The sequence below is a fragment of the Oncorhynchus mykiss genome, chromosome 10 (assembly GCF_013265735.2).
Source record: "Oncorhynchus mykiss isolate Arlee chromosome 10, USDA_OmykA_1.1, whole genome shotgun sequence".
NCBI lineage: Eukaryota > Metazoa > Chordata > Actinopteri > Salmoniformes > Salmonidae > Oncorhynchus > Oncorhynchus mykiss.
Window position 1 is genome coordinate 53697743 of NC_048574.1, and position 54807 is coordinate 53752549.

General features: G+C 42.4%; 3 protein-coding genes across 8 annotated transcripts; 2 read left to right on the top strand and 1 right to left on the bottom strand.

Annotated features, from left to right (window-relative positions):
* Positions 1 to 10639: 10639 nt before the first annotated feature.
* LOC110534277 (leucine-rich repeat LGI family member 2) lies at positions 10640 to 21168 on the top strand. The gene is made up of 8 exons (XM_021619041.2): positions 10640 to 11197; positions 11460 to 11531; positions 12229 to 12300; positions 12612 to 12683; positions 15951 to 16022; positions 16930 to 17099; positions 17684 to 17848; positions 19383 to 21168. Exons 1-8 carry the CDS (start codon positions 11016 to 11018, stop codon positions 20216 to 20218), a joined length of 1641 nt encoding a protein of 546 aa, XP_021474716.1. The 5' UTR covers positions 10640 to 11015; the 3' UTR covers positions 20219 to 21168.
* A 695-nt stretch (positions 21169 to 21863) lies between these two features.
* LOC110534278 (coiled-coil domain-containing protein 149-B) lies at positions 21864 to 43497 on the top strand. 6 transcript variants are annotated; one of them, XM_036933373.1, is made up of 15 exons: positions 21866 to 22080; positions 24760 to 24923; positions 25250 to 25456; positions 27904 to 28065; positions 31969 to 32007; positions 35307 to 35414; positions 35625 to 35741; positions 36430 to 36602; positions 36752 to 36824; positions 37236 to 37320; positions 39168 to 39315; positions 39548 to 39624; positions 40128 to 40163; positions 41401 to 42258; positions 42521 to 43497. In XM_036933373.1, the coding sequence occupies exons 4-15, from the start codon at positions 28006 to 28008 to the stop codon at positions 42667 to 42669; spliced, it is 1923 nt and encodes a 640-aa protein (XP_036789268.1). In that variant the 5' UTR covers positions 21866 to 22080; positions 24760 to 24923; positions 25250 to 25456; positions 27904 to 28005; the 3' UTR covers positions 42670 to 43497. The 6 variants fall into 6 exon arrangements, with proteins under 6 accessions (XP_036789266.1, XP_036789268.1, XP_036789269.1 ...); XM_036933374.1 differs by having other exon boundaries at positions 24806 to 24923; XM_036933371.1 differs by lacking the exons at positions 24760 to 24923; positions 25250 to 25456 and having other exon boundaries at positions 21864 to 22080; positions 35625 to 35669.
* A 7337-nt stretch (positions 43498 to 50834) lies between these two features.
* LOC110534279 (extracellular superoxide dismutase [Cu-Zn]) lies at positions 50835 to 54314 on the bottom strand. Its single transcript, XM_021619043.2, has 2 exons — positions 54127 to 54314; positions 50835 to 51717 (listed from the first exon to the last, which is right to left on the bottom strand). The coding sequence occupies exon 2, from the start codon at positions 51693 to 51695 to the stop codon at positions 51057 to 51059; it is 639 nt and encodes a 212-aa protein (XP_021474718.1). The 5' UTR covers positions 51696 to 51717; positions 54127 to 54314; the 3' UTR covers positions 50835 to 51056.
* Positions 54315 to 54807: the final 493 nt, after the last annotated feature.

A 54807-nucleotide genomic window follows, 5' to 3' on the forward strand; every position in this document is an offset into this window, starting at 1 on the left:
GTTGGCCAGTCCTCTTCTGGCTGTGCCGGGTGGAGATTATAACAGAACATGGCCAAGATGTTCAAACGTTCATAGATGACCAGCAGGGTCAAATAATAATAATCACAGTGGTTGTAGAGGGTGCAACAGGTCAGCACCACAGGAGTAAATGTCAGTTGGCTTTTCATGGCCGATTATTCAGAGGTAGCACGTCGGCTGATGTAAAAAGGGCTTTATAAATACATTTGATTGATTGATTGAAATATTCCAAAACATGCATCTTGTATGAAGAAAAAAAACACTGTAAAGGAATACACTTTTTGGCCTAAATGCAAAGCCTTCTGTTTTTTAAATTTAATTTAACAAGGAAAGTCAGTTAAGAACACAGTTTATTTACAAGGTAGCAAGTCCGGGGAACATGTCAGGGTTCCATAGCCGCAGGCAGAACAGTTGAAACTGGAGCAGCAGCACGGCCAGGTGGACTGGGGACCACAAGGAGTCATCAGGCCAGGTAGTCCTGAGGCATGGTCATAGGGCGAGAAAGAGAATAAGAGAGAGAGATAGAGGGAGCTTACTTAAATTCACACAGGACACTGGATAAGACAGGATAAATACTCCAGATATAACAGACTGACAGCCTCTCGACACATAAACTATTGCAGCATAAATACTGGAGGCTGAGACAGGATGGGTCGGGAGACACTGTGGCCCCTGGACAGGGCCAACCAGAATACAATATTTGTGTTCTGTATATTTGCAATTTAAGCCATTATTTTGGAGTCACTACAATGTTGTTGATCCATCCTTCATTTTCTCCCATCACAGCCATTGAACTCTGTAACTTTTTTTAAATCACCAATGGCCTCATGGTAACATTCCTGAACAGTTTAATTCCTGTCCTGGAGCTGTATTCAGAAGGAAGACTATCTTTGATGTATCTAGGTAGTTTAATACATCATCCACAGCATAATTATTGTGGCCGCTTCGCGTGATGTATTGTTGTCTCTACCTTCTTGCCTTTGTGCTGTTGTCTGTGCCCAATAATGTTTGTACCATGTTTTGTGCTGCTACCATGTTGTGCTGCTTCCATGTTGTGTTGCTAACATTGTTGTGGTGTGGATAGCAATGCTGTGTTGTCATGTGTTACTGCCATGCTATGTTGTTGTCTTAGGTCCCTCTTTATGTAGTGTTGTTGTGTCTTTCTTATCGTGATGTGTGTTTTGTCCTATATTTATATCTTTCATCGCCCGTCCCTTTGGGAGACCTTTTGCCTTTTGGTAGGCCGTCGTTGTAAATACGAATTTGTTCTTAACTGACTTGCCTAGTTAAATAAAGTTTAAATAAAAATGTAATAAAAAATAAATTAACTTGACCATGCTTAAAGAGATATTCAATGTCTGATTTGTTATGGTTATCCATGTACTAATCGCTGCCCTTCTTTATGAAGCTTATGAGGAAACGCTCCCCTGGTCTTTGTAATTGAATCTGTGCTTGAAATTCAATACTTGACTGAGGGACCTTATACATGTTGTATGTATGGGGGACAGAGTAATGGGTGTCAAACCCTATTATTTCTTACAGAGTGAGTCCATGTAACTTATTATGTGATTTGTTAAGACTCCCTCTCTTTTCTTGCCCTCCTGGTTTTGACCCTTGCCTGTCCTGACTCCGAGCCCGCCTCGGAGTCAGCTTTGTGGGCTGATGGAGGGAGTCCAAACGTTGGCTGAGTGCCATGAACATGCTGCTGGAGCAATTCCACGGTTCATCTGGGGGGCAGCCTGCCACGGTGGTAACCCCACTGCCCCTCAGAAACTCGGAGGTTAGTAGCGCTGCCCCACCAGCCACTCCACTTTCCCGGGAGCCCCGGTTACCTCCTCCGGAACGCTTCAATGGAGAGCCGAGCACCTCTTAGCATTTTTAGCTCAGTGTGCCCTCATTTACGAGTTTCAGCCCTCCTCCATCCCCTCAGATTACTCCAAAATAGCCTATCTCATCACCCTGATGTCTGGAAGGGCTCTCACCTGGGTTACCACTGTATGGGAAGAACAGCCGTCCATATGCGTGAGCCTGGAGGGGTTCGTGGGAGAGGTGAGGAAAGTTTTTGATGCCTAGTTCTCCGGGAGGAAAGCTGCCCGGAAGCTAATCCAGCTCCGGCTATGTGGTGGATTTCCGTACGTTGGCAGCGGAGAGAGCGTGGAACCCGGAAGCACTGTTCAACATGTTCCTGCACCGCGTCTCGGAGGATGTTAAGGATGAGCTTGCTCACGGATTTTGACTCCCTCATCGCTCTGACCATCTGCATAAATGGGCGATTGCGGGAACAACGGATGGAGAGGAAATTCAATTTCTCTTGCACGTCCAGGGATTCCACCTCGCCTCCGAGTCATCCCGGAAGTCCACAATGGTCCAGTGGCCGAGAGCACCCAAGATTCCCCCGACCTTCCTCAAGAGTCACCGAGGAGGGCAGAGGCACTGTTTTCCGAGCCCATGCAACTAGGCAGGGCTGGGCTGTCCCTGGCGGAACGGCAACACCGGATCAGCACAAGGAGCTGCATGTATTGCGGGACTTTTGGTGATTTCGTGTCCTCGTGCCCGGTAAAAGACCAGGCTCACCAGTAGGAGCGAGTACTCTAGTGGGACATATGGGGATCTTTTCTGCTTCCCTCACTCGCACCCCATTTCATTTCATGTCATTCTGCTGTGGGGTAACAAGGCCAAATTTCTCCGGGTCCTCATTGAGGATGAGAGCTTTTTGGATGCCACACTGGCTTCCGAGCTGAACATCCCTACTCAGACCTTCTCCATTCCCGTGGATGTTAGAGCTTTGGGCGGGCGCTCTATATGTCAGGTCACCCATAACACCACTCCCATCAACCTACGTGTGTAGGGTTAGGGTTAGCCATCATGGGCTGGGTTAGCCATCATGGGCTGGAGTCCGTTCTGCCACACGCACTGTCTGAAGTTGGCGCAACCTGCACCGGGACAGCAAGTCCCGGGCCACTTCCCTTCCGCCTTCTGGAGAACCAGTTATTTGTTAAGGCGGAAAAGTGTGAGTTCCATCGGTCCACCATTCCCTTTCTGGGCTACATTATCTCTGCTGGGAGCATCAAGATGGATCCCGAGAATGTGAAAGCGGTGGTAGATTGGCCCCAGCCTACGTCCAGGGTGCAGCTGCAACTCTTCCTGGGGTCCGCCAACTTTTATTGCCGCTATATCCAGGGTTACAGCACTCTGGCCTCCCCTGTGTCTGCCCTCACCTCTACCAAGGTTCCGTGCTCCACAGCCGCTGACTGGGTGTTCCGGGACCATAAACACCGCTTCACCACGGCTCCGATCAGTCAGTTTGTGGTGGAGGTGGATGCTTTGGATGTCGGAGCTGTTCGGGTCCCAACATTCTGCCCTGGACTTTAAGCTGCATCCCTGCGACATCCCTGCACCTTCGCAGTCTATCACAGTGCCATCCGTTTTGTCACCAAAGCCTCATCTACTAGCCACCACTGCAACCTGTATGCTCTCGTTGGCTGGCCCTCACTTCATATTCATCACCAAACCACCTTATCTCAGCTGGGCTGGCGCTCTCACTGGTCATCATAGCAACACTCAGCCGTAGCACGCGCTCTAGCAGGTATATTTCACTGATCATCCCCAAAGCCAATACTTACTTTCCTACCAGTTCTCTGCTGCCAATGACTGGAAAGAATTGCAAAAATCACTGAAGCTGGAGACTTATTGTCACGTCGTCGTTGGAAGTAGACCAAAGTGCAGCGTGATGAGCGTACATTTTCTTTTATTGTGGAATGACGCCAACAAAACAAGAAACAAAATGAACAACCGTGAAGCTTACAGGGCTAAGTGCCAAAAACAAAGTTAACTACCCACACTGAAAGGAGGGAAAAAGGGCTACCTAAGTATGATTCCAAATCAGAGACAACGATAGACAGCTGGCCCTGATTGAGAACCATACCCGGCCAAAACATAGATATAAAGAAACATAGAAAACAAAAAATAAAATGCCCACCCCACATCACACCCTGACCTAACCAAATAGAGAACTAAAATGGCTCTCTAAGGTCAGGGCGTGACAGTACCCCCCCCCCCCCCCCCCCCCCCCCCAAAGGTGCGGACTCCGGCCGCAAAACCTGAACCTACAGGGGAGGGTCCGGGTGGGCATCTATCCACGGTGACGGCTCTGGTGCGGGACGCAGACCCCGCTCCACCTCTGGCTCACCCCGCTTTGGTGGCGCCTCTGGTGTGGGGACCCTTTCCCCCGACACCGGACTGGGGACCATCGCTGCGGGCCCCGGACTGGGCACCCTTACTGCGGGCCCCGGACTGGGCACTCTCGTTGCGGGCCCCGGACTGGTCACCCTCGCTGCGGGCCCCGGACTGGGGACCCTCGCTGCGGGCCCCGGACTGGGCACCCTCGTTGCGGGCCCCGGACTGGGCACCCTCACTGCGGGCCCCGGACTGGGCACCCTCGCTGCGGGCCCCGGACTGGGCACCCTCGTTGCGGGCCCCGGACTGGGCACCCTCGTTGCGGGCCCTAGACTGGGCACCCTCACTGCGGGCCCCGGACTGGGCACCCTCGATGCGGGCCCCGGACTGGACTCCCTCGTTGCGGGCCCCGGACTGAAGGACGTCGCTGGAGGCTCCGGACTGTAGACCGTCTCTGGAGGCTCCGGACTGGAGGCCGTCGCTGGAGGCTCCGGACTGGAGGCCATCGTTGGAGGCTTCGTGCCATGACTTCTCATTGGTGGCTTCGTGCCATGGATCATCACTGGAGGCTTCTTGCCATAGATCATCACTGGAGGCTTCTTGCCATGGATCATCACTGGAGGCTTCGTGCCATGGATCATCACTGGAGGCATCTTGCCATGGATCATCACTGGAGGCTTCTTGCCATGGAACATCACTGGAGGCTTCTTGCCATGGATCATCACTGGAGGCTTCATGCCATCGATCATCACTGGAGGCTTCGTGCCATGGATCATCACTGGAGGCTTCATGCCATGGATCATCACTGGAGGCATCTTGCCATGGATCATCACTGGAGGCTTCTTGCCATGGACCATCACTGGAGGCTTCGTGCCATGGATCATCACTGGAGGCTTCTTGCCATGGATCACCACTGGAGGCTTCTTGCCATGGATCATCACTGGAGGCTTTGTGCCATGGATCATCACTGGAGGCTTCTTGCCATGGATCATTACTGGAGGCTTCTTGCCATGGATCATCACTGGAGGCTTGGTGCATGGGGCGGGCATCGGATACACTGGGCGGTGAAGACGCACTGGCGGTCTCGAGCACAGAGCTGGCACAACCCGTTCTGGCTGGATGCCCACTTCCACCCGGCAAATGCGGGACACTGGCACAGAGCACGGCGGCCTGTGAATGCTCACTTGAGACACCGTGCGCCTCACCCCATAACACGGTGCCTGACCAGTCACATGCTCTCCACGGTAAGCATGGGGAGTTGGCTCAGGTCTAAACCCCCAAAAAAAACGTTTTTTGGAGCTGCCTCTCGGGCTTCCGTGACCGGGTCTTGTCCCCTGCATCAGCTGTCAGAGCAGCTTACCAATCACTGTACACAGCCAATCTGCAAATAGCCCATCCAACTACCTCATCCCCATACTGTTATTTATCTTCTTCCTCTTTTGCACCCCAGTATCTCTACTTGCACATGATCATCTGCATATCTATCACTCCAGTGTTAATGCTAAATTAACATCCATCCAGTACCGTTGCCCCACCTCTGGTTTTCTGACCCCGGCCTGCCTTGACCTGTCTATTGCCTGCCCCTGTTTGGAACATTAAACTATTGTTTATTCGACGTGGTCTGCATCTGGGTCTTCCCTTCATATCTGATAGTTATCACATCTTTATTAATCTTTAAAAAATGTTTGAATTTTTTTTCTCCCACTTTGACAGAGTATTTTGAGTAGATTGTTGACAAAAAATGTCAATTAAATCTATTTTAATTCCACTTTGTAACACAATACAATGTGAAGAAATCCAAGGGGTATGAATACTTTTGCAAGGCACTATAAAAACAATTTATAACAGAAGAACTGCCCTGACATTGCTAATCTGTATAATTTCTTTGCCGATTAAAAAAATTCTGCATCTGGACGACAGCCTTACTTGACTTAGTTTGTTGTTTATGGTATGTTTTGCTTAAGTAGGTATGCAGCATTGTCAGAGCCAGAACTGCTCATAGAGCAGGAGATGGTTTCTGTAGCTTCAGGCAGCTTGATGCACAAGTACACCTCCTGAACCGGACGCTATAGTTTATTTCATGGCCTTATCATCGATCCATCTCCTTAATGCTGAGAGCCAAGCAGAGCGGCATCAGTCTTTGCTGACTCAAATGGGGATCAAACCCCCAACCTTCCAATATCAGGGCTGACACTAACCACAAGGCAACGTAGTTTGTCTGAGTTGTTCTGCTGAAAGAGTTGATATTCTAGAGGTAATGAGAGAGAATCCCCGGGCTGACCTATTATCTCACTGAGATAATACATCCTTTTCCTACAGTGTCCTTTTCTCTCTTGATTGCTACATTAGCCTAATGCAACCGCATTGCACATGTCAGTACAATTAGCCCTCACTTAGTCATTAAGGTTGGCCAGTCTTATTTGTAATGGGCATGGTAACCATATTCTACAAAGAGGATTTTGTACAGTCTATTCAAATCAAATCAAATTTTATTGGTTGTGTACACAGATTTGCAGATGTTATCGCAGGTGCAGTGAAATGCTTGTGTTTCTAGCTTCAACAGTGCAGTAATACCTAACAATAGATAACAATAACAATATTATACACATAATGCAGAAAAACTAAGAAATATCAGAATGAGCAATGTCAGAGACCGGAATATGTTTTGTATGGAAACATTATTAAAGTGGCCAGTGTTCAATGACTAGAACACAATATTGACATATAAAGTGGGGAAAGCAGTATGTAAACATGGTCAGGGTCCTGTGTGTAGCTGGTGTAGAGAGTCAGGCGCAGGACAGCAGAAATTAGTAATCACCGTATTTTTACTCAAAATATCAAAATACAAAGTAACATCACGAGCACACCATGACAGACCGAAAATACAATAAACAATCACTCACAAATACAACATGGGGAACAGAGGGTTAAATAATAAACAAGTAATTAGTTGAGTGAAGCCAGGTGTGAAAAAGACAAAGACAGAACAAATGGAAAATGGATCGGCGGTGGCTAGAAAGCTGGTGACGTCAACTGCCAAACGCCTCCCGAACAAAGAGAGGGACCGACTTCGGCAAAAGTCGTGACAAACATTTTTTAAAGTGACCAGTGTTCAATGACTCTATGTACATCGGGCAGCAGTCTCTAAGGTGTTGAGTAGAGTAGCGGGTGGTAACCGGTTGAGAACAGTGACTAAGGTTAGTGGTGAATGTTTAACAGTCTGATGGCCTGGAGGTAGAATTTGTTCCTCAATTTCTTGGTCCCGGGCTTTGATGCACCTGTACTGTCTCCACATTCTAGATGGTAGTGGGGTGAACAGGCCGTGGCTCGGGTGGCTGAGGACCTTGATGATCTTATTGGCCTTCCTGTGACACAGGTGCAGTAGATGTCCTGGAGGGCAGGCAATGTGCCCTCAGTGATGCGTTGGGATGACCGCATAACCCTCTGGAGATCCCTGCGATTTCTGATGTTACAGTTGCAGTACCAGGATGCACGACAGGATGCTCTCAATGGTGCATCTGTAGAAGTTTGTGAGGGTCTTAGGTTCCAAGCCAAATTTCTTCAGCCTCCTGAGGTTGAAGAGGGGCAGGTTGTGAGTGATGTGCACACCGAGGAACTTGAAGCTTTTGACTCTCTCCACTGTGGCCCTGTCGATGTGGATGGGGGCATGCTTTCTCTACTGTCTCCTGTAGTCCACAATCAGCTCCTTTGTTTTGTTGACGTTGAAGTAGAGGTTATCTTTTTGTCACCACTCCGCCGGGGGCTCTCACCTCCTCCCTGTAGGCTGTCTCACTGTTATTGTTATTCAGGCCTAGCACTGATGTGTCGTCAGCAAACTTGATGATTGAATTGGAAACGTGAGTGGCCACAAAGTCATGGGTGAACAGGGAGCACGCACTTCTGTGGAGCCCCCGTATTGAGGATCAGCGTGGCGGATATGTTGTTTCCTACCCTTCACCACTTGGGGCAAGCCCGTCAGGAAGTCCAGGACCCAGTTGCACAGGGAGGGGTTCAGAACCAGGGACCTGAGCTTAGTGGAGAGCTTGGAAGGCACTAGCTGTAGTCGATGAACAAAATTCTTACATACAGTTGAAGTCAGAAGTTTACATACACTTAGGTTGGAGTCATTAAAACTAATTTTCAACCACTCCACAAATTTCTTGTTAACAAACTATAGTTTTGGCAAATCGGAAAGGACATCTACTCTGTGCATGACACAAGTAAATATTCCAACAAAACTATAGTTTTGTTTACAGTATCACAATTCCAGTGGGTCAGAAGTTTACATACACTAAGTTCACTGTACTTTTAAACAGCTTGGAAAATTCAAGAAAATTATGTCATGGCTTTAGAAGCTTCTGATAGTTAAAGGCACATGACAGCCCACTTGGAGTTTGCCAACAGGCACCTAAAGACTCTCAGACCATGAGAAACAATATTCACTGGTTTGATGAAACCAAGATTGAACTATTTGTCCTGAATGCCAAGCGTCACGTCTGGAGGAAACCTGGCACCATCCCTTCGACGAAGAATGGTGGTGGCAGCATCATGCAGTGGGGATGTGCTTCAGCGGCAGGGACTAGGAGAATCATCAGGATTGAGGGAAAGATGAATGGAGCAAAGCACAGATTCCTTGATGAAAACCTGCTCCAGAGCTCTCAGGACCTAAGACTGGGGTGAATGTTCATCTCCCAACAGGACAATGATCCTAAGCACACAGTCAAGACAATGCAGGAGTGGCTTTGGGACAAGTCTCTGAATGTTCTTGAGTGACCAGCCAGAGCCCGGACTTGAACACAATCGAAACATCTCTGGAGAGACCTGAAAATAGCTGTGCAGCGATGCTCCCCATCCAACATGACAGAGCCTGAGAGGATCTGTGAGGCAAGCTTGTAGCGTCATACCCAAGAAGACTCGAGGCTGTAATTTCTGCCAAAGGTTCTTCAACAAAGTACTGAGTCTGAATACTTATTGTTAGGTGAAAAAATAATATCATTTTCAAAATGTTTGTAAACATTAAGAGCTCAGTATTTGAATTATTTATTTTATTCAGTCTTTTTGCTAATCTTTATCAATGGTTCCACAATTTGGGAGGTAACTGTATGTGTTGTGTGGGGGATATAGCCAGAGCACTTACTGTTATAAATGTTTAATGTACACACTTATCGTTAATGCATCTTATCTTAACTAATTCAGTCACAATGCCATTAGGGTTGTCAATAGATTATATTAGCAGAGGTTATGATATAGAGGTCATAAATCAAAAGGATGAGTTGCAAACAAGTCCACAGCCCTAAAGGCCTATACAGAGTATTCAATGGTTTCAAATGTAAAATGTGTCTAGGCCTAGAGGTAGAACTATTACATTTGATCTAAGGTACTCTAAAAGTATGGAATTGCTTCATCACCTGAGCTGGATCTGCCTCATTGTTTACACTAGCTTCTACAGTATATCCACACAGTCAGATTCCACAGACACTAATTGAGATTCACAGCTATAAAGTAAAATTGGCTACAAAAATGATCTTAATTGAAATCTTCTTAATTTAAGGTTAGGGTTAGGCATAAGGTTAGCAGTGCAGTTAAGGTTAGATTTAAAATAAAATTTTATGAAAAGAAATGGTAAATATGGGTGGGGTTTATGACTTAGAAGCTAGTCTAGGAGTTAGACATGAATCTGTCTCTCCTGTAGTTATCCTTCCTTGTCGTCTGTACTGGTGTAGGATCTTAATGTGATCACTCTTTTGTTGCTGGGATTTTTTTCTGCACTGCAGGAAAATCAAATCAAATGTTATTTGTCCAATGTCCCGAATAAAACAGGTGTAGTAGACCTTACCATGAAATGTTTTCCTACAAACCCTTAATTAAACAACAATGCGGTTCAAGAAATAGAGTTAAGAAAATATTTACTAAATACACTAAAGTAAAAATTAAATAAAGTGCATATGAGCTTCATGATTTACACAAATTCACTGAAAACACGCAATAACAACGGTTATATTAGCAGGCTATTGCACTTTTCATTAAGCATAATTTTGGACAAATAATAGATTCATGCAACATTATAGACTAAACTTTCAAATCCTGTTAGGCCTACTGTAGGTTTATTTTTCTGCGACAATAGGCTTATTGGTCAAATTAAAATCCTACACCTGTAAATCAACCATATCCTGAACAACTAGGATGGCCCATGAATTTAGTTGTAATCAGGCATCAGACAAAACAAATATATAAGGGCGAGATATTGGAGATCACGAGACATGTACTAAATCATTCAAGAGAGGTCACAAATTGTTTAGTTTAAACATGGAGCTGTAACATAATTGCGGACAGTATCCTATTTAGCCTATTTATAAAGGAGAAACGTATCCCGACAAAAAGCAGATATTGCCATGGCGGACACGTGGGTTTATGTGTTGGGGAAAAAAGGGGACAATTTATTTGAGAACACTACAATCCTATTTTACAACAAAAAAAGTCTCCTTTCTCCGCTGCACATGTCAAGACTTCAAAAATCACTAGTCTGTCGCACATATGGGCCAACTTTCTCACCTATTGTAGCTTTGAAAGAAGGCTAACTACTGATATTATCATCAACATTTTTTTAATATTTTAATCGATCGTAGCTTGCCTGGAATCCCGGAAATCTTCCTGAATAGCGTTGGATGCGAAATTAGGAAGCCTAGCGGGAAGCATCTGCAGCAGAATCTGCTTATGTCAGGTGTTCTTCTGTCCACTGCTGTAGTCAAGGCACGGAGCGGTGAGATAGAGGTGGATTGCATCGAAGTCACTCTCTGCCATTGTCATACATTTAAAAAAAAATGTTAGCCTCGAAGCATTGGTTATGGATAAATTTGATTATACTGTGTCTCGGTCAAGCCAGTCTAGCTGCACCTAAAAAGGTTTTTCGATGCCCTTCGGGATGCTCGTGCTCCAGGGAGACCATTATCTGTGTCGGGACCTCAAGTGTACCACGGACTATGCCGAATGACATCAACTCACTGTGAGTATTGTCCTCAATTTATTCATCGTCACACATAGTTGAAAGGAAAATACAGTTGGCCTATCACATGGAATGTTGAAAAACGTGCAAGCATGAATTGTGTAATGACATGAAGTTTGTAATGACTTCAGTGTTACAAATGTAGCCTAACCCACTTTTTTGTGTCAATGATTTCCTCGTTACAGACTATTTAGACAACTGAAGCATATTAATAGGTTAATGCTGGTTTCATATTGTCAACATTATGTCGATCTTCCACCAGGAGCATAGTAAATGGATCCCTCGCAGAAATTACAGAGGCCATGTTCTCCCTCATGCCATCTCTGCAGTTGCTGTACGTAGCCACATAATTTACATTTTCAGCAAGTACCTAAGAATATTTTGTTTTTATAGTAACCTGTACATGGATGCAGCAATGCAGGCCTACACCACTAACTGTAAATGCAATTCTGATGAGGCTGTGGTCCTGGCTCAGTTGGTAGAGCATGACGCTTGCTAAATCAGGGCTGTGGTTTGAATTCCTGGTGCTACCCAAACGTACAATGTGTGCATGATGTATGCATGAATAAGTCGCTTTCTGTTAAATGGCATAAATTATTACTATATCAGACAGAGACACATGCAGGGAGTCGTGTCAGACTGAACTGCCTTATTTATGAACAGTATTTCAATGACTTCGATAGTCTGTTTGGTCATTGTGTCTTGCAGATCGAAGGTCCGTCACTCACTAAATGGTCCGTCACTCACTAAATGATATTACTAGATATTCACTAGATATTATGATGTAGCCATGAAAATGATTACTACAGTAATCATTTCAATTCTTCACTTGAAATCACACACACACACTTGCGCGAGTACGAATGCAAGCCCTAACACGCACACAACTCACTGCATCCATGCTGCTAATCATTTTTTTTTTTCATCTTTAATAAGTGTAACATTTGCCTTCTAAATGTTAAAAGTGGAATATGCTATGGAATTTTGGCTAGTATGAACCAAAACGTATCATGTTTTTCTTATTTTCTCAGGCTTCTCAATTCAAATTCATTGACCACCATCAAAGATGATGCATTCTATGGCCTTCCTCATCTTGAATATTTGTGAGTATTTGGTTCAAACTAATTTGGCTTCCTCTCCTCAGTCAACTGTTTTTGCAGAGACTGTATGATTAACAAACATCTGAATTAATCTTCAATGTCTAAACACATTTTAAGGTTGTCCTATGGAGCACTAGTGTAATGTGATACCTGTCATTCGCCATAATTTTTTCTTAATTTGTGTCATATAAAACCAAAAGTTATTAGCTTTAGTAAAATAAGTAACTTGATGTTTTTAAAAGTGAATAACAAGCTCAAAAGACAGCTAGAGTAACATCATTACTCCCTTAATTTATTACATTTGTGATTAACAGATTCATAGAAGGCAACAAGATTGAGACCATCGCCAAAAATGCCCTCAGAGGTCTCCGAGACGTGACTCATTTGTAAGTCTGCTGATACCATTTCTACCATCTCTATTCTACCCAGGGCTGTAACTGCATATGAAGGCACCAAGGTCCCGGACCTCTGTAATTGTTTAGAATTTAAAAAATATACAGTACCAGTCAAAAGTTTGGACACACCTACTCATTCAAGGGTTTTTCTTTATTTCTACTATTTTCTACATTGTATAATAATAGTGAAGACATCAAAACAATGAAATAACACATATGGAATCATGTAGTAACCAAAAAAGTGTTAATTAAACAAATAAAAATATATTGTATATTTTAGATTATTCAGGGTAGCCACCCTTTGCCTTGATGACAGCTTTGCACACTCTTGGCATTCTCTCAACCAAATTCACCTGGAATTAATTTCAAACAATCTTGAAGGAGTTCCCACATATGCTGAGTACTTGTTGGCCGCTGTTCCTTCACTCTGTGGTCCAACTCATCCCAAATCATCTCAATTGGGTTGAGGTCGGGTGATTGTGAAGGCCATATCATCTGATGCAGCACTCCATCATTCTCCTTCTTGGTCAAATAGCCCTTACACAGCCTGGAGGTGTGTTGGGTCATTGTCCTGTTGAAAAACAAATGATAGTCCCACTAAGCGCAAACCATGGCGTATCGCTGCAGAACGCTGTGGTAGCCATGCTGGTTAAGTGTGCCTTGAATACTAAATAAATCAGTGACAGTGTCACCAGCAAAGCACCCCCATCACAACTCCTCCTCCATGCTTCACGGTGGGAACCACACATGGGGAGATCATCCATTCACCTGCTCTGCGTCTCACAAAGACTAGTGGTGGAAAAATAACCAAATTGTCATACTTCATTAAAAGTATCGATACCTTAATGGAAAATTACTCAAGTAAAAGTGAAAGTTACTCAAGTAAAAGTGAAATACTACTTGAGTAAAAGTCTAAAAGTATTTGGTGCTAAATATAATTGAAAATGTAAATGTAATTGATAAAATATACTTATGTATGAAAAGTGTAAATCATTTCAAATTTCTTATATTAAGCAAAGCAGACGGCACCCTGTCTGGGTACATTACAACACTCAGACATAATCTACAAATTATGCATTTGTGTTTAGTGAGCCTGTCAGATCAGAGGCAGTAGGGATAACCACGTATTATCTTGATAAGTGCGTGAAAGTCCTCAACTGGCAGCTTCATGAAATAGTACCCACAAAACACCAGTCTCAACGTCAACAGTGAAGAGGCGACTCCGGGATGCTGGCCTTCTAGGCAGAGTTCCTCTGTCCAGTGTCTGTGTTCTTTTGCCCATCTTAATCTTTTATTTTTATTGGCCAGTCTGAGATATGGCCTTTTCTTTGCAACTCTGCCTAGAAGGCCAGCATGACTGACGAGTTTCAGAAGAAAGGTCTTTGTTTCTAGCCATTTTCTGGCCTGTAATCGAACCCACAAATGATGATGCTCCTGATACTCAACTAGTCTAAAGAAGGACAGTTTTATTACTTCTTTAATCAGCACAACAGTTTTCAGCTGTGCTAATATGATTGAAAAAAGGTTTTCTGATGATCAATTAGCATTTTAAAATGATAACCTTGGATTAGCTAACACAACGTGCCATTGGAACACAGGAGTGATGGTTGCTGATAATGGGCCTCTGTACGCCTATGTAGATATTCCATAAATAAAATCAGCCGTTTCCAGCTACAATAGTCATTTACAACATTAACAATGTATACACCGCCTTTCTGATCAATTTTATGTTATTTTAATGGACAAAAATGTGCTTTTCTTTCAAAAACAAGGACATTTCTAAGTGACCCCAAACTTTGGAACGGTAGTGTATATATAGAGAGAGATTTTTTAGGACCTCAGTCAAGGTCTCAACTTACTGCTGAGAGTTAGAATAGTAGAATACACAAGGTGCAATTTTGAAACTTAGTTGTGAATTGGCAGTTTTTCTTTTGTTATATGTCACTCACAGACAGTCACTCAATTAGCCCAAGTCAGTTAAAACAGTTTTGATTGGTAAATTAGTCTAGTTAGTCTATCCAGCTATATAAAATTGCAGTAATCATGGCCGAATTCCCGACCCGGCCCAGGGGCCCTGACTTCCAGGGGGCCCCCGTTGATTTTGTTAGTCACTCCCACTCAGATATCATATTAGCATGGCATAAGTCATGACAAAATGTGTAGAATTGCTTTAAAACTGCAAAAAATTATCCCCATCCAAAGACAAAACATTTAGAATTGTAGGAAATTATCTGTAAAACTGCAACCCCCCCAAAATGATTTGTTTACTTTTTGTTCATAAAATACTTTTTCTGCTTACAAATTCCTTTGTACGCATTCAATTATAGTTTTGAATCCTGGTGCTGAGTTAATGTGAGTTAATGTGTTGCGACTTATTCTATAGCTAATAGGCTATGGCTGAATCTCAAACCAAACACTTGGCCACTAAGTCCTTTATTGAGTGGTGTTGTGTTCGATAGTGATCATTCGTGTTTTGGCCAAAATGAGCATTGGGACAATGCGCACTCCATGTCCCAATTGCCACTTAGCAATATTTAAAAATTCTAAATCCATTTGCGAGAATCGCCTCCTGCGATCTGTCTTGTACCATGACTCACTTGCTATGAAACATGGGTACTGAGAACCTGGGGAAGACACAGACGCATACTCGGATAGACAGCTAGAAAGTTGCACAAAAAAAAGAATCGGCGTTGGATGCCCACTCAATAAAGAGGCTTCCAAAGGGCGCAGTGGAGCCATCAATGACTCAAGACTAGCATTTTTAGATTGACTCAATTGACTTGTAAGTGCTCGAAGTACTCAAGTGTTTGGTTTGAGATTCAGCCTATATGTTTATAGATCGACTTTTTGCTGACCCCCCAACCCCCCCGTCCAAACCTCACTAAACTCAGACAGACCCTGTCTCTGCCATCTCTTCCATCTTTATTGTCTCTCGATCTCTATTATATTCCATCTTTATAATCTCTACCATCTCTATTTTCTATCATGTCTATCATCTGTACTATTTCTACCATCTCTTCCATTTTTCAATAATTTCTATCGGCGCTATCATTTCACTCCCCTGATCATCTCTCTGTACCACCTCTGTCATTTCTATCAGATCTACCAATCTCTTATATCTACCATTTCTATTGTCTCTACCATTTCTATCATTTCTATTCTCTACTATCTTTATCATCTCAATCCTCCACCCAAGAATCTCTCTCCATGATGACACATTATTTTTCTCACCGTCTCCTGCCGCACTGTCTCTCGCAGGTCGCTGGCTAACAACAACATGAGGGCTTTGCCAAGGGATCTCTTCCACGATCTTGACTCCCTGCTAGAGCTGTGAGTAAGAAACACAGCTAGCAATCACTTATAGGACCACAGGTTTCTATGAGGCAGCACTGACACTGCACCAAACATCTCTAATTGACAGTTGGCAACCCGCTCTTAGTAGGCTTTTAATGAGATTAACAGGAAATGGTTGTTATACTCAGCTACTTCAGTCAGAATGCTGCTTGTGCTTAAAGAGTTAATGGTCAATTTGTGTATATACCTCAATGTTTTGTTTTTAGTAGGTTCAATAATTAAGTGCTTTGTACCGTACACTGGCCAGACAGTGATTTAGAAATGGTGCACAAAATTGTTACTAGGGACAAGCTTAGTCCCACATGCATACAGGGCGCCATTTTTGTCACAGAACAGAGCACAGATCTGTGAAAAACATTGTAGAGCTCCACATTTATAATATGCAGTGCAATATAATTTGAAAACGTTATTTAATGTTGTGCATAACTGCCAATTGCTCATGCAAAATTTTGCCCATAATGTGTTGTTGTTTTGGCATTTGAAAAGGTGTATGGGATGTTACGCCTGGTCCAGAGACAACCTTGAGCCCCTTTCCCCTAGGTCCATCTGAAGAGAGATTGGATAGGTGAAATCAACATGATGTTTCATCAAATCTGAAAACCCACAAGGGGCTAAGGAAAGGGACTAGGGGTTGTTTTGAAAAAAGTGTTAGAGTTAGGTTTAATCCCAAACAATCCCAAACTATCCCTTTAATTGGTGTCCAGGAAACTAGCCCCTAGAGTCCAGACATTATTTTCTTGCAGTGTGAGGATACTGGATGGTATACATGTTCCCCATTATTTTAACTCTGAATGCCCTAAGCTTTGCCTTTTACTAAGTAATCACATTCTATCTTTTGGTGGATTTGTTTATGTTACTGCATCCATCCTCTGTCACATGTTAGGGATTTGAGAGGCAACATATTTCAGTGTGACTGCGAGAACAAGTGGCTGATGATGTGGCTGAAAAACACCAACGCTACCGTATCGGATGTCAACTGCGCAGGTCCCATAGAAATGAAGGGCAAACGCCTGAACGACCTTCCCATCCCGCCAGACGAGTGTATCTCCACGGGTAATTTAACCAGTCAAACATAAATGTCACACCCAACAAATGTATATTATTTCTCCTTTTAAGAATTATAATTTTGGTGTGTGTGTTGAGGGGGAATCAAATATACAGTTATGCATTTTATTTATAGGCACACTTGCCATCTGTGTGATACTGTAATAATACTACACATATACTGTAGTAGCTCTACATACTATGAACCATGTTTGATTTACATATTGTGATACACAAAGGTTTCATGACACACAGTCCTTTCACACCATATGTGTTGTCTGTTCAGCAGTTGATCAGATTTCTTGTAACAACACAAATACCTTTTTAACTCTTACATGGTAAAATACATTTTACTTTCTGTAATAATGTATTGGACATCATCAGTACTTTGCTGTTGAATAATTAACAAAAAATTACCAATATGGACAATGGAGGCTTTAATTCTTCAAATTCAAGTTATATTTAATTACTAATTTGTTGTAGCTTAATTAGAGAGTTGCCAGATTATTGTGGCCTTGTGTGGATATCAGGGTCTCCTCTGTACACATTTTTGTGTTGTGTTCATCATGTTGTGTTCCTTTTCTGCCCCACAGACTTTGTCCATCATCAGTCCATTCCAACCCAGGCTTTGTCGGCTGACATTTTCTCCCATAAGGAGGACATTTATGTGGCGATGGCTGACCCCAATTACAACAGCTGTGTGGTCATGGAATGGGACCACATTGAAATGAATTTCAGGCCTTTCGATAACATCACAGGTTTGTTTTCTTTTCGTGTTTGTTTAAAAAATAAAATACAAGTTTATTGATTGTAGGCCTATCCTTGTTGTTTAGTTAAATATACTAGAAATCTCACCGTCCATTTTTTTTGTTTTTCAGTTGTACCATACACTGAGTTTACAAAACATTTCCATGCTCTTTCCATGACATAGACTGACCAGGTGAATCCAGGTGAAATCTATGATCCCTTATTGATATCACCTGTTAAATCCACGTCAATTAGTGTAGATGAAGGGGAGGAGACAAGTTAAAGAAGATTGTTAAGCCTTGACACAATTGAGACATGGATTGTGTATGTGTACCATTGTATGTGTACCACTGTAAATGGGCAAGACAAAATATTTAAGTGCCTTTGAAAGGGGTATTGTAGTAGGTGCAAGGCACTCCGGTTTGAGTGTACCAAGAACTGCAACGCTGCTGGATTTTTCACACTCAACAGTTTCCCGTGTGTATCAAGAATGGTTGGGAGGCATTGGAGTCAACATGCGCCAGCTTCCCTGTGGAATGCTTTCGACACCTTGTAGTCCATGCCCCTACAAATTGAATTTAGGCCCCAACGAATTACGGAAAAGGAGGGTACAACTCAATTTTTTTCATTTGTAAAAACGTTTTAAATTTTATTTAACCAGACAAGTCAGTTAAGAACAAATTCTTATTTACAATGACGGCCTACCCCGGGCAAACCTGGACGACACCCTATGGGACTCCCCAATCACGGCCGGATGTGATGCAGTCTGGATTTGAACCAGAGACTGTAGTGATACCTCTTGCACAGAGATGCAGTGCCTTAGACCGCTGCGCAACTCTGGAGCAGATATTAGGAAGGTGTTCCTAATGTTTTTTACACTCAGTTTACATTTGTTGTTCCACACACAATTCAATAGAAATCACAAATTTGACTGGCCAGGACCTTAAAACAACTTATCTAGTGTGAATGTATATTGAGAAACATTCTTTTCAAGTTGAAGTTTTTATTACACTCATATAGCAGTCAATATAAACTGAAATACAATCAGCATACAAAATATTAAGATAAGAGTAACAAAATAAAAAGTGTAAGTAAATACATTTGATAAAAAATGTCCTGCATCTTAAAGCGGCTCCTTAATCAATGAGCAGAAATATAGGGTGGTTGACCTCTTGTACTGTTCAGTTCTAGACTTTGGTATAGTCAGTTGGTTTTGGCTGCGGGTGTTCCTGCCTGTCACTGTTTCGTCAGGGGGTAGCCAGTCTTTGAATTTAGATTTTAGGAGGCTGACAGCAAAATCCTTGCAGAGTTGTGTCGTTATTTCATCGCAAGTGCCTCAGTATAACGGGAGTATCAATCCTAGGATGGTGTAGCATGCTCTTTTCTGAATAATTTCCAGGTCATCAGACTGGGCCTGGGTCAGTGAGCTATTCCATCACATGAGTAGTGGTAGAGCTTATAGGACTTGATAATTTGACTATATTTTATTTCATTTTGTTCTCATTCATAATTTCACTATTACTAATTATTTAAATATTACTCCAGGAAAGTCTGTTGTTGGATGCAAGTCTGTTCTGATTGACAACCACGTCTTGGTAATCGTGACTCAGCTCTTTGGCGGATCCCACATCTACAAGTTTGATGATCAGCAAAACAAGTTCACCAAGTTCCAAACCATTGAGGTCTTCAACATCTCCAAACCCAATGACATTGAGGTGTTCCAAATAGCCGGCGAGTGGTACTTCATCATTGTGGACAGCTCCAAGGCAGGCCTATCTACTCTGTACAAGTGGAACGACCAAACGGACCGGAACGAGACCGGTTTCTACTCCTACCAGTTCCTCCACGAGTGGTTCCGAGATACGGACGCCGAGTTCGTTGAGCTAGACGGGAAGTCCCACCTCATCTTGGCCAGTCGCTCTCAGGCGCCTGTCATTTACCTCTGGAACAAGAGCAGCCAGAAGTTCCAGCTGCACAACGAAATCCCAAATGTTGACGACGTGGTGGCGGTCAAAGCCTTCCGGGTGGACGAGGAGCTCTACCTGGCCATGACGTGCTACATCGGTGACTCCAAAGTCCTCAAGTGGACAAGCAAGCAGTTCACTGAGGTGCAGGCCCTGCCTTCTCGTGGCGCTATGGTCCTCCAGCCGTTTTCATTCAAGGACAGGCACTACTTGGCCCTGGGAAGTGATTACTCCTTCACACAGATCTACTTGTGGGATGAGGAGATCAAAATGTTCTCTAAGTTCAAGGATATCTATGTGCAGTCTCCACGTTCTTTCAATGTGGTGTCCACTGACCGGCGTAATTTTTTATTTTCCTCCAGCTTCAAAGGGAAAACTATGGTCTTTGAGCATGTTATTGTCGACATAAGCCTGTGAAACTAGAAAGCTTTTATTTGTGCCTAACACCATCAAATGATTGTTTCTGACACATTTATACCCCTGGCCATGAGTAGTAAATTATTTATTTATTTCATGAAAGATGAATATAGTGTTTTAAATTAGTCTTTTTCATTTGCAATGAACTATGGTTTAGACAGTCTCTGCAAAACTATGAATTTCTCTTTGTTTACGTTTGTTAACATTTTGTTATTGAATGTAATGATAGATTGGTAAAATGATTTCCCTGTTAAGTGTGAAACCAAAATAATCATATTAAAGCAATGACAATATGTGAAATGTAACCCGCATGCTGAACAATTGGCTGCCAATACCTGCAATGGTCTTGTACAGTGACTTATCAGGGATATGATTATAGCAACTGCACAGTATTTACAGCTAGCTGTTAAACATTAACAACTATTATACCTTTACTGAACATAATGAAAACGGAACTGAAATTGATGATGGCCAGCTATATGGTGGAACAGTGCCTGGCTAATAGCAAAACAGAATGTCAATAATGTAGTATTAATTCCTATGCAAGATAATGATACATATCTTTCTGTATATTTAATGCTGTACTTTATTATTATGCTTTATTATATGCTGTACTACATTAGTACAGTTAGCTAGAATTTCATTTATATAATACACATATATTCCTTGTCTTTAGTGTCATGACCTTGCTGCCTTTACCTTCAACATGTTAACTATGCCCTACTACAGTATGTTACCTCTGTACAATGTTGATGTTCTGAACAAATGGTGTTTTCAGCCACATCTATCTATGTACTGTATATAAGTTAGACATAAAGAACATTAATTGAATGTAGATTCCATTTGGCTTTAAGAATATCCTCGTGAAATAATTGTTCTTCATTTATTGTTTAACATTTGTGGATTTAAAATGCAATAGAATTAAAGCATCTGACAGGAAATATACTGCACTGTTGTTTTTGTTCCCATTATTCTGTACAGCATACCTAGCACTTACAAATGCTGAGAATTTGTCTGTGTGGCAATGATAAAGTGCCTAAGATGGCAAAGTTAAGATGTGTAGCCTTCTCAGCACTGAGCCTTTGTGACAGATTTATCTCTGGCTTGCAAGAATAGAGGACATCAGTGCATCGTTAGGCTACATGTATTAGCTAGTGTTATGAGAATAAGAGAAATTGTAATGTGTGGAGAAATTTCCAAACCACTTCCATTCCTTGATTAGTTGTCAATCAATGTTGTAATAGGAAGGCAAGTAGGCCTATGCTGTTATATTTCTTTCTTTGTGAAACAACAACACATTGTCAATATTCTTTGAATAAATTAACAAGGGTAGATATAGCCTATAATACACATTGTCAATATTCTTTGAATAAATTAACAAGGGTAGATATAGCCTATAAGCCTACGCATTTACCTCAAGATGAGTGTGATAAGTGCACCACCCTATGTTTAAGACCGACATTGCAGGGCATTGAGGCAAAAGGAAAACACAATATTTCGTATACAAATGCATTAAAATGTACTTTCCATGTCGGCATATTTGCATAACAAAGAAGACACAGATCACACTGAAAGGTCAGTCATATTCATATTAATGACCCTGATAGCTGCTCGACCCTGATAGCTGCTCAACTCTGCTGACGTTTCACACGCACGCATGCACGCAATTGACAGACAGACGGAAGTGAGGTAGACTGAAATAGCATGTCTTCCTATGCAGAATAAATACAGTGATGCTTCCCTCCTGATACTGACTGTACCGTCAAGCTTGATAAACGACAACATTGAAAAGCTGTCATAAAACAAACGAGATGAATTCCTCAAGAAGAAGCGAAAGCGATTGGCAGGGTTTGGTCAGCGAGGTGAGTTTATTCAATATGCCACTGCCTCCATGTCAAACTTAATCCCAATCCCAATACATCGGCTCACAGCTGTCAGTATCTTTATCACGTTTGAAATAAATGTGGCTACAGTATCTCGTTTTTTTAAAACACTTCCTATAGTTTAAATGTTCATGTTTGTCGGGTAGCCTATTTAATCTACAACGCAGTTGCATATTTCAAATTCAACATGCTAGCCTACAACAAACTAGAACTGCATACAGGGTATTTTATTTCTAAAACAGATCCGCTACGTCGTTTCTTTTGATAAATATGACGGCTTGAACATGGAATGAGAGACAACATTTTGACGCATGTTCATTTTAAATGGAAATGGATTAACCTGCGATTATAAAATCGTCCTCGTTTGTTAGGAGGGAGGGAGGGAAGACCGTTTAGTACTGCACTAATAAACATCTAAATGTTTTCAATAAAGTCCATTACATGTTTTCCTGCTACGGACATAGTCTTCCTTGTGGGCATAGGCTATATGCTATCCCCGATAACATTTGTAAGCATAAGGAAGTACATTTTGAGAAGAATCCAGACAAATGTTTTCACACGGTGTTTGTACTGTTGGCCTACAGTACATTCTAAGCTTTACAGAAGCTTTTGTTAACAATTAGGTTAAGGTTAGTCAGTCAAAAAGCACACAGGCGCAGAACAGGAATGTGACAGCTATATAAAGCATTATATAAACTATTCCAATCTTTATTTTGGTCATGTATTCATTGGGTGTGAATAATAGTAGAGAATGATTTATTTAATATTTTATTTCTTTCATCACATTCCCAATGGGTCAGAAGTTTATATACACTCAATTCATATTTGGTAGCATTGCCTTTAAATTGTTTCACTTGGGTCAAATGTTTCAGGTAGCCTTCCACAAGCTTCCCACAATAAGTTGGCTGAATTTTGGCCCATTCCTCCTAACAGAGCTGGTGTAACTGAGTCAGGTTTGTAGACCTCCTTGCTCGCACACGCTTTTTCAGTTCTGCCCACAAATTTTCTATGGGATTGAGGTCAGGGCTTTGTGATGGCCACTCCAATACCTTGACTTTGTTGTCATTAAGCCATTTTGCCACAACTTTGGAAGTATGCTTGGTGTCATTGTCCATTTGGAAGACCCATTTGTGACCAAGTTTTAACTTCCTGACTGATGTCTTGAGGTGTTGCTTCAATGTATCCACATCATTTCCCTTCTTCCCTCTTCATGATGCCATCTATTTTGAAGTGCACCAGTCCCTCCTTCTGTAAGCACCACCACAACATGATGCTGCCACCCCTGTGCTTCACGGTTGGGGTGGTGTTCTTCGGCTTGCAATCATCCCCCTTTTTCCTCCAAACATAACGATGGTCATTTGCTTCATCAGACCAGAGGACATTTCTCCAAAAAGTACGATCTTTGTCCCAATGTGCAGTTGCAAACCGTAGTCTGGTTTTTTTATGGTGGTTTTGAAGCAGTGGCTTCTTCCTTGCCTTTCCGGTTACGTCAATATTAGGACTTGTTTTACTGTGGATATAGATACTTTTGTACCGGCATCTTCACAAGGTCTTTTGCTGTTGTTCTGGGATTGATTTGCACTTCTCACACCAAAGTACATTCATCTCTACTTGCATACTATTGTTTGTACAGATGAACCTTCAAGCATTTGGAAATTGCTCCCGAGGATGAACCAGACTTGTGGAGGTCTACCATTTTCTTTCTGAGGTCTTGGCTGATTTCTTTAGATTTTCCCATGATGTCAAGCAGAGGCAGGCCTTGAAATACATCCACAGGTACACCCCCAAATAACTCAAATGATGTCAATTAGCCTATCAGAAGCTTCAAAAGCCATGACATCATTTTCTGGAATTTTCCAAGCTGTTTAAAGACACAGTCAACTTAGTGTATGTAAACATCTGACCCACTGGAATTGTGATACAGTTACTTATAAATTCAATAATCTGTTAAATAATCTGTCTGTAAACAATTGTTGGAAAAATTACTTGTGTCATGCACAAAGTAGATGTCCTAACCGACTTGCCATAACTAGTTTTAACAAGAAATTTTTGGAGTGGTTGAAAAACGAGTTTTAATGACTCCAACCTGAGCGTATGTAAACTTCTGACTTCAACTGTAGATGTAACAAATAGGTAACAAATTACTAAAGAGGGAGCCAGAGATAAATATAGTCTAACCAGAACCTGTTCAGCCCTACTTTAAGAAAATATCTGTGACTTTGAAAGAGGGGTCTCAAAGGAGCATAGAGGGTTTAAAGTGTGTGTGTGTGTGTGTGTATGCATGCGCGTGCCTCAGGCATGAGATTTCAACCAAATTGAACCATTATGGGAGATTCTGGACCAGCGCCTAAGACGGCGTTTTCCACCACCATCAACAAAACACCAAATTGTGGAAAAATTGGGGGTGGGGACAAAATAAATGCACTATGCCATAGATGCACATGGCGCACGATGGTTTGGATTCCGCGTAATAGGCGAAGTTTCGCTATCTGCATGTGTGTCTCCCGCCGTCTGTGTGTCCTTGTTTCACGCGTCACCTGCCTCGCAAGTGCGATGGTCAGGTGCATACATGAATGATGCAGGTTAAACAGCGGCAAGGAAGCGAGAAAGCTAACGTTAAGTGAACCTTCAGCTCTGCCTGGAAAATGTACATTCCAGGACTCGAGGCTCACCAAAGACATTTACAAAGACTGGCTTGTTAAAGGTCATCCATATGGCCCGATGAAGAGCCTGCCGCAAATCAATAAAAGTGGGTGAAGCAGCTGTGACGAGCCATGCTGCTGGAGCATCACACATGACGGCACTGCACAAGTTAAAAGCAGGTGGGTCCTACCCCTGGTAACATGTAGAAAGGAATACTATACTTTGCTATGTTGTTGTTAGCTAACGTTATCTAGATATCAGTTCTCCCACAAAATCACACCTGTCAATATAGTGCTAGCTAGCTAACGTTAGCCAACTTGAGACAAGCAGAGCTAGACAGTGAACATTTCAAATAAATGACAGTTTGCTGACATTGACTGAAAGTTTACATTTAGTTAAAGGACGTTAACTAGAGTCGTTAGTGACAACATTTCATGACTAATGCTAGTTAACGTTAACCAGCTAGCTAGTCATTCATCAGACTTGGACACTTATTTTCTTACAGTTCCCACTCTATTGAACTAAGTGGAAAAGTAATCGTCATCTACATCACCACCAAGACAATCTTCTACAACTACTACCACATTCACCACCTCCTCAAGACAGTCTGTCATAACTGGCGTTCCCAAAGAGGACACATTGCGGGCTGAGACGTTATGGTGTCTGAATATGATGGAGTCTTACTACTCTTTCCACTCTAGTGAACGCACAGGTGAGTGGTATGGTTTATAAACTGTCACATGTAACATTCAATTATTTTTAGGAACATGTTTGTTTTCATATTCCCTCTCTGACACACACACACACACAGGCTAGATGCAGAAATAAGTGTTTGATTTCAATCTTTTTTTCTAACTTTTAGGTGCTGTTCTTAGTGATGTTCCCAGACAGTGCACTAGCCCAGACCTTTGCATGCGGGGCAACAAAGACCAGCTATGTGTGCACAGATGGCTTGGCTCCTCATTTCAGGCATTTATTGTCTAAAAAATGGTCTGCTGGGGAGGAGGACTATGTACTTCTCTTTGAGAGCTTTAACAGAAAGGCACAGTCAAAGCAGTGTGACTCACGCCCGTTTATGGGATAAGGACAAAGTCGTGACAAGAATTTATGATTCTAAATTCATGGGACATGCGACTGCTTTGGACCTTAAAGCTGTTTATGAGAAGAGCACCGAAGATCTACCAAAGAAAAACATGCTTCAGAATCAGATCTCCATGGGTGGACCAAATGTAATTTGGCCGTTTTACTCATAGGTTGAGAAGTCCCTCCTTGATGCTATTTACCAACTTCTGAAGGATACTCCAGCCCGCAGGGAGGACTACTTTAACGTAATTGGATCATCAGATCCCCCAATGCCACTTAGGTTTTGCAAGACACAGTGGGTTGAAAATGCGCCCGTGCTTGAACGAGCTTTAGAGTTTTTACCCCATATGGCAACATGTGAAGGCTGTAGATCTAGGCATAATCCAGGCACAAAGTCCTTTGAGGTGATTCAGGAGGCTGTTAAGGACCCTCTCATGAAAGCAAAATTTTATTTTATCTTGTCAGTGAGCAAAGAAGGGACACCATTCCTCACACGCTACCAGACCGATAAGCCCATGGTGCCATTGTTCAAGCTGCTTAAGAGCTTGATAAGCAGATTCATTAAGCCAGACCTCATGAAAGAAGTGAAGACCCCTCAAACTTATTGATGTCGAGGTGAGCCAGTCATCCAATCACATCGACTCCTCACAGGTAGACTTGGGCTTTGTTACTTGAAGAATTATGAGAGACTTGTCCGCAGGGATTTTTTTTTTTGCCCGAGAACATTGATGGACTTCAAAATCGCTTGCAGGAAGTGTATGCTCACAACTGTTAACAAACTCATTGAGAAATCCCCATTGAAGTACTCTCTGGTCTCGCATCTTTCTTTGATCCAAGGGAAATGGCAGGCACAAATGGAAAGATGCTGTCTACAGAAAAATTGAAGATGGCCCTGACCTGCCTTGTAAATGGTCAACGAGAGGAAGAAGATTGTCATAACATCATTCAACAATACTCACATTTTATTGATGACATTGTCCACACATTTTTACATGAGTATATGTCAAAGGACAGAGTTCAGAAATCCTTGGAGACTTTGCCGCCAACTCCTCTTACTGTCACATGGGCAAGCCTCCGTAGAGCACGGATTCTCCATCAATCGGAAGATTGAAGTGGAGAACTTGAAGATTCATACGTAGCACAGAGATGTGTAGTTGACCACATAAGAGCTGTGGGTGGCATAATAATGTGTGCATTGACAGATCTCTGCTGATGTCAGTGGCATCTGCAAGGCAGAGGTATGTGACACATCAAGAAGAAGAGAGTAACGGAGAAGAATGGATGAGAAAAAAACAGAGACCTAATAGATTAACTTAAAGGGAAGAAAAAGACTGACAAATGCACTTGAGACCTCAGCAGACAAATTTGCCCTAAAAGCGGAGAGCACAGGCAATCTCACTCTTATTGCCAAGTCCAATAGCCTGAGAAGGGGTGCTAAAGACGAGTGCTGAAATAGAAACACTACTCAACAAAAAAGTGAATGTCCTAAAAGTGAATGACTGGGGGAAAAAAAGGTCATGTTTTTGCTCTGCGACATGTTTCGTGTTAAGCTGGTGGTAATGAAATAAACAAGGAGTTACTTAGCTCTTCAACTCGTAAATAAGTCTGTCTTTATTACTCATTATACACAATATATTGTTTTGCTTTGTTAGAGAAGGCAAGAGACCACGTAGTCTGCCGTCACTGTAACACAGCACAATTGAGAAGTGTTCACACATTCAAGCCTCTCTCTCTTTAATTGTCTGTGAGCTTCTGTAAAGCCTGCTAGTTCTCATTATAATAATTCTCAGTGTTGTAACTGTAATTAACCTTGATCCATGTCTCAAACTATGCCATGCTGGGTCCTTGAATTGGGCCTGGAAAGGACTTAAAGTCCTTGAATTTGATGTTTAAGAAGGTGTGGGGACCCTGGTTGGTGTTTCCATTATTTTGGCAGTTAGCTGTACAGTGTGTCCTGCTTATAGAAGTTTAATATGTCCCACACAGTGATCTCATCATGCAGGCAAGTTGCCTTTTTTACAGTATGTCTGATCTGCTTGCACAAGATGACAATGTGTGTTCCTGTCATGTGTACAGTTCCTGGTGTGTAAGCGCAAGTTGGAGAGCAAGAAGGAGGCCCTCCTGATTCTGTCCAAGGAGCTGGATACCTGTCAACAGGAGAGAGACCAATACCAGCTGATGGCCAACCAGCTCCGAGAACGCCACCAGGGACTCAAGAAGAAGTACAGGGAACTCATAGTGAGTCTACACCCTCGGAATAGGGTGATTTTTGGATCAGTTACATTTTCAGGATTAGGGGAGGGGAATCTGATCCCAGATCTGTACCTAGGGGGGAAACTTCACCCCGGAGCCACTACTTCACACTACGACTCCACAACTGCTCCTCACATTGCTACAATACCTTACTACTGCCTATCTCACACGAGGGACATTAAAGGCCTCATTCAATCAAAAGTTGTATTACCGAGTTCTAATAATTCAAAGTGACACTTCCGGTATCACAAGAAATATGAAGATCAAGTTTGATTTGTTACATGCTTCCTAAACAACAGGTGTAGACTCAGTGGCATGCTTACTTATGGACCCTTCCAACAATGCAGAGAGGAAAAAGAGAAATAATAGAAAAATTAATAACACAAGGGATAAATACACATTGAGTGTATTGATAACTTGGCTATATACACAGGGTACCAGTACTGAGTCGATGTGCAGGGCTACGAGGTAGTTGATGTAGATATGTACATATAGGTAGGGATAAAGTTACTAGTCAACAGGATATATAATAAACAGTAACAGCCGTGTAAGTGATGAGTCAATGCTGATAGCCTGGGTAGCTTAACTATTTACACTGCCTTGGGAAAGTATTCGGCCCCCTTGAACTTTGCGACCTTTTGCCACATTTCAGGCTTCAAACATAAAGATATAAAACTGTATTTTTTTGTGAAGAATCAACAACAAGTGGGACACAATCATGAAGTGGAACGAAATTTATTGGATATTTCAAACTTTTTTAACAAATCAAAAACTGAAAAATTGGGCGTGCAAAATTATTCAGCCCCTTTACTTTCAGTGCAGCAAACTCTCTCCAGAAGTTCAGTGAGGATCTCTGAATGATCCAATGTTGACCTAAATGACTAATGATGATAAATGCAATCCACCTGTGTGTAATCAAGTCTCCGTATAAATGCACCTGCACTGTGATAGTCTCAGAGGTCCGTTAAAAGCGCAGAGAGCAGCATGAAGAACAAGGAACACACCAGGCAGGTCCGAGATACTGTTGTGAAGAGGTTTAAAGCCGGATTTGGATACAAAAAGATTTCCCAAGCTTTAAACATCCCAAGGAGCACTGTGCAAGCGATAATATTGAAATGGAAGGAGTATCAGACCACTGCAAATCTACCAAGACCTGGCCGTCCCTCTAAACTTTCAGCTCATACAAGGAGAAGACTGATCAGAGATGCAGCCAAGAGGCCCATGATCACTCTGGATGAACTGCAGAGATCTACAGCTGAGGTGGGAGACTCTGTCCATAGGACAACAATCAGTTGTATATTGCACAAATCTGGCCTTTATGGAAGAGTGGCAAGAAGAAAGCCATTTCTTAAAGATATCCATAAAAAGTGTCGTTTAAAGTTTGCCACAAGCCACCTGGGAGACACACCAAACATGTGGAAGAAGGTGCTCTGGTCAGATGAAACCAAAATTGAACTTTTTGTCAACAATGCAAAACGTTATGTTTGGCGTAAAAGCAACACAGCTGAACACACCATCCCCAATGTCAAACATGGTGGTGGCAGCATCATGGTTTGGGCCTGCTTTTCTTCAGCAGGGACAGGGAAGATGGTTAAAATTGATGGGAAGATGGATGGAGCCAAATACAGGACCATTCTGGAAGAAAACCTGATGGAGTCTGCAAAAGACCTGAGACTGGGACGGAGATTTGTCTTCCAACAAGACAATGATCCAAAACATAAAGCAAAATCTACAATGGAATGGTTCAAAAATAAACATATCCAGGTGTTAGAATGGCCAAGTCAAAGTCCAGACCTGAATCCAATCGAGAATCTGTGGAAAGAACTGAAAACTGCTGTTCACAAATGCTCTCCATCCAACCTCACTGAGCTCGAGCTGTTTTGCAAGGAGGAATGGGAAAAAATGTCAGTCTCTCGATGTGCAAAACTGATAGAGACATACCCCAAGCGACTTACAGCTGTAATCGCAGCAAAAGGTGGCGCTACAAAGTATTAACTTAAGGGGGCTGAATAATTTTGCACGCCCAATTTTTCAGTTTTTGATTTGTTAAAGTTTGAAATATCCAATAAATGTTGTTCCACTTCATGATTGTGTCCCACTTGTTGATTCTTCACAAAAAAATACAGTTTTATATCTTTATGTTTGAAGCCTGAATTGTGGCAAAAGGTCGCAAAGTTCAAGGGGGCCGAATACTTTCGCAAGGCACTGTAACTAGCTTTTTAGCAGGGTATGGCACTACAAGCTTGACACCTGTATTTGGAGAGTTTCTCCCATTCTTCTCTGCAGATCTTCTCAAGCTCTCAGTTTGGATGGAGAGTGTCACTGCACATCTATTTTCAGGTCTCTCCAGAGATGTAAGATCAGGTTCAAGTCCGGGCTCTGGCTGCACCACTCAAGGACATTGACACTTGTCCCGAAGCCACTTCTGCGTTGTCTTGGCTGTGTGGTTAGGGTTGTTGTCCTGTTGGAAGGTGAACCTTCGCCCCAGTCTAAGGTCCTGAGTGCTCTGGAGTAGTTTTTTTCGTCAAGGATCTTTCTGTAATTTTCTCCGTTCATCCTTCCCTCGATCCTGACTTGTCTCCCAGTCCCTGCCACTGAAAAACATAATAATGATGCTGCCAACACCATGCTTCACCGTAAGGATGGTACTGGCCTGGTGATGAGTGGTGCCTGGTTTCCTCCAGATGTGACGCTTGGCATTCAGGCCGAAGCGTTGGATCTAAGTTTCATCAGACCAGAGAATCTGTGTCTCATGGTCTGAGAATCCTTTAGGTGCCTTTTAACAAACTCCAAGTGGGCTGTCATGTGCCTTTTTACTGAGGAGTGGCTTCCGTCTGGCCACTACCATAAAGGCCTGATTTGCGGAGTGCTGCAGAAATGGTTGTCTTTCTGGAAGGTTCTCCCATCTCCACAGAGGAACTTTGGACCATCAGATTCTAGGTCACCTCCCTGACCGAGGCCCTTATCCCCCGATTGCTCAGTTTGGCCGGGCGGCCAGCTCTAGGAAGTGTCTTAAGTTAAAAAACACTATTTCATTTAAGTGTGATTGAGGCCGCTATGTTCTTTTTTGTAACATTTTTTTTTATTTAACATTTATTTAACTAGGCTAGTCTGTAAATAAGAATTTGTTCTTTACTATGACGGCCTACCCCGGCTAAACCCTAACGACACTGGGCCAATTGTGCGCCGCCCTATGGGACTCCCAATCACGGTCGGTTGTGTTACAGCCTGGAATCAAACCAGGGTCTGTAACGACTCTTTTAGCACTGAGATGCAGTTCCTTAGACTGCTGCGCCACTCTTGGGGCTGAAGAATATTTTTGGTACCCTTCCCCAGATTTGTGCCTTGACACAATCTTGTCTCAGAGCTCTAAGGACAATTCCTTTCGATCTCATGGTTTGGTTTTTGCTCTGTCTGTGGGACATTATATAGACAGGTGTGTGCCCTTCCAAATCATGTCCAATCATTTGGATTTACCACAGTTGGGCTCCCATTAAGTTGAAACATCTGAAGGATGATCAATGGAAACAGGATGCACCTGAGCAAAATTGAGTCTTGTAGCAAAGGATCTGAATACTTATGTAAATAAGGTATTTCTGTTTAATACATTTAAAAAATTAAAAAACTGTATTCTCTTTGTTATTATGGGGCTTTGTGTGTAGATTGAGGGAAAACAATTATTTAATCAATTTTAGATCAACGCTGTAATGTAACGAAATGTGGGAATAAAGGAAGGGATCTGAATACTTTCCGAATGCACTGTATAGTACTTTATTTCTTTACATTTTCATAATTTATTAACCATAGTCATATCAATCATACAATTTTATCTTGACTTCTGGTAAGTGATCTGTCCTCACTATCTATTTTTTTTCTTCTGCATTCTAGGATGGAGACTCCAGTCTACCACCTGAAAAACGAAATCAAGTAAGTCGACATCAATAGACGCCATGGCGTCAAAATATTTTCTTACTATTTGTGGCAGTCTAAATGTGTCGACTGAAAAGTAAATGATAAACCGTGTCAAATTGGATGACCGAGGTAACGGTTTGCATTATGACTGTACTGTACTGATATAACACCCTTGGCCAGCAACTTCCCTATGTCGAGGACGTTATAGTATGCTAGACTACACAGCAAATTTGCGGGTGTTAAAATCTCTGTGATGAGGTAAGTGTTGTCATTGTAATATCTGAATGTTGATTCTAGTGGGGTTAACAGTGGGATCGAAATTGACACCATATGCTGTGAGTAAATTAAGTGTTATTTGAATCATAGTGGAATCAACACCAGTTGGTGTTACTCGACTGTGTTGCGTTAATTTCCATGAAAAAGACGTGGGAGGGGCCTCATCATATTTCCCAGCATTCTTTGTTGCAGGTTGCTTTTTAGAATTGTTTATTTTAATATGTATGTTACTGAATTAATTAATTGATCTTATGCCACACAAAGATAAATACAAATTGGATTTGTTTAAAAAATATGTTAAGTGGTTGGACTTATTTCACCCGTTATTGAGATGGTCGATCCAGTTTAGATGTTTAGGTAGTCTTATTTATCAATCTCCCTACCTGGGCAGTTATTCTATCTGCAGATGCGGGTGATTAGAAGTTCAGACTGTTGTATATCCTAAATGGATTCCAATAGGAATTATATAACACTATGCAAGCCAGCAGAATATTACTTGCCGACGTAGCCTACAAACCAGGAGTTATAGGCCACTGTGTTAGGGTAAAACTAGGCTGTCAAAGTATGGTGTTAGGTTCTTATTTTTCAGAGTAAATAACTCAAGAACACTAGAGAAGCTTTAATTAAGCTTTAACCAAGTTTAATCATTCCCAAAGGTTCTGCACAGCTGAAATCAGACAGCAAACATTTCAGACATCACAGTTTATATACATCCTACTTAAGACACTCCTCCTTACAGTTTGTCTCCACAGGAAAGAAGGTAGCCAGATACTAACCCTGATTACTCCCTTAAGGGGAACTGACCTCACCCCTCACCTCCTGATCCACAGATGTCCATCTGTCTTCCCTATATCAACACATCGCTCTCCTCTCCTACATCAAACACATTCCAAAGCCTTCTGTCTTTCTTTAGAGAACCATTAACTTCTAACATAGGAAATGAAAGAGACTATCATTCATTTACTACCTCAATGATCAAAGTTTAGCCGATTCCAACAATGGTATTGTCAAGAATGTTATGTATTCTCATAAATAATTTCATTTGTATTATAAAATATGACCTTACGCACTAACTTAGTGAAGGCTACAGGACTGAAAACCATCGAATGCAACAATCATGTCTCTGTCACTAGAAAAGGCCGTCATGGGTGCAACAGGTACCTCTAAAATTCACTCGAAAGGCACTCCGAGAAATAAATATGCCAAAGGCTTTATGTTAACACCCCAAAAATAGTTACTGAAAGTCCACAGGTGTAAATTCCATAAGACTATTAGAGCTGATGCTGTTACATTTTCTTAGTGTGCATTTATCAGCAACATTCTGATGGGTCACATACACATTTAAGAAAGTGTTACATTTAACACTGTTAAAATTCTGATCTCACATTTGCTGTGTAGATGTGAAAGAACAGTATCGTGTACAGTTGAAGTCTGAGGTTTATATTCACTTAGGTTGAAGTCCATTAAAACTAATTTTTTCAACCACTCCAAAAATGTATTGTTAACAACCTGTAGTTTTGGCAAGTCTGTTAGGACATCTACTTTGTGCATGACACAAGTAATTTTTCCAACAATTGTTTACAGACGAATTTCACTTCACATAATTCACTATCACAATTCCAGTGGGTCAGATGTTAACATGCACTAATTTGACTGTGCCTTTTGAACAGCTTGAAAAATTTCAGAAAATGATGTCATGGTTTTAGAAGCTTCTGATAGACTAATTGACATCATTTGAGTCAATTGGAGGCATACCTGTGGATGTATTTGGATGTATTTCAAGGCCTTCAAAATCAAACTCACTCGCTTGACATCATGGGAAAATCAAAAGAAATCAGCCAAGACCTCAGAAAGAAAATGGTAGACCTCCACAAGTCCAGTTCATCCTTGGGAACAATTTCCAAACTCCTGAAGGTACCACGTTCATCTGTACAAACAATAGTACGCAAGTATAAACACCATGGGACCACGCACCCGTCATACCGCTCAGGAAGGAGACGCATTCTGTCTCCTAGAGATGAATGTACTTTGGTGTGAAAAGTGCAAATCAATCCCAGAACAACAGCAAAGGACCTTGTGAAGATGCTAGAGGAAACCGGTACAAAAGTATCTATATCCACAGTAAAACAAGTCCTATATCGACATAAATTGAAAGGCTGCTCACTAAGGAAGAAGCCACTGCTCCAAAACCGCCTTTAAAAAATCCAGACTACGGTTTGCAACTGAACATGGGAACATTTTGGGCTTTTTGGAGAAATGTCCTCTGGTCATTATCATTATGTTTGGAGGAAAAAGGGGTAGGCTTGCAAGCCGAAGAACACCATCCCAACCGTGAAGCACGGGGTGGCAGCATCATGTTGTGGGGGTGCTTTGCTGCAGGAGGGACTGGTGCACTTCACAAAATAGATAGCATCATGAGGAGGGAAATTGTGGCTATATTGAAGAAACATCTCAAGACATCAGTCACGAAGTTAAAGCTTGGTCGCAAATGGGTCTTCCAAATGGACAATGACACCAAGCATACTTCCAAAGTCGTGGCAAAATGGCTTAAAGTCAAGGTATTGGAGTGGCTATCCCAAAGCCCTGACTTCAATCCCATAGAAAATGTGTGGGCAGAACTGAAACAGCGTGTGCGAGCAAGGAGGCCTACAAACCTGACTCAGTTACACCAGCTCTGTCAGGAGGAATGGGCCAAAATTCACCAAACTTATTGTGGGAAGCTTGTGGAAGGCTACCTGAAAAGTTTTTCCCCAAGTTAAACAATTGACAGGCAATGCTACCAAATACTAATTGAGTGTATGTAAACCTCTGACCCACTGGGAATGTGATGAAAGAAATAAAATATTAAATAAATCCTTCTCTACTATTATTCTGACATTTCACATTCTTTAGGATCACCACTTTATTTTAACTGACCTAAGACAGGGAATTTTACTTGGATTATATGTCAGGAATTGTTTAAAACTGAGTTTAAATGTATTTGGCTAAGGTGTATGTAAACTTCTGACTTCAGCTGTACATATCATTCACTCTATCAGTTGAATTTGGCCCAGCTGTTGAGAGACTCCAGAGAAAGGACTAAGCAGCTGTCTGAAGAGGTGAAGGAGCTGCGTCAACGACTGGCTGAGGCCCAGGGGGATAACAAGGTATGATATCCTTAAGGGATGGGGTCAATTCTTTTTCAATTCAGGAAGTAAACTCAAATTCAAATTTTCATAATTTGAAAAAAAATTAAGTTTACTTCCTGACAGTGCAGCAATGGTTTACGCAAATTTGAAATCCAACAGTGGAGTTACTGTCAGTTGCATTCCAAATTGAAATGGAATTGACTCTGTCCTCCCCCTACCCTCCCACAGCTCCTGCGGATGACCATAGCCAGACAGAGGTTGGGGGATGAAGAGGTGGGGGCAAGGCACTTCCAGGCCTATGAGCGGGAGGACCTGGTCCAGCAGTTGGAGACAGCACGAGAGCAGGTGAGGAATGGAACGGTTGTGCCATAATTTGTAACTGTTGGGATCTGAACCCCGGGCTACCATTCAGGAAACCAACTTATTTAACATTCGATCAAGAGGAAATTCCAGGGCAGGGCTACCTCATTGCAAAAGTGTGAGTCTGATTCACCTTTGCTACATTTGGTTGAGTGGTACTGCGACTAATTGCATTGGACCACATGTCCACTCTAGAGACCAGGGTTCAATTCCCCGGTCTGGCACTTCTGAACTGTTTCCACCCTCATCTCTCTCCTTTTTACTGTCTTAAATACATTTAAAAATTCTGAACAAGACTGCATTCTCTTTTTTTTTATTTTTTTTTATCAGTTTTAGAATAAGTTGTCCTGCAAAGAGGGTATGGTGGTGGGTTAATAAAAGAAGACAAGCAAGTGTGAGGAACATACCTTGGGTGATGTTGGAAACAATACTAATGGCAGAATGAAGTTGTACAGATGGTTTTAATATTTTCATATAGCAAGATAAGAGATCAATTGTCACAATACCATATTCCCAACCAACCATAGTTCAGCCTATGTTGCCCACTCATTATGCAAGGCAGTGTTGGAGGTTTGTCACAATCTGTAATATTATTATAGGCATCTCTTACAATGTTTGAAATGCCTTACAAAGTTTGAAATCGTACATGTTCTGTTTTTTTTGTTTGTCCTAGAATGAGGAGCTGGAGCACAGTGTGAAATCTCTGACGGATGAGCTGCAGGATGTGAGGGCGGAGCGTAACGTGTTCCAGGAAAAGGCCCAGCGGCTGAACCACGAGGTGAACCACATCTTGGGGGGACACGAGTGTCGGATTCTAGACGTAGATGCACTCTGCATGGAGAACAGGTGTGTTTGTGTGTGGGAGAACATAATGTATGTAATATCTGTAATGTTTTACTGAATGCAATAAGGATGTTCATGAACAACTTTCTTCACAATGTATGACTTTGGGCATTTGTTTTGGAATACTTTTTAAATAAACTGTTTTCTTTCAGATATTTACACGAGCGGTTCAAACAACTGCAGGAGGAGGTCACCATGCTCAAAATGAATGTCATGAAGTACAAGGTATTGTAAGCAACATATAAACAAGCCTTTAACATTGTTGTGTGAATAGTACTAATAATACTATAGAATAGAACAATCCTTAGAGATGGTCTTAAATATCACAACTACTCAAGGCCTTATTTGGTCAAAGCTGGTAACTGAGTTTCTGGGCTCATGTTCTAATGTCAATTAAAATGTCATCTTTAGTGACAGTTTTGTTGCCAAGATGGCACCCATAACAGTTCTAGCTCTCAAACCAAGTTTGACAAACTGTATGATTATCTGAATGTTTTTTTTACTTGGTAATATTTTGTATGTTTTTTTTTTTTCCACAGTTTGTATGGTTCACAATCCTCTACTACTACACATGCTCAATCATGTTAGTGAACAAGGGTATACAATATATCATATTAATATTTTACTGGTTTTCAGAGTGCTCTGGAGAGCAGGAAGAACTCCAAGACTTATGGCAAAGCTAACAGCAGTGCACTCACTGGGGTGCTCTCTGCCAAACAAGGTACTGCACAAACCGTTCCCCCACTCATCTTCTTTCTGTTAGTATTTTGTTCATTAGTTCATAATGCAAATCAATCATTGTACTCTATTTTGAAACCGTGCACACTTCCAGACTTGGAGTTAGAAAACACCTTTTTGGGGGATTGTATTAACAGTGGACTAATTAACACAATAATAAACATTTTATTTGTATGTAGTTTATTTGTAGTAGACCTATTGAGACCTAGGTCTCTTTTTGAAATGTGACCTGCAAACACAAATATACACACAGAGTACCAGTCAAAAGTTTGGACACCTACTCATTCAAGGGTTTTTCTTTATTTTTACTATTTTCTACATTGTAGTATAATAGTGAAGGAATCAAAACTATGAAATAACACATGGAATTATGTAGTAACCGGAAAAGTGTTAAACAAATAAAAATATATTGTATATTTGAGATTCTTCAAAGTAGCCACCTTGATGACAGCTTTGCACACTCTTGGCATTCTCTAAACCAGCTTTACCTGGAATGCTTTTCCAACAGCCTTGAAGGAGTTCCCACATATGCTGAGCACTTGTTGGCTGCTTTTCCTTCACTCTGCGGTCTAACTCATCCCAAACCATCTCAATTCGTTTGAGGTCGGTTGATTGTGGAGGCCAGGTCATCTGATGCAGCACTCCACTTTCCTTCTTGGTCAATTAGCGGCTTACACAGCCTGGAGGTGTGTTGGGTCATTGTCCTGTTGAATAACAAAATATAGTCCTACTAAGCGCAAACCAGATGGGATGGCGTAACGCTGCAGAATCCTATGGTAGCCATGCTTGTTAAGTGTGCCTTGAATTCTAAATAAATCAGACTGTGTCACCAGCAAGCACTTTGACCATGAAGGCCTGGTTCACGCAGTCTCCTCTGAACAGTTGATGTTGAAATGTGTCTGTTACTTGAACTCTGAAGCATTTATTTGGGCTGCAATTTCTGAGGCTGCTAATTCTAATGAACTTATCCTCTGCAGCAGAGGTAACTCTGGGTCTTCCTTACCTGTGGTGGTCCTCATGGGAGCCGGTTTCATCATAGCACTTGATGGTTTTTGCGACTGCACTTGAAGAAACTTTCAAAGTTCTTAATTTTACATGACACAAGTAATTTTTCCAACAATTGTTTACAGACAGATTATTTCACTTATAATTCGCTGTATCACAATTCCATTGGGTCAGAATAATGCTTTATGACAGTGTCAAAGTGTATTTTCGACAAGTTTATTTAAAATGTTATGGAAAAAACAACATGACTGTAAAGAATTCATTACAACAATAGAAAATTACTTTTAAAAAAACACTTTCAAATGAAAGGAAACTTCTTGGCAGGTAAACAACTAATCTGAGTAAATGTGGGTTTTGATGTGTGTAGGTGTCATAACAGCCATAAAATAACACACTGTCTCAACCGGTGTAAATATGGGTCATGACATGTTACGACAAGGTGTCAGCTGTTACGACATGCTATGTCAGCTGTTATGACATGGTTATGACGCTGGGTGTCGAGTAAAGTGTTACCTAATTTTCCTCTAAAGCCAGTGCTGATGTAGATATCTCTGAACATTGTGTCAGTTCTCTGCACATTTAATTTTAGATAATGAATACATAATCAAAATGCCAACATCCCTCTGTATCCAGCTAACATGCTCTTGCACCATGCATTTTCTTTCATACGTAATACTCATCAAAAGGCAAAGCTATCCAAGATGGACACTCTAAACTTAAACCCCCCCCAAAACATCTGCCTAGGCAAACATAATCACAGACTAAATCTAGTAGTCTTTTTTTCTGATCATCTTACCTATCTTAATGGGATTTGTGTGTGTTCAGTGCAGGAATTATTGCTTTCTGAGGACAACGGATGCAGTCTCCCTGTCACGTCTCAGTCCATCTCAGACCTCAAGTCCCTGGCCACAGCCCTACTGGAAACTATCCATGAGAAGAACCTGGTCATTCAGCACCAGCGCCAAACCAACAAGTAGGGAGCTCTTCTACTCTGTAGAAATGTTTTAATTCCTTTCTTCTTAATCAGAATTTCTTCTGTTTTTCTAACTCTCATGACCAATTTCCTCTAGTTACTCTAAGTGGCCCCTATACCATGTACTCAATTATTGCATTTCTACCTGTAACGTTGTGAACATCTCACCTCAGTGAATACAGTCTGTTTGTAACTCTTCCTATGTTGTTTGTAACTCTTCCTATGTAAACAGGATTCTGGGAAACCGAGTAGGGGAGCTTGAGAATAAACTGAAGACTCTAGAGGTGTCGGGATTATGGAGCCTCCCAGGTCTCTGCCACACACTGTTTATTTTTTGGTTCTGGGGTCATTTTTATTATTTTAGAATTTATATCATGATGCATATTGCATAATGAATAACTTACTAGCCTGTATGTATACCATGCAAATATAAATGTGGACCTCGAAGCCAGTTCCATGATTGATTTTCATTTCCCTGCTGTAATCAGGGACTGATTTAGATCCTGGGACACCAGGTGGATGCAATTAATGATCAGGTAGAACAGAAAACCAGCAGTACTCCGGACCCCCAGGCTCTCATTTGAATTCCCCTGCTGTATACATTCATAAATGCTGTTTGAAAGTGGCATGAGCTCATAAAAATAGAGTATTAACTGGTGACTTATACTGATAGCTTTTGATCCTGTATGTGGTCACTGGCCAGTATTATTGTTACCCAGTCACTATTGTCAAACTATGAATGATTTTGATTGATGTTCCATCTCTCCCACTGTACTGAGTTTTTTTCTCTCTTTTCCTTCTGCTTTCTGGAGGCCTGACTTACAATGTGTCTCTGGGATTCTCTGGAAGTATGTTTCCACTGCTTTACTTCACTAATACTATACTGTACTATAGTGCACTACCATTTTTAAAGTTGCTTGCTTTATCTCCATCCTGTCCCTGAAAATATCCATGGTACACTTTTTTTGCTATATGTATACTTAGCAATCCCCACTGCATGCATGTTTTGAGATTAGTCTGTTGTTTTACGGAGAAGAAAATACACTAATGCAACAACCATACTTATAAAGCTTTTGAGTCACTGCAGAAAGCCTGACCGGCCTTCAAAATAATAAGGCAGGTCAGGCAGAGAGAAAGTCGCAATGCTGTCCCTGTCTTTCTTGTCTACAGTGTGAACCCAAAAATAAACCTCTGAACATTCTTTCTTTCTCACTGGATGGGAAGAATGTCCTTTGCACTGATCCCTGTAAACCCAGACTCGACTGAAGAGAGGTAGCCTGGTCCCAGATCTGTTTGAGCTGCATAGTCAACTCGTATGGTCGTTTCTGCAATGGTGTGCTACACAGCACAAACTGATCTGGGCCCAGTCCAGAAGAGAAGCCACTCTGAAGCCACACCCTATATTTACCCTGTCCCTTCTACAGTATGATGTATCCAAAAATAAGGGATGCTCTGCCCAGTCACACAACACTGAGACGCCTTGGTTGCCAGTTCTTTGTATTGTAAATTCATTACAAGTAAAGATCTTGGCTTTTATGTGCAGGGTAGGTTGGGAGTATGTTTTTGTCAATACAGTTGCTGACGTGATCTAGTAGAAATATGTGACAATTGTTGCAACATGGTTATGTTAACAAGTCCTAATGCCTGTACAGTGTTATTATATCAAAAGTGTAATATGGCCCTCCCGAGTGGCGCAGTGGTCTAAGGCACTGCATCGCAGTGCTAGTGACCGGGAGACCTGTGAGACGGCGCACAATTGGCCCAGCGTCGTCCGGGTTAGGGGAGGGTTTGGCCGGCCGGGATGTCCTTGTGCCATTGACTCATGTGCACGCTGACATGGTCGCCAGGAGTACGGTGTTTCCTCCGACACATTGGTGCGGCTGGCTTCCGGGTTTAGCAAGCAGTGTGTCAAGAAGTAGTGCGGCTTGGCGGGGTCGTGCTTCGGAGGACGCATGGCTCTCGACCTTCGTCTCTCCTGTACTAGAGTTTTAGCGATGGGACAAGACTGTAAACTACCAATTTGGATATAACAAAAAAGGGGTCAAAAATAGTGCTTGTAATATAATTTGGCTTGTTTTGTGATAGGAGGGAGAGATGCCATCATCCTGAATGAAACTCTGCAGCCTAGCTCCACTGTGACAAGCTCTGAGGAGAAGAAAGTACCATCCAATGATCACGAAGTACCCCCTACTGAGCACGAAGTACCCCCTACTGAGCACGAAGTACCCCCTACTGAGCACGAAGTACCCCCTACTGAGCACGAAGTACCCCCTACTGAGCACGAAGTACCCGCTACTGAGCACGAAGTACCCGCTACTGAGCACGAAGTACCCGCTACTGAGCACGAAGTACCCGCTACTGAGCACAAAGTACCCGCTACTGAGCACGAAGTACCCGCTACTGAGCACGAAGTACCCGCTACTGAGCACGAAGTACCCGCTACTGAGCACGAAGTACCCGCTACTGAGCACGAAGTACCCCCTACTGAGCACGAAGTACCCCCTACTGAGCACGAAGTACCCCCTACTGAGCACGAAGTACCCCCTACTGAGCACGAAGTACCCCCTACTGAGCACGAAGTACCCCCTACTGAGCACGAAGTACCCCCTACTGAGCACGAAGTACCCCCTACTGAGCACGAAGTACCCCCTACTGAGCACGAAGTACCCCCTACTGAGCACGAAGTACCCCCTACTGAGCACGAAGTACCCCCTACTGAGCACGAAGTACCCCCTACTGAGCACGAAGTACCCCCTACTGAGCACGAAGTACCCCCTACTGAGCACGAAGTACCCCCTACTGAGCACGAAGTACCCCCTACTGAGCACGAAGTACCCCCTACTGAGCAGGATGTAACCCCCAATGAGCAGGAAGTACCTCCCACTAACCACAAAGTACCCCCTACTGAGCAGGAGGTACCTTCCACTGTGCAGTCTACCACAGGTAAGAATATTCCATGTAATTATGTGGGGCTAACTGTATAAATAGCAATTTTATTAAATATCTTGCATTCCAATTCTCATGCATTATATAGAGTAATGTATCTTTCACTGGCTCTTATGTACTATATTGTTAATTTGTATTACAGCAGACTACACCATTATCATTGCTGCCAATTTGGTTCTGGGTGTTGAAATCAATGTTACTAATGCTGCTACATTTCAATTACACCATAACATTCTCAATTCTTTTGACCGTAGAGCAGAGGATGACAAGGTAGCCAATGACATGCAGATCCCCGTCCCAAGACATGTGGGGGGGTTACCCAGTGTGACGGGGGATACAGAAATAAGCACCAAGGAGTCAGAGCCACTAGTGTCACCAGTCAGCCTGGACACATCCAAGCAAAACTAGTCAGGCAAAACTGCTGAGGAAGTCACTGACTTCTCAAGCAGAGACAATAAACCTGGATGAATGTCAGACTGTCGACCAATCACAAAGTGCAAATGAGGTCACGGTGCTTCCATGGTACCAATTAGATGAGACTGTAGGCGGGACTCCATCCCCTTCCTCAAGGCCAGACTTGGACGTGTCCTCCTGTAAGACATATGCCACATCAGAGCCTCTAAATTACACAAAACCCACCCAGAGAGAGGTAAGTTGGTCAGATGACAGCGTCTTTAGGGTGGGGTCTGAGGAGATTGACATGGCAGAGGGCTCTATGACAGAAAACACCAATCTTCCATCCTCAACATCAACCTGCAGCTCTCCTATTCAAACTAGTCCCACCCACGGGGAGAATAACCAATCACACCACAAGGCAGAACATTCAGAAGATGTGAGGGTCGAGTGCTTAACGAATAAGAAGTCAAATCCTTCCCTTGAACAGTAGCCACTCAAGTACTGAATGATCAGACCGGGATGGGAAAACAGTGAAGAATGACAGCTACTTCAGCCAAAACCATGCCTAGATTGACACTGTAATAGAATGGGTTTCAATATTCCTGAGGGTGCATTCTGTAAAATGTCGTACTGCTTATTGGTGATTCCAAGCTCCCAAGATTTCTGTTTTTACTCTGCTACAGTTGCTCTAACGTGGAATTGAACCCTGCGGCCCTTCTATTCAGTGGTTGAAGCTGGCCTGGACTGACCAGTACAGAGAACCTACTAGCTCCTCATATGTTCTACTGCTTTTTATTTTTATGTACACTGCTCAAAAAAATAAAGGGAACACTAAAATAACACGTCCTAGATCTGAATGAATGAAATATTCTTATTACATACTTTTTTCTTTACATAGTTGAATGTTCTGACAACAAAATCACACAACAATTATCAATGGAAATCAAATGTATCAACCCATGGAGGTCTGGATTTGGAGTCACACTCAAAATTAAAGTGGAAAACCACACTACAGGCTGATCCAACTTTGATGTAATGTCCTTAAAACAAGTCAAAATGAGGCTCAGTAGTGTGTGTGGCCTCCACGTGCCTGTATCAAATCAAATCAAATTTTATTTGTCACATACACATGGTTAGCAGATGTTAATGCGAGTGTAGCGAAATGCTTGTGCTTCTAGTTCCGACAATGCAGTAATAACCAACAAGTAATCTAACTAACAATTCCAAAACTACTGTCTTGTACACAGTGTAAGGGGATAAAGAATATGTACATAAGGATATATGAATGAGTGATGGTACAGAGCAGCATAGGCAAGATACAGTAGATGGTATCGAGTACAGTATATACATATGAGATGAGTATGTAAACAAAGTGGCATAGTTAAAGTGGCTAGTGATACATGTATTACATAAGGATACAGTCGATGATATAGAGTACAGTATATACGTATGCATTTGAGATGAATAATGTAGGGTAAGTAACATTATATAAGGTAGCATTGTTTAAAGTGGCTAGTGATATATTTACATTTCCCATCAATTCCCATTATTAAAGTGGCTGGAGTTGAGTCAGTGTCAGTGTGTTGGCAGCAGCCACTCAATGTTAGTGGTGGCTGTTTAACAGTCTGATGGCCTTGAGATAGAAGCTGTTTTTCAGTCTCTCGGTCCCAGCTTTGATGCACCTGTACTGACCTCGCCTTCTGGATGATAGCGGGGTGAACAGGCAGTGGCTCGGGTGGTTGATGTCCTTGATGATCTTTATGGCCTTCCTGTGACATCGGGTGGTGTAGGTGTCCTGGAGGGCAGGTAGTTTGCCCCCGGTGATGCGTTGTGCAGACCTCACCACCCTCTGGAGAGCCTTACGGTTGAGGGCGGAGCAGTTGCCGTACCAGGCGGTGATACAGCCCGCCAGGATGCTCTCGATTGTGCATCTGTAGAAGTTTGTGAGTACTTTTGGTGACGAGCCGAATTTCTTCAGCCTCCTGAGGTTGAAGAGGCGCTGCTGCGCCTTCTTCACAATGCTGTCTGTGTGAGTGGACCAATTCAGTTTGTCTGTGATGTGTATGCCGAGGAACTTAACTTGCTACCCTCTCCACTACTGTTCCATCGATGTGGATAGGGGGGTGTTCCCTCTGCTGTTTCCTGAAGTCCTCAATCATCTCCTTAGTTTTGTTGACGTTGAGTGTGAGGTTATTTTCCTGACACCACACTCCGAGGGCCCTCACCTCCTCCCTGTAGGCCGTCTCATCGTTGTTGGTAATCAAGCCTACCACTGTTGTGTCGTCCGCAAACTTGATGAGTTGGAGGCGTGCGTGGCCACGCAGTCGTGGGTGAACAGGGAGTACAGGAGAGGGCTCAGAACGCACCCTTGTGGGGCCCCAGTGGTGGATCAGCGGGGAGGAGATGTTGTTGCCTACCCTCACCACCTGGGGGCGGCCCGTCAGGAAGTCCAGTACCCAGTTGCACAGGGCGGGGTCGAGACCCAGGGTCTCGAGCTTGATGACGAGCTTGGAGGGTACTATGGTGTTGAATGCCGAGCTGTAGTCGATGAACAGCATTCTCACATAGGTATTCCTCTTGTCCAGATGGGTTAGGGCGGTGTGCAGTGTGGTTGAGATTGCATCGTCTGTGGACCTATTTGGGCGGTAAGCAAATTGGAGTGGGTCTAGGGTGTCAGGTAGGGTGGAGGTGATATGGTCCTTGACTAGTCTCTCAAAGCACTTCATGATGACGGAAGTGAGTGCTACGGGGCGGTAGTCGTTTAGCTCAGTTACCTTAGCTTTCTTGGGAACAGGAACAATGGTGGCCCTCTTGAAGCATGTGGGAACAGCAGACTGGTATAGGGATTGATTGAATATGTCCGTAAACACACCGGCCAGCTGGTCTGCGCATGCTCTGAGGGCGCGGCTGGGGATGCCGTCTGGGCCTGCAGCCTTGCGAGGGTTAACACGTTTAAATGTCTTACTCACCTCGGCTGCAGTGAAGGAGAGACCGCATGTTTTCGTTGCAGGCCTGTATGACCTCCCTACAATGCCTGGGCATGCTCCTGATGAGGTGGCGGATGGTCTCCTGAGGGATCTCCTCCCAGACCTGGACTAAAGCATCCGCCAACTCCTAGACAGTCTGTGGTGCAACGTGGCGTTGGTGGATGGAGCGAGACATGATGTCCCAGATGTGCTCAATTGGATTCAGGTGTGGGGAACGGGCGGGCCAGTCCATAGCATCAATGCCTTCCTCTTGCAGGAACTGCTGACACACTCCAGCGGAGGTAGCGGTCCTGTTGCTGGGTTGTTGCCCTCCTACGGCCTCCTCGTCTCCTGATGTACTGGCCTGTCTCCTGGTAGCGCCTCCATGCTCTGGACACAACGCTGACAGACACAGCAAACCACAGCAAACCTCAGCAAACCTGAGCCACTTATGTGGGTTGTAGACTCCGTCTCATGCTACCACTAGAGTGAAAGCACCGCCAGCATTCAAAAGTGACCAAAACATCATCCAGGAAGCATAGGAACTGAGAAGTGGTCTGTGGTCACCACCTGCAGAACCACTCCTTTATTGGGGGTGTCTTGCTAATTGCCTATAATTTCCACCTGTTGTCTATTCCATTTGCACAACAGCATGTGAAATGTATTGTCAATCAGTGTTGCTTCCTAAGTAGACAGTTTGATTTCACAGAAGTGTGATTGACTTGGAGTTACATTGTGTTGTCTGGGAGTGGTGTGAGTGGCGAGGGGAAAACTGAAATCTAGCTGTTATTGCCAGTGATGTTTGTAACTCTTTGGTCTATTAACCAATTTACAGCATGGTGACGTCACCATGGAAAGCCGAAACTCCCGCCCATGCAAACCTGCTGATTTATAAGGTCCTGCGTAGAATATATTTTCAACCAGCAACTATCAGGAAATAACACTGATCAAATGTTTTCACACTTTTACAGTGTTCATTTCATCAGCTGTTGTACAATGTGATATAAAGAAAAACATTTAAATTGCATTTTGACTGCACTGGGCTTTAAGAGTATTGGAACATGTAAGGAGTTGCAGGTAAATCCATTTGAATTCAATCACTCTTTGACAGCATCCCTTTTGATTTAATCGAAACTTTCCATACATGTTTGCCCTTGGAAGAAGTGGTCAGAGAGTGACTTTTTGGACCTTTTTGGCCAAAACAATCAGGAGATAAAGGTGCTCAAAGTTGACCTATTTTGCATACCATGAGATATTCATGTCTTCATTTTTTACCTTTATTTAACTAGACAAGTCGGTTAAGAACAAATTCTTATTTTCAATGACGGCCTAGGAACGGTGGGTTAACTGCCTGCTCAGGGGCAGAACGACAGATTTGTACCTTGTCAGCTCGGGGATATGAACTTGCAACCTTTCGGTTACTAGTCCAACGCTGTAACCGCTGTAAGTTTGAAATAATTTTAAAAGCTTACAAACAGTGTCAACCTATTTTCTTATTTATTGGAGTGCACAACAATTTAATAAAGAAATTAATTTTTAAAACTTTTAGCGTCAATTATCTAAAACCAGTAAAAAGGATTTCACATCATCTGAGGTTTTAGTGTTCAAAAAATAGCTCTTGAACACAGGGTAGGTGTTATTTCATTTAAGTGTGTTAACACTTACAAGGCTGCCGGCCCAGATGGCATCCCAAGCCGTGTCCTCAGAGCATGTGCAGACTAGATGGCTGGAGTGTTTACCGTCATACCGGTATTCAATCTATTCATATCCCAGTCTGTTGTCACCACTTGCTTCGAGATGTCCAACATTGTTCCTGTACCCAAGAAAGTGAAGATAACTGAACTAAATGACTAGCACTCACTACTGTCATCATGAAGTGCTTTGAGAGGCTAGTTAAGGACCATATCATCTCCACCTTACTTAACAACTTAAACCCACTACAATTCACATACTGCCCCAACAGATCCATGGACGATGCAATTGCTATGGCACTGCACACTGCCCTACCCCAACTGGACAAGAGAAATATCTATATAATGCTGTTCATCGACTACAGCTCAGCCTTCAATACCATAGTGCCCTCCAAGCTCATCACTAAGTTCAGGGTCCTGGGTCTGAAACCCTCCCTGTGCAACTGGGTCCTGGACTTCCTGACAGGCCGACCCCAAGTGGTGGAGGTAGGCAACAACACCTCCGCCAAGCTGATCCTCAACACCGAAGGCCCCACAAGGGTATGTGCTCAGCCTCCTCTTATACTCCCTGTTCACCTACGACTGCGTAGCCACACGTCTCAAACTCCATCAAATTTGATACACTTTATATGTACAGTGCATTCGGAAAGTATTCAGACTCCTTCACTCTATCCACATTTTGTTACATTACAGCCTCATTCTAAAGTGGATTAAATACAAAAATCGACACACACTACCCCATAGTGACAAGTGAAACAATTATTTTTTTTTTTTTTGTATACACATTTATTTTTTTCAAATAATACCCTATGTAAATAAGTATTCAGACCTTTTGCTATGAGACTCAATTAAGCTCAGGTGCATCCTGTTTCCATTGCTCAAGATGTAGAAACATCTCAAACATGATTGGAGTCCATCTGTGGTAAATTGATTGGACTTGATTTGGAAAGGCACAAACCTGTCTGTATACGGTTCCACAGTTGACAGTGCATGTCAGAGCAAAAACCAAGCCATGAGCTCGAAGGAGTTGTCCCAGACAGGAGCTCCCAGATATTGTTGTTTTGAGGCACAGATCTGTGGGAAGGGTACCAAAACATTTCTGCAGCATTGAAGGTCCCCAAGAACACAGTGGCCTTCATCATTCTTAAATGGAAGAAGATTGGAACCACCAACACTCTTCCTAGAGCTGGCAGCCCGGTCAAACTGAGCAATCGGGGGAGAAGGGCCTTGGTCAAGGATGTGACCAAGAACCTGATGGTCACTCTGACAGAGCTCCAGAGTTCCTCTAAGTGCATACACACACAATAACATACACACGTACACGTGTATTTTGTGTTGTAGATACAGTTGAAGTCGGAAGTTTACATACACTTAGGTTGGAGTCATTAAAACTTGTTTTTCAACCAGTCCACACATTTCTTGTTAAACTATAGTTTTGGCAAGTCAGTTAGGACATCTACTTTGTGCATGACACAAGTCATGTTTCCAACAATTGTTTACAGCTTATTTAACTTATAATTCACTGTATCACAATTCCAGTGGGTCAGAAGTTTACATACAGTAAGTTGACTGTGCCTTTCAACAGCTTGGAAAATTCCAGAACCAACAATCTACCAGTGGCACCGATGGCTTTAGCCTATCAGAAATAAATAAATAGGCTAATGGACATCATTTGAGTCAATTGGAGGCATACCTGTGGATGTATTTCAAGGCCTACCTTCAAACTCAGTGCCTCTTTGCTTGACATCATGGGAAAACCAAAAGAAATCAGCCAAGACCTCAGGAAAAAAAATGGTAGACCTCCACAAGTCTGGTTCATCCTTGGGAGCAATTTCCAAACTCCTGAAGGTACCGCTTCATCTGTACAAACAATAGAACGCAAGTATAAACACCATGGGACCACGCAGCCGTCATACCGCTCAGCAAGGAGACGCGTTCTGTCTCCTAGAGATGAATGTACTTTTTAGTACGAAAAGTGCAAATCAATCCCAGAACAATAGCAAAGGACCTTGTGAAGATGCTGGAGGAAACAGATACAAAAGTATCTATATCCCCCTGTATTCAAGAGCATGTTGTGTCTCAACTAATGGCAGACATGATGTAAAATAGGGTCTAAGCTACAACGTTAAAAAAAATTGGTGTTCATGCTTTTTTGGATAACTGGCGTTAAATAGGGACCATTTTTATTTAAAAAAATACTTTATATTATATAATTGTTTGATAACCCTGTTTTGTAAGCTTTTAAATTATATCAATCTCAACCATTTATCTTTTCCAGTGAGGAAGACCTGGATGTCTCATGGTATGGTGGGGTATACCAAATGGATCAACTTTGAGGACCTTTCTCTCTTGAATATTTTGGCATTCAGGTCCAAAAAGTCACTTCGGAGCACTTGGGCAAATATGTATGGAAGGTTTCGTTCCAATAAAGACGGGTGCTGTCAAAAAAGTGATTTACCTAGGTGCAATATACTGTACCATGCCATTTTGGGCATATGCCCTTCCCACTGGGCACACCACATAATTTCAACGTGGACAATCAGGTAATATTTGGTTGAGGCATTGATCAATGAGATTAAAACCTATTATTGCCCCACTCAAAAAGACAGCCAGAAGTTTGTTGAATTTCCAATGTGTTATCACTACTTTCAACCATCACAAAGCACACTGCTTGGCTAGTATCTGCTTAGATAGTTCCATCAGTGCCACGGGGGGATTGTTGGTTGAGTTGACATGAATCCAACATAATTTGTCAACAATTTATTCAGCTAGTTACTGTATTATAAAAGTGATTTTGAATTGTGTTTGGTTGTCAACACAAACAAATATAAACATTTTAAAGAGATGTATCTATTGCTTGGAAAGTTCCATCTGTCCTATATTCTTTAACTTCAATTTTTGGTTGAATCCAACATATCAATAATTAACTTGTCAACAACCTGGAACTAAATTTGAAATCAACCAAAGCTTGAAACCCTAGGCCTATATTGTCTTTTTTGTTGGATCTTGGGTTAAATTGCTTAATCGAAACGATTGAAATACTGCTAGTTTTCCCAGAAAGCTTCCCTTTTCATTAGCCAATGCAGCAATTTTTAAATGGAAGTGTCAGCCAATCAGCTCCTTTGTTGTTCAACACAATGTGCCATTCCATATTTGCTAATGGGGCTAATGCTAGCTAGCGTGAGAACAAAAAGTGCAGTTTTCCTGGAAAACTAGCAGTATTTCAATCTTCTCAATTGAGCAGTATGGATAAAGGTAACATTTGGAGTACAATGGCATATCCCATCCCTGGATTGAGGTATGTTTTCTGACGAATATCTTGCGCCATAACCACGGTGTCTTAATGTAAACATGATTGCGTTCCGACCCTATTGCAGCTCAGTGTAAACAAGCACAACGGTAGGGTCGGGATCTTCTAGCTTCATTTGAAAGATCTTTTTTGATATACCAGTTAAAGTATAATGAAATGTAATGAAAATAAACAAATTTCTCAGAAATGATTTACAAAGCACACTTGGAATTTCAATAAAGGTCTTTTCAAAGTTTAATACAAGATACATGAATTGCTATCAGCTATGGTAAACCTGTCCTATCCCTTAAAATAAAAGATAAACATGTCTTTAAAAGAGAAGGAAACATTTTTGTAATTTAGATCTGGATAAAATTAAAGCAATGAAATTAAGTTGTCTTGCGATGAAAGATGGTGAGCTCAGAAAGAAAAGGGAAGAATAAACTATGATTCTCATCCCCTTCTTCTCTGCTGTCGATGATGGTGCTTATCCCACAGTTTGGGACTGCTCATCCCGATGGTGCAACATGCCAGCCTCCGCCCAGCATTACCATGTAGCAGGCTCCCCGCATCCCCGCCCTGCCCTAGGTCGTCTGCCTTCTCATGGACCACCACCGCCCGCCCAAGCACCGACAGCCCCCCGAACAGAGTGGCCTTTGATTCAGTCAACTTGTGAACCCTCCCCTCGTGGGCCACAAAGTTCCCAAAGTCCCCCGGGTGGCTGGGATGGGGGACCCTGTAAGGGTTGTAATGGCCGCCTGTGGAATCGCAGCCCTGGCTGAAATCCCCGTACTGGTGGATGTGGATGGCTTTTGACTGATGATCACTGTCACTTGGGAAACCATGGAGACGAAAGAGGACTTTGAGGCTTCCCTCAGGGTATTCCTGCTTGAACAGCACCTGTCCATACACGTTAGGTAGACCTTCGCCTAGTTTGGTGCTGGGTCTCATTTTGCAGGCTGCATAGACAGTTCTGTTATACTCCATGGCCTCTGGTGGGGCCATGTTGGAGGCAGCCTCCTGGCTGTGTGTAGAGGAGCATGCTTGGAAGCTTACCAGAACAAACAGAAATATTGGATGAAATAAAGGCATGGTCCTAGCTTTTTTGTGTAACCTAGAAGAAAAACAAAATACACAATCAGGATCTCATAGTATCCACAGGGCAACCATGTTTTATCATTAAACTAACCTGTAGCCTAACTAATGCACTTAAATATAAACAGATTTAAATTGGGAGGATGAAGCCTTTAGGTCGAAGTTGGGATTTTAAGTACATTAAACTATTCTATACTAATTAAGTACACTTCTTTATACATTTCTAATATTGGCCTAACACTATAGACTAACCATCTAGTAGGCTAACCATTGCCTACCTAACCTTGTAGATCTTTTTGAAAGATATGCCCCGTCATATTTACATTTAGAATATTTAGAAAAGTCTATTGAAAAGCCAGGTTTACCTGCCAGGCTGGTATTACAGAGACGTGGGAGGGTAAATACAGTGGAGCAAAAAAGTATTTAGTCAACCACCAATTGTGCAAGTTCTCCCACTTAAAAAGATGAGAGAGGCCTGTAATTTTCATCATAGGTACACTTCAACTATGACAGACAAAATGAGAAAAAAAATCCAGAAAATCACATTGTAGGTTTTTTAATGAATTTATTTGCAAATTATGGTGGAAAATAAGCATTTGGTCACCTACAAACAAGCAAGATGTCTGGCTCTCACAGACCTGTAACTTCTTTAAGAGGCTCCTCTGTCCTCCACTCGTTACCTGTATTAATGGCACCTGTTTGAACTTGTTATCAGTATAAAAGACACCTGTCCACAACCTCAAACAGTCACACTCCAAACTCCACTATGGCCAAGACCAAAGGGCTGTCAAAGGACACCAGAAACAAAATTGTAGACCTGCACCAGGCTGGGAAGACTGAATCTGCAATCTGCAGCTTGGTTTGAAGAAATCAACTGTGGGAGCAATTATTAGGAAATGGAAGAAATACAAGACCACTGATAATCTCCCTCGATCTAGGGCTCCACGCAAGATCTCACGCAGTGGGGTCAAAATGATCACAAGAACGGTGAGCAAAAATCCCAGAACCACAACCTAGTGGATGACCTGCAGAGAGCTGGGACCAAAGTAACAAAGCCTACCAACAGTAACACACTACGCCGCCAAGGACTCAAATCCTACAGTGCCAGACGTGTCCCCCTGCTTAAGCCAGTACATGTCCAGGCCCGTCTGAAGTTTGCTAGAGAGCATTTGGATGATCCAGAAGAAGATTGGGAGAATGTCATATGGTCAGATGAAACCAAAATATAACTTTTTGGTAAAAACTCAACTTGTCATTTTTGGAGGACAAAGAATGCTGAGTTGCATCCAAAGAACACCATACCTACTGTGAAGCATGGGGGTGGAAACATCATGCTTTGGGGCTGTTTTTCTGCAAAGGGACCAGGACGACTGATCCGTGTAAAGATAAGAATGAATGGGGCCATGTATCGTGAGATTTTTAGTGAAAAGCTCCTTCCATCAGCAAGGGCATTGAAGATGAAACGTGGCTGGGTCTTTCAGCATGACAATGATCCCAAACACACCGCCCGGGCAACGAAGGAGTGGCTTCGTAAGAAGCATTTCAAGGTCCTGGAGTGGCCTAGCCAGTCTCCAGATCTCAACCCCATAGAAAATCTTTGGAGGGAGTTGAAAGTCGGTGTTGCCCAGCAACAGCCCCAAAACATCACTTCTCTAGAGGAGATCTGCATGGAGGAATGGGCCGAAATACCAGCAACAGTGTGTGAAAACCTTGTGAAGACTTACAGAAAACATTTGACCTCTGTCATTGCCAACAAAGGGTATATAACAAAGTATTGAGAAACTTTTGTTATTGACCAAATACTTATTTTCCACCATCATTTGCAAATAAATTCTTTAAAAATCCTACAATGTGATTTTCTGGATTTTTCTTCTTCTCATTTTGTCTGTCATAGTTGAAGTGTACCTATGATGAAAATTACAGGTCTCTCTAATCTTTTTAAGTGGGAGAACTTGCACAATTGGTGGCTGACTAAATACTTTTTTGCCCCACTGTATCTATACTACACTTGATGCTTAATTTAGCCAATACTACAATTTCTGTTTAGCCTACTTCTCTAATACGAATAGGTTTAAACACATATAAACACTATAGGCCGTGGTGTAAAGTACTTAAGTACTACTTAAGTAGTTTTGGGGGGGTATCTGTACTTTACTACTTGTATTTTTGACAACTTTTACTTTTACTTCACTACATTCCTAAAGAATATAATGTACTTTTTACTCCATACATTTTCCCTGACACCCAAAAGTACTCATTACAAAAAAATCACAAGGTATAGCTTGTAGTAATAATTGAGGAAAACACACCCAAATGAACACATATTCCTCAATCGTTTACGGTCTTTGAAGTCCAACGTAATTCGGATTTGGCAAGCAATTTTCTAGAATATAAATTGATGGCCATGTTCGTGATCTCTGTAGCCTACCTGTCTGGCGAAATCACAGTTCTTGACAATTGTCGGAATAAACCATCGGGGTTGTCACAAACTTTGCAGAGATAGAGCCCGTCAATCTTGAGGGTGTTCGATTAAGTGCACCGTGCTATTGTCCATGACATGAACGGGTAAAAAGCAGTGAGGGTAGAGCGCCCTCTAATAATCTCAAATAGAAAAAGTAATCTGCACCGCTCGGTCATGTTGTAAACACTGCAGCATGATGTGTAGTTCAGAAACATACATCTATTTTCCATTAAAGTATGTGTTCGAATTCTCAAAATAGTATTTTTATCAAAAGCAGTCACTTCTGCATGTGAAAACACAGAATCCTACTCATTACTACGTCATTTTTGTTTTGAGCCGATTTGGCACCTGGCTCACACCAGGGTGGAAGCCGGTTCCTAAACGAACGCATTAATAAAATCCTCTCCTTGTGTAACCAGAGGGCGTAGGTGGTGGGTGGAGCGGGGGTGAGAAGGGACACATTCTTTCCAGGGCATTTCGCTCGGGGGCGGTGCTTTACGTCACGGTGGGCGTAGGTTTCAAAGTGCATGGACTGTCCAGATGCTCGTCCACGTTCAACCGAGAACCTTCCGCCTGGGACCTTCATAAATTAAAGTCTGGTGGGTTTATACTTTATAGTTTACACTTGAACTTTCGTATTAGTACATC

What these genes read in the sequence shown, in the direction of transcription:
- LOC110534278 (XM_036933369.1), top strand. Translation starts at nt 22,030, where the DNA reads ATGAATTCCTCAAGAAGAAGCGAAAGCGATTGGCAGGGTTTGGTCAGC. An exon ending in CACCTGAAAAACGAAATCAA is followed by an intron (nt 32,008 to 35,306) that starts GTAAGTCGACAT and finishes TCACTCTATCAG; the next exon opens with TTGAATTTGGCCCAGCTGTT. An exon ending in TGGAGACAGCACGAGAGCAG is followed by an intron (nt 35,742 to 36,429) that starts GTGAGGAATGGA and finishes TGTTTGTCCTAG; the next exon opens with AATGAGGAGCTGGAGCACAG.
- LOC110534277 (XM_021619041.2), top strand. Translation starts at nt 11,016, where the DNA reads ATGTTAGCCTCGAAGCATTGGTTATGGATAAATTTGATTATACTGTGT. An exon ending in CTTCCTCATCTTGAATATTT is followed by an intron (nt 12,301 to 12,611) that starts GTGAGTATTTGG and finishes TGTGATTAACAG; the next exon opens with ATTCATAGAAGGCAACAAGA. An exon ending in CTTGACTCCCTGCTAGAGCT is followed by an intron (nt 16,023 to 16,929) that starts GTGAGTAAGAAA and finishes GTCACATGTTAG; the next exon opens with GGATTTGAGAGGCAACATAT.
- LOC110534279 (XM_021619043.2), bottom strand. Translation starts at nt 51,695, where the DNA reads ATGCCTTTATTTCATCCAATATTTCTGTTTGTTCTGGTAAGCTTCCAA.